This window comes from Grammomys surdaster, unplaced genomic scaffold (assembly GCF_004785775.1).
Source record: "Grammomys surdaster isolate TR1022 unplaced genomic scaffold, NIH_TR_1.0 98, whole genome shotgun sequence".
NCBI classification, from domain to species: Eukaryota; Metazoa; Chordata; class Mammalia; order Rodentia; family Muridae; genus Grammomys; species Grammomys surdaster.
Genome location: NW_021604577.1, coordinates 12,446,887 through 12,518,975, shown reverse-complemented (window position 1 = coordinate 12,518,975; position 72,089 = coordinate 12,446,887). Strand labels below are relative to the sequence as shown.

The following is a 72,089-nucleotide window of genomic DNA, read 5'->3' as shown; positions in this document are numbered from 1 at the left end:
CTAGCCCCCAGAGTCCACTGAAGGTTGGTCCAGACAGAGCTGCTAAGAGGTAGTTTTTCCAGAGGACTCGGAAGCAGCCCTCAGAAACATTAATTAACCAAATGACCACTGCCCCCTAGCTGCCTTTATCACCGTCAGTAGCACCCAGGGTGGCCCGTTGGCTCCTTTGTTCTATCCTGTTCACAGGTGTAGGGAAGCCCCAGTTGAACCCTTTGATACCCAGCTGCTAGTGTCAGGGTTTCCAGAGCTCTGGAGGAGGGAGTGGCCCCAGGACTGCACAGTTACAGGGGCCAGCAGAACTCTTCTGGGAAGGAGGCCTGTCAGGTGGGCACATCTTTCCTTTCTTGGGCAGGTCATTTTAAATGAGGGAGGAGGGGAATGACTGGAGTCAGGTTTTTTTAAAAAAAAAAAGAGGTAATTTTCTTTAAAAACAAACAAAAATAAACTTTTATTACATTGAGAGAGAAAGAGAGAGAAAGAGCGATAGATCAGAGAACTTAACGAATGTTGTAGGGTCTTTAGGAGGGAGGGAGGGAGGGAGGGAGGGAGGGAGAGAGAGAGAGAGAGAGAGAGAGAGAGAGAGAGAGAGAGAGAGAGTTGGGATGTCTGAACTCAGGTCTTCAAGTTTGGTGACAAGCACCAAACCATCTCCACAGGCCCAGTGAAGTAATTTTTCTTAATCAAGTTACACTTTGTACAGCCTGGATTCCAGTCTTGGTCTTATAATGAATATAAACACTTAGCAATATAATTTCTGCATTTTAAAACAATTTTTTTGGCCTTAGCCTGCCCCTCGCTTAAGCCTGGAATAAATTATAACTTATCTTTTGTAGGTAAAAGCTACTATTGGATGTATTATCTACTTAGAGATATACCTTAACACAGCCTAACAAAAATGTCAAATTCTTTGTGATTTCCTGTTAGCTGAGTTTTGGTGTTAGCAGTAATTCCAGGATGAGACTTTAATTATGTATGTAAAACTCTACCACTGTGTTACTTTTTTAAAGAAAGTAGGGTTTGCTTCAAGGTGATTCTTTTCTTTCTTTTGTTCCTCTTTTCTTCTTTCCCCATTTCTTACAGTAGTGTCTTTTCAGGACATTACAAATGCCATTTGTTTAGACTGTGGCTCTTCTTCTTTGAAACAAACAAAATAAAGTCTCACATTTGAAACTAATTAATTCTGCCTCCACTGCCCCTTGGAAGCCCCAATACAGATGGGGTTTCATTAACAGTTTGAATGTCTGTATCAGGAACCGCTTAAGAGAAACAATCCCTTCCTGTGTGAATAATTAATAGAACACCCCACAGGAAGACGGCCTCCACAGTATCTAGTTGGGTCTTGCTTAACAAGCCCGTCAGATTTGGCTTCCCCATACCCTTACCAGTCCTTCACAGAAGCAGCCAGAAGCTTCTTTTCATCAGGTCACTGTTTCAGCCCACCAGATTCTGAGTCCCTGGCAGCCTTCAGCTTGGATGGGCACGAGAAGAGAATGGGCTAAGTCCTGTATGCCGGTGTCTCTGATGCTGAAGGAGGCAGCTTTTCTCAGCCCCAGGGGCAGGCCTTGCTTTAGGATTAAAGCAAGCCCTGTTCATCTCTGTTATTAGTTAAGGTTTAACCATGTTCCTCACAGTTCAGATCATGTTCCTCACAGTCAGCCACACTTCTGTGACACCCCTTCAGGCAAAGTATTTCCATTTTCTTTCTGCCTTAACCAGGTGTACAGGGTTAGTGGGTGGAGCTTCGCACAGCTGTTGCTTTGACTCCAGAACTGGCTGCATGTCGGAAGTGAGTGATTCCAGGACAGAGTTCTGGCTCTTCTACTCAAGTGGACGCTCTGCTAACGTCACCGTATTAGTACATGACTCCTTGGCAGGTGGCTTTACCAATGAAGGATTTTAATCTCTTAAAAACAAGCATATTAAATGCATGCAATTGCAGAGCACTGTTTTAAAGTAGAAAGAATAAACAATTGTATCAGAGAAACAAATTGTTACAACAATTTAATAATTGTTACAATGTAATGTAATAGTAATACATTGTTGTAAGTGTGAGTGCTCTAAATCAGTGTGCCACTGAGTGATGCTCTGGAAGGGAAAAGAGCTAAATCAAGAAGTGTTATCAAACGCAACCAGGACAACAACAAATTCCCTCTGAGAAAACGAGAATAGTGGGTTTTTTTTCCTCCAGATATTTATTATAAAGAATTTCAAAGAAGTGATTTTAAAAATATTGGAATTAAATGACTTGTAAGATTCTGGTTCATAGCTAATATTAATTCATTTCTATGCTGATCTGAAGTAGTAAATTAAAATGCAAAGGGAAGTTAGTAGAACTTTCTAGATGCACATATGTGCTTTTAGATTTACATCATTCAAGTGCTGCATGTATACACATGTCTAAAGTATGTTATTACCATGGAAATTAAGGTTTAACTGAGTTGGCCCTAAAAAGAGTTTACTACTATAGCAATTAAGAAAAGGCAAAGGGAGAAGAGTGGATTCTGAAATGCAAGGGGCTTTTGTTAAATGGCGGGTTTAATCAGCAAGAATTAATATTAAATCAGCTTTTGGGTGTTGCAGCAACCCAATTGGATTCAGGCCTATAAGATCCGGTGTGAGTTCTGCACAAGTTGAAGGATGTGCAAAAACCGCAACATCAACAATTCATTTCTGAAAGGAAAGAAAACACAAACAAAATTAACCCTGGCATAGCATTCCAACATTAGTAGAAAGGTTGCCATGGGAACCAGAGAGACGCTCAGTGTAAAACTACAACCTGAGCTTACATGGAAGGATATACATACAGAGAATATACTTGTGGGGCCTGATGTCATCAGCTGACTGCTGGTGTCTCCTCTTCACGGAGCCTTAGCAAATGCTGTGTACTGAGTTAGCAGAAGAAAATAGGTCCACTTGTTTGTATATCTTTGTTAAGTAGAATATTGTTGATATGCTATAATATAGTTCCTTGTTCAGGTAGCATGAACAGGGCTGAGAATCATTTGGTGATTGCGTTGTAGTTGTCCGGATCCTGGTCCTCTCCCCAGTGCTGTATTTTAGGGAAACAAAGAGCTAGGTATCCTACCAAACCTCAGCATTGACTCCAAACTGCAAAGGAGCCTAGAGAGATCACAAGGCCTCAGGTTAAACCAGTAAGAGCCAGGGATGCATCCCTGAAGAATGAAATTTCAATGTGGCTTTTATTTGAACAGTGATTCGTAAACAAGTATGTCTCCCAAAACGAGAGGTCTACTCACTCTGATAGAGGTCATGACCTTCCTGGCAGCTGGGATAGATAAATACGTTCTCAAGTTAGAAGCACAGCCCTAGGGTTTTGACAGAACAACCTGACTTATTATAAATGACTCTATTCTGTTCTATCATCACGCAGAAGGTGCTTTAGTGATTAATGTAGATTTATAATACTGGGTCTGTTGGCATTAGGGTCAGGAGAAGAGTGCATTGAAGATGAGGAAAATGGTGTCTGCTGTGGGTACAGCTGAGAAAAACCAGCCTGTGTCCTAGTGCGGGGCCTACTGTATTCCTAAACTCAGGACAAAAGAGACAGGCAAAGACCCGAGTTTCATTCCTTACTTCATTTTTTATATTTTTACCAATAAGGAGACCTTTAAAAGAAAAAGAAACAGAATAAACCAGATGTGTGCCTCAAGACGGACAAAGGGAATGCAAAATTAAACTCTTGGTGTGAAAGGGAAGGCACAATGGAGCCGTCTAGATGAGACACCTTCAGAGAAAATTTCAATTTCACTGTTTCTTTTCTCTCTTGGTTGAAGTTCTTTTCCCCTTACAGATGTGCTCTGTAGAAAGCCTGAGTGCCTTTTTAAAATTATTTCTTATTTTCTTTCTCTTTTTGCTATGTAGTATACATCTTTTTTTTTAATTTCCTTCTAATGTTGAAACAGCTCCCAGTTTCCAGTTTCCAAGGTTTGTCTCTGATGCTCGGGGACAGTCAACAAAGCCTTTCATTAGACCCCTTCTTGCTCGATTAACTTCTCATTTTCTTCATCTCTCCTTTTCCTTTATTCCCCATGAACCTTTGTGGTTTCAGTAGTTTGTGATTTTCATAAAAAGTCATTTCCTTTTTTATAAATACATGTCTAACCTACTTTTGGACATAAACTCAAGTTTCTATCTTGATTTTTGTATAGTTTAGTAACTAGCGGGGCTGGGTCTTGTTAGGAAGCAGGTAGCTCATGGTCATTTATATGCAAGTTGTGATTCTGTCTATGAAGGCATTTGTAAAACACAGTGTGTTTTCATCTGAGCATTGAATGACATCACCATAGTGCTGTACTATAGAGTTGCAAAATCGCTGACTTGAGAGGCTATAGCTCTGAGTTGGGACCTGACTACAACGCAATGTCCTTCATCATCTTTTCATGGGATTTTTCTCATGGAAGTGAGATGTGTATTCTACCCAGGGTCATGAAATCAGAGCTCTTTAGAGAGTGAAACATGGAAGAGACAAACTGAATTTTATATACTTTTTCTCAGTTTATTTTATTTATGTGTATGAGTGTTTCTGCCTGCATGTGAATGTTTGTGCACTACAGGTATGGCTGGTGCCCTTGGAGGTCAGAAGAGGGTATCCGATTCCCTGGAGCGGGAGCTCTGGATGGTTGTAGGCTGATGTTGGGTGCTTGAGAGTGAAGCTCAGGTCCTCTGGAAAAGCACCCAGTGTTTGTAACAGCTGAGCCATCTGTCCAGCCCAAGACAAGGTAAAATATAACATTGGCAGATAACGGCAGTATCTGGAGCTTCCAGGGGCATGGCATTCGTAGTTTTTCTCCAGGAAACCCCTGGATTTTCTCATGTGTGATGCCCTCTTTGTTCTTGAACATTCGCTTTCCCTGACCGCCTACTTAGCGCTTCTGTTTTGATGCCCTGCTATGTTCTGAAGCTGAATAAACAATGGATGTTTTTGAAAACTAGGGATGTTCGTGGATGTGGAAGAGGTTGAGTTTTCTCTTATAGTAGGAAGTCAAAGAAGTAGACTTCAGTGTGTTTATTTACCAGAAAGGGAAACAAAGCTTTCATTTATATCTACCTGGAAAGGGACTCCTAATGAACTTATTCTTTGGGTCATGAATTCGATAGAGATTGGTTGGGAGCGGGACAGGACACCAAAGGAGCTTCAGAGAGGAGACACCACGGTAGATGGAAATGCAAACACAGTCTCATGTGTGAAATTCTCAAAGTTTGTAAATTAAAAAACACCTGTGAACTAAATACTCAGAGTTTATAATTTTAAGTTTCTATTAGTTAAGAATCTTATTGAAGAATTGTTGAACTATGAAATACTACTGCCCATGACTCAACAATGGGATAGTTCCCTAATGAATACCTTGGAAACTTCTTTTTTTTCTTAAGTCTTCTGCACTTGAGAACTAAGAAGAAACCACTTCCCACTTCCTCATATTCCCTTGTAATAGAACATAGAATTCCATCTTTACTGTTTAAAAAAATATATATAAAAGTAACAACTGTTTTGGTGTTGTTCGGGACTTGTTTTATTATATGTTCATTTGTTTGAATGTGGTTTTATTTTGGGAAGGGGGATGCTGTTGTATTGGGTTTTTGTTTTTTGATAAAGACCTTAAAGTTGGGGGGGGGGAGGATCCAGAAGGACAATCAAAATATTTTTAAATTAAAAAATTGTTCTAAATAATAAAAATAAAATAACAACAACAACTACCACTACCACTCTGCACCCCAAGCAACAACTATGAGTAAAAGGAAACTTAGGAAAAAGCTTTTGTGTTGTTTCTGAATGACAAAGGAGTGTCATTTTTGTGATGATGTAGTCATACAGTTTACCTAGAGCTACTTAAATTGAGCAAGCTTTAAATAACTGAAGTCAATTACCTGGAGTCAAAAAGAGCTGTAATCTAATTAGAATTAAATTATTTAAAGAGACTTAGAAACTATCTAAGATAATATTTTTAAAATATATTGAGATCTGGGCCTGGTGTCACACGTCTGTAACCCCAGTACTTGGAACTAAGACAGTAGCAGCAAGAGTTCAAAGCCAGCCTCTACGGCAATGCTGAGTTCACAGCCAGTGTGTACTGTATGAAATAAATCCATACATCTGTGTGTGTTTGTGTCCCTAATAAATAAAAGTGATTTTTAAAGTAAAATATTGTAAACTCTTAAAAAATTATTTTGAGGTCATGCGGTGGTGGCGCACGCCTTACATCCCAGCACTTGGGAGGCAGAGGCAGGCGGATTTCTGAGTTCGAGGCCAGCCTGGTCTACAGAGTGAGTTCCAGGACAGCCAGGGCTCCACAGAGAAATCCTGTCTCGAAAAACCAAAAAGAAAAATAAAATATTTTGAAAGTCATTTTGTTTCCCAAGTTTAAGAAAGATGCATCAACTCCTCAGGCTTGTGTGCCACCAAAACTTATGGAACACCGAACATATTTCCAAACAAAACTAAGACTGGGGTCAAAGATTCAAAACATTTATTCACGTACCATAGGAAACTTTTTTTTTTAATCTCATTTAATGTCAAAGCACATGTTCTTAAATGCTCATGAGAAAGGGCCACATACAACAGTCTTCCTGAAGCATGGTGACTTTAGTCAGAAATGGTTCCTCTTCTGCCTTCAGTACATTCTGCCTCTATCTTACTAGATGTCACCTACACCATCGATGCTCATTTTCATCAGATGGGCTTAGTGCTTTCATTTGTGTTGTGTTTTGGGAAAGGTCATTAGCAGGCATGATTGCAAAGTCTGTGGACCTCAAATACGATTTTCCTCTTATTCATTAACTCGGAGGTGTTGAACTGGGAAAATAATGTATCTAGGACTGCTAAGGGTATCACATTCTTTTAATAAACAACAGTCATTTTTTTCTAACTGCCATACGCCTCTTGGTGTTGGCCTGATAATTATATGCTATCGATTTTGTGTCATTTCCTCCAGGATTCCCTGTCTAATGTGCATCACTTTTAACTGTTTCTTTTTAACCAACAGACGGCCTAACTGCCGTATCAAAGACTTACTTGCACCCATTTTAAGTATTATACATCTAACCATAAAATTTTGCATCTGCAGTTGAGGATGCATTTATATCAAACTTATAGCTTTAAATTTCACTCAAGAGCAAAGCTTCATACGTAATGCGGGTTTTGAATGCAGATTTACTATAAAATAAGTGAATAATAATGCCAGGTTATTTTGGAAAGCGTTCTTTTATGCGTTTAATACAATCACAAAATGGCTGCCCACAGGTGGTCTTTTCAGAGGGTTAAGCCACCATGTTCAGAACAAAAAGGACACTAGAATCTAATGTTCTTCAGAATTTAAAAAGCTGTTCACTTGCTTTTGTTAATTTTCTGATTTAGCCATGTCCATTATTGTCGAGCCCCAAATGCAGGACATTCTTTTTTGACATTTTGCCCTAAATAGACACTGACCGAGGCTGACTCTCCAGCTAGCTGTTTTGTCTCACAGGCGGAAACTAGCTGTGAACAATGGGCAGGCATTCTTGGTTCTTAAATGAATAAGGAATAGAGTAGTCTTGACATGCAGCAACTCTGGCAAATTCTGGGTTAACAAAAGTGTGTTTGACAAAAGATGAATTTCTTTCCCTATATTTTCCCCAAAAGTAAGTGTTTAATTATGTCTTAACACATTTCCTTTTCTTTTTCTTTTTTTCTTTTTTTTTTGCCTAGAGGATTATATACCCTAGTGACAAGAGCTCAATCACTTTCCCAGGTTATCATGTGGTATTAAAGTCCATTCTGTTTAAAGCCTGCAACAAAACAGATACTCTTTAGCCAGTAATTATTCACTTAAGGAAAAAGTTAGCGCATATATATATATATATATATATATACATATATGTATATATCATACATGTATATGGTTTCATTGCAGAATGCTAGCATTTTGTAAGATGAAGTCATTTATGGAGCTCATGGAAAAATTGAAAAAAAAAGGTGCCAATACCTTTTTTTCGAAGCAAAGGATCAAGATATATTAAATATAAGATAAAATATTTCAAAGGGGGGGTGATTCATAAATAGAAGAAAATTAGAGCAAGTGGTAAAACTTCCTAACCTCAATGTTAAAAACTAGCCTTTTCTATTGAGCTTTTAGAAATGCTAATATGTACAAAACATGACATCATTTATATTTCTGTAAAAAAAAAAAAAAAAACAAAAAGTCCTTCACTTGGAGAAATAGCCTGGTAATAGGTACTTGTGAGAAGGGCATAAATAATAGACTTTTAGGGAATGAATACATGAAGTAATCTATTAAAATGTATTTTCTAATTGTTTCATTAATAAATTTCTAATTGTTTTCAATGAATGAGTAGAAAAGTTAAAATAACTAAAGTGTTATTTGTCTAGAGGATATCACAGAAAGAAAACACTAATTTAGGGTTTTGTTGAAAAATGCAGTTTGGGGAATGTCCTGAGCTCTTTCTGATTCCACTGTATTCACCTTGGCCGTCACCACCAACAGCATGCCTCAAAGAAATAGCACCATTCAGAATAGGGAACTGGTAGCATCAGAGAACCTGGCCTTTACCATCATCACAAGCAAAGAAGAGTCCGTTATAGACGTTGGGAGATTTAAACAGACTCTTTGTTATTGTTAGTGTATCTTGTTCCTGCTCTCAGAATGAACGGATGTTTACAAGTAGACCTTTTTGTATAGACACAATCTTTTAAGAATAGAGATCCCTATAAAGGTGTTACTCATTGTTTTTTGTTAGAGCACCTAATCTATGTTCGCCCTTCAAGGATTCATGAAGTTTTCTGGTCTAGAGAAATGTTTAAATTACTTAATATCTACTTTAATTTAAAAGTAGACATATTTCCTATGTAAATTGGGTTGGCCTCAAAATCTGGTTAGAAAGCACAAGCAGGATTGTGGTTAGGCCAGGAAACACCTAACACCCTGCCTTCAACTCCATCCCATGGGGTGTATGTAACTTGGGTTTGAGGTTCCTATCTAACCTCAAGGAAGTCTGGGAACTATAGTATACTAGTTACTTTTCTCCTACTTTTCTTGCAGACATGAAGCTGAGAAGGCAAGCTGGAAGTAAAATGAGGCTATATAATTTCAAAGTCTACCCCCAGTGAATTATTTTCTCTGACAAGGCTACACCACCCACCCCCACTCCAAAACAGCGCCACCAACTAGGAACCAAGTTTTCAAATACCTAAGCCTATGGGGGACATTTCTCTCTCAAACCACGTGTAGTTCTTACTCAGGTCCAAAAATAAAAAATGAAAATAATATTGATGATAGTCTAACATGTCTCTGCCAAATGGCCTTTAGCAAATGGTTAAAGATAATTTGCCTTTCATCTCCATTTCTGAGACATACCACCTATAAACTGAGCTTATTCATATAGGCATTTCAAATGTCCTTGTGACATCATGGACTAAATTGTTCCTTAATACTTTGGGACTTAAAATACCCTTCCAGACTTTATGAGTATTTCAAGTGATCTGGATTTGGGGTGAAATACTCCTAATTAGCCGCTGAAAGCAAATGAAAAGCCGTTTGCCGCTATTTACCTAATGAGTAATGACCCTGAAACTTGATCTAGTGGTCAAAAGTCTTCGTATAGTAAATGCCCAGCAAAGGCAGCTAAGAGGCACTTTATAGATACTGTGGGATTCCAGTAATGCTGTGAACACAAATAAGATGAGCATGAGACTCAACACCGTGCATTATGAAAAGACATGTGCATTGAAAAACATCAGGGACAGTACTGGCAGAGAAGTATTTCAGTGGATTATGGCTTTCTGGATCGTCAAATTTATATCACTTATTTTTTAACACATAATTGTCGTTTTTATTATCTGGTTCAAAAGTAGGGAAGGCATAAGTCTACATCATAAAACTTAATACCAAGTAGTATTAAATATGTTTATTCTTTTATTATCCTGTTAGAGTGTTCGTATTGTAGAACTAGAAAATGATGCCATAATTAATTTCAGCAGCTAGTCCGGCCACGTGGGCAGAAGCAATTCACCTGTACTTGTGAAACAAATTGGTAGTGAGAATCTATTTTGCTGCTGAGACCAAATAGAATTTTTTCATGATATTGTTATGCTAAGTTGAACATCACACCTTCTGTGTTCTCTCCATTTGGCCTTGAATAAACATTAGAACAATAATAATCTAAATGATTTGCAAGTGGTTATGAGCAGTTGCCCATCTGCTTTGGACAAAATTATACAAATCAATTACATGGACATAAAAGCCAAACAAATGTGGACGACTCAACAACAGGAATAAAATGGGTAAACCCTTATGCTTTGTGCACCATATATCGCCCCTCCTAAGCAGAGATGAGTAAATTAGACTCATTAACCGTGAAAAATTATATAATTTGTACATAATAGGTTTGAAACAATACTTTGTTTCCTGCTTATGATGAATATTTTGTCAATGGCGCGGTATAGATTAATTGGAAGTTGACAAAAGGGATCATTTGGAAATGGTTTGTTCTGTCCGAGGTAAATCATTTCATGAAATTGGCTGGTATTTATTGCTACTCTAGAACTCTAACTGAAATATCCAACTGCTCCATTGTGTTGAGATAGACATTGAGTGTGCACTGGCTAATGCAGGGGTGAAGTGAGTGTGTGCTACGGTTTAAGAAATTAGCTCTGAGCCTGTGGACAGAAGTTCGACTTAGAGGAAACCAAAGGAAACACGGTTTAGCTTTTCACTGGATGTCTGTCAATAAAGATTCATTAAACTATCTGTTATGATCCCACCAATCAGAATTTGGGGGTGGGGTGAGTATATCTGGAACATTAAGAAGAAGATTTGGAGGGGGGTGAATTTTATCAAGATACATTTGTGAACATCAAAAAATTAATAAAAATATTTTAAGACATCAGCAAAGAAAAATTTCTTTTGGGATAAAGGGAAGTGAAACTGGAAACATTTAGCTTCCTGGACGGTGTCCTTCTTCCAGGGAGGTGAGACTTCACCAGGCCACTGTTCCAACATCACAACTGTTCTGACAATCATTGCTGGGAAGTGTTGTGACTCAGGTTTCTGGTTCAGTTGTCTGTTTCCATTTAGATGCTTCGACATCACTGCCTGTTGGCCGTTCCTCACTGTCAAAGAGGCTTCTAGTTGTGAAGAACTGGTCTGAAAATCCCAGAATAGCTGTTCGTGAAAATATTTGCTACCTGTTCTCCTTCCTAAGGTGAAGAAAGGCATGAGGAGACAGGCTTGTAATTCAGAGAGAGAGAGAGAGAGAGGAGGGAGGTGGGGAGAGATAGGTAGAAGGGTAGAGAGAGGGAGAGAGAGGGGGACGGGAGGGGAGGGGAAGGGAGGGGAAGGGAAAGGAAAGGAGGGAAGGGCAGGGGAGGGGGAGAATGGGTTGACACAGGGAGAATTATTGGTGGCTCACTTGTTAAGCTAGACAAGGCTATGCACACTGATTGATACCTAAGAGACCCCCCCCCAATCAGATGTCACCAGCCTGAACAAAAGATTCCTTTCTCATCTTGTTCATTCTGTAGATCTACCATGTAAAAACGACCACAGAAAAGTTATGTTCATCTTCCTCTTTTAGCACCACCATCTTGTTTCCTGCTCTCTGAGTAGTTTCTGTGTGCTCGGCCTTTGTGAAAAGAGATGTTCTTTCATATTTTTCCTGTGCTTTCTCTCCCCCAAACTGGTGTCTAACAGTGAGGTGTGGAACGGTAAAGGTGGGTGAGCTGTTATGAGTTCTCACTGGACAATATGAGGATCAGAGTTTGGGCATCAATACCCATGTAACATGCTGAGCATCCTGTACACATCTGGTATCCTAGAAGATGCTGAGCGCCCTGTACACATCTGGTATCCTAGAAGATGCTGAGCATCCTGTACACATCTGGTATCCTAGAAGATGCTGAGCATCCTGTACACATCTGGTATCCTAGACGAAGGCAGAGAGAGAAAGATCATAGACTTGCTGTCTTCCAGCCTAGCTAAGAAAACATGAGCCCCAGATTCAGGGAGAGACCCTACCTCAAAGGAATATAGAGAGAGCGATGGAGAAGGACACCTGCCATCCTCTTCTGGCCTACACACACACACACATACACACACACACACACACACACAGACACACACGCATACGCACACACACACACACACAACAAATCTGAAGGTGAGACGCAATACCAATTCTGAGCCTTGAGTCTGTAGTTTCTTCTGATGATGTCTGGGCAATCTAATTTCTGCTCGCTGCCTTTCTCTGTGTGTGTTCTTCTCACAGCACCTGCACACATCTTGATTTTCTTAATCACTCAGGGTTGTTGCTTGCGATTGTTGTGTTTTCAAAGCTCTTCATGCACTGGGATTAATCCAGAGGACTTCAGGTTGGCACTGGGGGGAGTTAAAACACTCGAGGAGTAGTGTAAGTCCTTAATTAATACAGAAAGAAGAATCACTTAAAATTTATTTCAAAATATCCAATGCTGTTCCAAATACTATTTTGGAGTAAATGGGTGTTGCGGTGCACAGTCTTCCATGGTTCCTCATTCACAGAGTCTCCCTGCTGGTGTGAGGGCTGTTCAGAACGGCACTTCAGTTTTTGGTTTATTTATTAAGATCCTGCACTCGACTATAAGAAATTAGCCTCCTAGAGGTGAATCGCTTCCTACACTGCAAAGAAGAAACCTGTTCCTATAGCAAAGACGAAAAGCTCGCATACATTCCCGAAGCAGACAATAAAAGAGAGATCAAATAGATTTATTGCACAGTCCATTCCAAGTATGAAACAGGGCATCTGGGTGTTTCAATAATGTGCACAAAGTGTCTGAAAGGGCGGGCTCGTTACATCCCATTAGACAAGGCGCACGTCCTAGGTGGGAGCGTGATGGTGTTTCTTTTTTTTTGTTGGTGAACTTTTAAACTCAAAGCTCTTTAGACATTGAAAAATGGAACAGCTTAAAGAAAAGCCTTTTTAAGCATGTAGGACATTCTGAATGCTAATAGCGTGACTCAAACAGAAGGAGACACGGAGAGAGCTCCAGGCAAGACCTATGTCCGGTGTGCAAAATCACCTGGCTACAAGTCTGTCAGTGCTTTAATTATCTGCACTGTGCTCAGTGAGGCAATGCTCCCTCCCCTCTGTTTTCACCCAGGGTACTGTCTGCTGCTTCAGAGTTTCCAGATAAATAATGTCAATTAGACTTTGAGTCTCTCGGGTAAATTTGTTTTCAGTGGCACCTAGCTCAATGGCAGAGCATTTGTCTAGCATTGCAGAGCCCCAAGTTCTACCCCAACACTGAAAAAAAAATGAGTAAGAGTAAAGGCCACCTCAGGACAAACTTGTCTAATTAAGCTGCCTGCCTAAGTAGAGTTATATACAAACCTCCAAGAAGGCCCGGAAGGACAAAGACGATGACTTGGTGTTGGCCATGCCCACTCACACTGCCTCTCTTTTTCTTTGCTGTCATGATACATACAGAAGAACAAACAATAGCCATTCATTTAGGAGAAGTAGAGTAAAAGCTCACATACAGCTCATAATCCTGCCCCACAGAAAGATGTATGTGACCTTCACTACCACTGTGCTCAACTAAGGTACTTTTTGACAGTGAGAAGTTTGTCCAATAAGCATTAGTTCAGGGATGATCCCCCAGGCCCCACTTCTCATATCTTCAACATATATGGAACATTGAACAATGACTGGATACACAATGCTAGCGTATATCAGCCCTAGCCTCTTTATTAAAGTTCATGCACTTGCAGGCATCCTTGTTGAGACAGGCTGTCCTGGACAGTCTGCATGGTTTTTGTTAAACCACTGGTTCTGTGTTCCATTCTCTGGTGTTTGCCATAGGTAATTACCTAGTTAATGAAGTATGTGACTCATGACTCGGCCAAGTTAATTCAAGTTAATCTACTAAGTAGGAGTTAGGCATCTTCGAGCAAAGAGAAGTTGCCCATCCTGTTCTTATCAGGGCTCGTGCCGTGGGTGACAAACCTTTAAGCTTCCCAAACAAGCTGAATTCGCCCTTGTAATAGCAGAGGCACAATGGTAAGATGAGCAGCTCTTCTTCAAAGAGAGACTTCATTCCAGAATTTGAGGCACAGTCTTGGTGACCTGCTTATGGGGAGGACGGAGAGCCTTACCAGCCAATGCCAGATACCAGGGCATGTGAGGGGTCATATCAGTAAGTTCATAGGTGGGTGTGTTTCTTGTGGCATTTCTTCTTTTACATTAGCACTTCATCAAGAAGGGCATCTTGGGAATTATGTTGCTTGCTGGAAATTAGGATGTGGCTGTACTGTGATGTATTAAAAAAAAATCCAAGTTTGATGAACTCTGTTATCTGTTCATCTGAGAGGCCAGTTGCAATGTTGCCATAAAAAGGGAGTCATTCCGTAATTTTAATTCACCAATTGATCCTTTCTTCTTCTGTTTTTTTTTGTTGTTTTTTTTTTTTATTGAAAACCTACCTCAGTCTTTCCCCTAATCACAATGTAGACCCACTGTCAATAAAATTTCCTCTCCCTGAACAGGGAAGAATTCTGACCAGAGAGAAAACAAAGTCAGGCAAAGCCCTTCAGTCTGAAGGTCTCTCTCTGCAAACAGAGATGCAGGTACAGTTGCCTCTTTGCTTACGGCACACATCTCATGAGGAAATGTATGAAAAGTCCATTAGAGTTTTAGCTCCAGCCAGGGGTGTGTGTGTGTGTGTGTGTGTGTGTGTGTGTGTGTGTGTGTGTTGTACTACTTATCCATCATTAAAATACAAAATTAAATAAAATTTCACCTTTTTAATACAGATACTTTTAAAAACTATATTTAAGCAGATTCCAAGAAGGCATCTCAAATACATTCATTGTAGTTTCTTCAAGTGGATTTTTTTTCTGAAATTGATGTTCTGAGGCTTAGAGTTTAAAGGTTAAAATCATTTCTGTGGTAACCACTTCTTGATAATGTACCAAAGCATCTCCAGCAATCCTCCGCATTGTAGCCAGTAGCCAGAGTGAGCTCTCAAACGCACAAGTCGGCAGGGCCGATACTCTGGCCCCCTCCACTGACCTCTTAGCCCTGTTTGTGAAACACTTTGGACTGACATCCATCCCCACTCTGCGAGGACTGTGTTACGCTCTTCTTTTCTCAGCTGCTGGCACTGTCTTCCTCACAGGCCAGCTGAACAATGAACTAGGTTGAATGTGTAAGTGAAGAACAGGGTGGTTGCAGTTTCTAGAGCTTTTATTGAACCAGAAAAATCAGCCAGATGGTCTTCTTGCTGCTTGAGGGAAAATTTCATTCATGAGGTCTAAATCTGATATCTGCGTTTGGCTTCTAGCAAAAAACAAAACCACCGACAAAACAAAAAAACAAAAAACACACTCAGACTAAAAAATTCAGCCTGTTTTATTTAGATGTCTTTTGTTTTTGACATAGCAGTTCCCCTTTTATTGGAATTCTCTACTTAGCAAGCCACAAGAGTGGTGTGCATTGGGAAAGGTAAACTATAGGTGAAAGCAACCAATTGTATTCATACTCACACCAATATATCTAAGGTGTAAGAATTAGTAGTTAGAAAAATGAGGATGGGTACAATTTAGTAAAACTGAGAAAAATATAGAAATGCTTTGTAGAAGTTAGTTTTGATTCTTCCTTACATCCCTATGCTCCCAGAAATAAGACTCAGACTCAAAATATATTTATAAATACATTGGCTATGCATATGGCTAGGCTCTACTCTTACTGGACCTAACTTAAAATATTCCATTTGTTTTCATCTATGTTCTGTCATGTGGCTGGTTACCTGTGCTCAGGCACCATGAGTCTGTCTCAACACATCTTCCCTGTCAGATCTCCCACACCTGACACTATCCCAGAATTCCTTCTACCTCCCGGATATCCCACCTCCTATTTCCTGCCTGAGTCATAGGCCATCAGATTTATTATTGACAGTTGCCACATCCGTACAGACATAAGATAGTATCTGTACAATTCTTCTATTTACACGAGTATTTTTTTTAAAATAAAACCCTCTAGCTCTTGAAAACAGTGGAAAAGAAATATTCTGGAAAAGAAAAAAAGCTTTTTAATGATAAATCTTACTCTTGTGCTGAAACAGCTCAGAGGAGATGGCTTGCCAGGGGATTCAGGTAATAAACATGGGATGGGAGTCAATTTTCTGTGTGTGCGTGTGTATAGTGTGTGTGTGTGTGTGTATCAACATGCATCACAGATGAAGGAATCTGGCCCGTGGAGGGCAGGAGGCACTAGTGTTAGGATAGAATCCACTGTAGGATAAGATTTTGAAACAAACAGGACAAACCAAATCCAACAAAATTAAAACTAAAACTAAAACAAAACAAAAAACCTCACAGCCACCTAATTACATGTGAGTTTCAGATCTTATCTGAATTTCTCATGTAACTTGTGCCAAGTATTTCCCACAACCTTATTCTATCGAAAGTATGGTTTGAGCGTAGTCTAGGAGAGTGTCTGATTGTTCTGACTGAGAGTGACCACTCTACTACTGTGTGGAGAATGACGTGGAAAGAGCTAAGCCACCACAGTAGAGTTGGAGGCGGGGCTGCAGTCATCATTCCAACGGACTGGCATGACAGTGGCTCACAGCAGAATGGTAGCAGCGAGGCCGTGACAGCTAAAGTTTGGATATATTTTGGAGATGTAGGTGACATTTTATGACAAACCAAGTGTGGTGTATACAAAACAACAACAACAACAACAACAAAACTATCCAGAAGCTAAGGCTGGTCAAAAAGTCACGTGATGCAAGAGCCTCTGATGCAGCCGCTCTCGGACTTCCCAATGCTGAAGCTCCTTCCTACGCTCCCTTATGCTGTGTTGACCCCAACCATGAAATTATTTTCATTGCTCCTTCATAACTGTAATTTTGCTACTGCTATCAATCATCATGTTAATGATCTGTGTCTTCAACAATCTTAGGTGACCCCTGCGAAAGGGTCGATTAAAGTCCAGATTTGCAGAGCTGTGTTGGAAATGATTCCACGTTCTCAGGCAGCTGGATATAGGCGTCCACTGTGGGCAGCAGGTGAGAAGTTTGTGTTCTCTGTAATCTCCACTTAAACTAGTGTCCTTCGAGAGAAAGGACCTGCCGTGGCTCTTTAATTAAGGACATTTCATTCCTTCTGTCTAGTTGTAGGTAGAAGATACCTTTCCTTTGAACTCCATGCTTCATTTGACTCTCAGAGTCATCAGTAAAGTTTGATTGGTCAGGTCATATCTTTACTTTCCCCTACTAAAATAAAGAAGGGAAGAATCCGTTTTGCTCTTCATAAAGCCCCTCCTAGTGATTTCTCCCAAATATGACTCTGAGGGTCCAGTTCAGGAAACCTATTTTTATTTTGACAATGGGTTTTTTCAGAAGTTATGAAGAGTTGAAAGCCGTACAAGCATCCAGACCTACAGGATGCCTGCTGAGTTCATGGACCGTACGTGACTTCCCTCTGAGACAAGCAATCAGCTCGGGGAAGCTGAGCTTTACCTCTTGCAAAAGGTCGGCTGCTTACCCTCACACATGGAGGGGTGGGCGACTCACAAGACCCTTACCTGGATATCCATCTGCTCCTTACCACCTGACTCTATAACTTTGCTTTATTCTATGTACACGTGAGGCAGGAAGGGTTAGAGTTTATATGCCTAGGAAGACGAGGGAAGGTGGAGAGGTGTGTGTCCTCATCTCTGTAGCTATTGGGAAGCCCTCATTCCTGCTCATTCCTGCTGGGTAAATGTTTTCTAGGTGTGGCTTTCTGAGGGATAATCTCCTATATCCCTCACCTCTGTTCTTATAAGGAATCCTGATAAACTCGTTGGTTCCCTAGAGTGGACTTGGCTGGACTCATGTCTCAGTTTGTTGTTAAGACCTTAGGAATAGAGGTAATCGACATTGTTTTTGTTTCTCCCTGGAAAGGAATTTTAACAACACTTGATGTAATCAGCCTGATGGGATGGAACTAAAGACGAGTTTGGGAAGACCAACGGTGTCTGTGTCTTGAGAATGAGACCATCGGCAGAAGCAAGGTCACATGAGGAGAGGGGACTTTTGAAGAGGAAGTTTTGACATGGTGGTTTGTTCCTATAAGGTTTTCTGGAGTAGCGACAAGGACACAGACTGTGCAGAAAGCTGTCGGACACGTAACTAAGATGAGGCCACTGGGGCAGAGCTGTCAGGGAGGGAAATCCCAGGATGGCAGTCGTCTTCCAGGTGGTAGAGAGTGGTGGACCCAGCTGCTGGCCGGAGTCTGCCTAGGAGGTATGTCGATGTTCTGAAAACTGCTGAACATCTAGAGATGAAATGACAAGCCCTGGAAATAGCACATTAGGAGCAGAGGTATCAGCATGCAACTGTGGAGACCACCTGGCCACCTGGCCACGGCTAAGAGTAATGACATAATGGTGGCAGCTAGGAAAGAGAGTGCAGGTGTGAGGGAGGAGTGTAAGGCTGCTTCTTCAATATTGCCCTCTGATGTAGGCTGAAAATTAGATTATAAAGAAAGAGAAATTGAGGTGTTGGTCTGCCATTATGTATATAATATACATATAATACACACACATACACACAAACACACACACACACACACACGTATGTATACGACCAAAAGGAGAAGAGAACTCAGAGTAGACTAGTAATTCAGAGCCCCTTCTGGGACCCTAAACCTGGGACCCACAGGACTCATGTAGCAATGACAAAAGGGGACGTGGGAGCAACAAAAGACATCGCTCAACTCTGAACTTTGATACAGAGAACAGGAAAACCCACAGTCCAGCATGCGGACAGAAGTTTTAATAGTGATCCTGTGTGAGTGACCATGATAGTTAGAGAATGTTAGTTACTGGAATTGGGGGAAAACTTTTAAAAAGCAATGAAAGAACCCCCCAGCCCTGCCTTGTGGATAGGCTGGGATATGGGGTGACGAGATGAGCAGGTTGGGATACAAGGTGATGGCATACATTTGGGCACTGTGGGAACAGAGAAACTGAGCAATCTAACCCAAAACCTATCCTCAAGACACAAGCTACATAGCCTGAGTCAGTACAAGGGCACTGGGACCTAATGGACTGACTCGTATGAGCCATTAGGAGATCTGGCCCTTACCAGCGCAGGTCCCCATATACCACTGGAATGTAATAGAGGAAGGACAGGTGCCATACGAGGACAAGGTCTGAAGGAAGAATTTGTGATACCCATGTCACAGGACCCTAGAGGACAGTGTTCACCAGAGGTTTAATGAGAAACTGGATCCAGTAAGGACCCTGAGACGGCTGTGGAGTGTTAGTAGCTTTGCTGAGTCGTAAGTGGGCCAGGATAAACAAGGCATGGCAGGATCTAAGCAAATAGAGTAGCATGTAAAGCGTGTCTGCAAAGGGGGAGAGCACCCTGGAGGAGAACGCCAGAACAGAGTAAGAGGTCTCTCCGGGTTCCTCAAATAACAAATGTAGCAAGTTCATGAGGAAAAAAAGAAATGACAAGAAGCCAAATTCTATGCTAAGAAACTTCTCCAAGGCTTTAAAGCCAGAGGGTCAGTGCAAGAAGGCATCCCGATAAAACAATTCAGCACAGAAAAATCAAGTTGTCCCCAGGGCTTGGCTGTCACCCTCCAGACTAAATAAGGTACTTTTCTGTCTTGCAAGGGAGAGTATGTTAGGGGCAGATGCTTTGCTCAGTTCTGGCCTCCTACAGAAGCCAGGTGACACAGAGAGGTCACAGCTGCAGCTATAGCCACAGTGCTCACCCAGAGACCCTGACCTACAGAGCTGGCTTGTGGGCAGGGCATGCAGCAGACGTGAGAAGAAATGAGGTCATTTCCCCTATGGCTCTGGGCAGGGCCAAGAATCACAGGTCAGCCCGACTAAGTTCATCAGGAATGGAGAAATGCAAAGAGGCTCCATCAAAGAGCTTCAGAGGATTGGAAGGAGAGAGGGTCTGAAAGAATGACATGAGTTTGTGGAAAGCTAACTAAAGTACCCAACATTGATTGGTGGAGAGAATTGATTCTGATGGTTAAGATCTTCTGGTGCTGGGTTAGACCTTGCTTATGTTGGACTTCAGTATCTCCTTAGTTGTCAACTTCTGCAATCGTCAGATACCTGGCTTGGGACAGATGACAACAGACTTTTGAAGTGCTTCACCACGATTATCACTGTAGCCTCACTCTTCATTGTGAGGTGACACAGGGACTTTGGGACTGGGACTTTGCATCATTGTACTGCCCATTCCTGGTATAACGGTATTTGTTGCATGTGTGTAGAAACTGGGGGGTTTGGCAGCAGATATATAAACATGACTGCTCCAAGGTATGGCTGAGAGGAAAAGTTTTATTGTTGATCTGAAGGAGTATATGGCCAGAGGTGTCTGGAAGAGTCCAGAGCCAGGAGAGAAAGTAGTAGATGGAACATGGCCAGCAGACTGGACTGGGCCATGAAAGGAGAGATGAGGTAGCTAGAGAGGAAGACAAGAGAGGGGGCATAGTAGGATTAAAGCTGGGGGCATGGAAACCCGTGAGCAGGGGAAGTTTAGGGTAGGGAACACAGAGGGAAGGACCAGGTACTGTGATACTGTGGAAGCCTGGAGGTATGCTAATAGGTACCTACCACAAAGGTCATTTGTCCTGCTTTCTTTTGGACCTGGCACTATGGATAGCATGATGCTAACCTTTGAGGGGTTTGCAGACTTAGAGATGTGAGTGCATCTAAAGAAGCACATGTTGGGAAATTAACTCACAAAAAGGTGCATAGGTCACGTGTTACTGTGGAAGTCTTGAGAGCTCTATGATTAGGTAAGACACAAGGGAATGGGGAAAAGTTTGCCATAGCCTGTGTCTTGAAACATTAGAGAGAACACAAAAGTTTAAAAACAGATGCTCCTAAAAGCCATAGGTGGTTAACTGGGGATCTGGTGCTTGGAGTGTGTTATCTCCCTAGGAGTTGTTAGCCAGAGACTCCAGAGGTGCCTAAAACAGTAAAGGCTGTCACCATTGTAATTGGTTACATTCCAAAACTGGATGGTAAAACCCTACTGAAGAAGGTTGCGTGCTTTGGCTTCTGGACTTAGAGAAATAAAAGCAGGACTTGGATGGCCCTAAGTGACCTCTCCCTGTCAGAAGTTGCAACTAAGCATGTCAGGGAGAAGTAAGGCCATTCAGCTGTGGATCCAGCTTCACAATGAAAGGGCCAAGTAAGATGTGCCAGCCAGTGCAATGGTGGCTTCAGTGGTTAAGGATAAAATCAACCTTCTGACTGGACTTAAGGTTCACTTCACAGGGAAACCATTCCCATCTGGATGGGGTAACTTAGATAAAAGCCTGTTACCAGGGAAGTAATAGGCTCCAGTGAAGAAACAAAGGCTATTGATTGGTTAAATGATGAACCAGCTTAAGTGCTCCCAAAATTGTGTTTGCAATCACAGGTTATTATTGCAGTCAGTATCTATTTGGATACAGTTCTGTTTCCTGTTTCTGTCGTTTCGCTCATTTGTGGTTTTTAGTAGGAGAAATACCCTTAGGATTCTCCAGCTGCCATCCATGTTCTGGAGATGGAGAAATGAAGAGAGATAGAATGAGGGTGCAGCCAGTTGACAGACTAAGAGAAATATAGTGTCTTAGGGTTTCACTGCTGTGAAGAGACACCATGAGCTTTCTTATACAGGAAAACATTTAACTGGGGCTGGTTTACAGTTCAGAGGTTAGTCCATTATCATCATAACATACAGAAAACATGGTGTCATGCAGGCAGATATGGACCTGGGAGTTCTATATTTTAATCTTCAGGCAGCAGAGAGACAGAACGGGCTTGAGCGTCAAGACTTCAAACCCCACCCTGCTAGTGACATACCTCCTCCAACAAAGCCACGCCCACTCCAACAAGGCCACACCTCCTGATAGTGTCCCTACCTATGGGCCAATGCAGGGGCATTTTCTTTCAAACTACTCTATATAGTAACACATCCAAATCACGCCCTCTATGGCCCAGGGACTGTCTTAAGTTTTTACTGCTGTGAAGAGACACCATGACCAAGGCAACTCTTATAAGGACAACATTTAATTGGGGCTGGCTTACAAGGTCAGAGGTTCAGTCCATTATCATTAATGTGGGAGTACGATAGCATTCAAATAGGAAGAATTGAGAGTTCTATATCTTCATCTGAAGGCCACTTGGAGAAGACTGGCTTCCAGGCAGCTAGGACAAGGGTCTTAAAGCCCATGCCCACAGTGGTGCACCTACTCCAACAAGGCCACACCCACTCCAACAGGGCCACACCTCCTGATAGTGCCACTCCCTGGGCCAAGCATATTCAAACCATCACAGGGACCACTGTGGTAAAGAGGGGCAGAAAGAAGTAAGAGCCAAGAGCTGGAGGAAGGAGTGGAGAGTTTATGAGTGGTGAGTTTACTATCCTCCAAGCCAAAAAACTACCATTCCACTTGCAAAAGGATTATCCCAGTTGGATTTACTGACACTCACTCCTGGAGGAATGAGGTCACAAATCTGTCCATCCAGGATGTAGCCATTCCCTAAGCCCTGTTGTTTGCAACTCTGCCATAATTGTATGTGGCCTAAGGAAGGGTGTAAGGGAAGTGAGGGTGAGTGGAGAATGGAAATTGAAGTTGGTGGGGGCAGGGAGCATCTCTGGGACCAGCTGGAGGAAGCCTAAATTGAAAGAGCAGAAACTTGGGAGAAACAAGGTCTTCAAATGACAGTGTTGTTGAACTAGAACTAGTGAAATAACCAGCACGGGTTGCTTTGTTTATAAACCTCATCCCTAAGTCAATTCTGGCAACTGCCCTGCCATACTGACCAGAAGTTATACAAATACTAATAATGGTTAGCTTTGCTTGGCATTTTTATTTCTCTGTTCTCTTGAATATGCTCCGGGGGTTTTTCTAAAAGGTTCCAATAGTTCTAAAAGGAAGCACCTGGGACTGCTGTCAGGCATATGGAAGAGACAGACACTAGTGTGGGCTTATATGGCAGAAATGTCACCCGTTTCATGGATCAATATAATGTCATCTCTCTTACCTGAGGCTTTGTTGTGACTCCAGTGACCTATACTCAAGTCACGGTCCAAAACATGGAAAATTCCAGACATGACAGCTTGTAAGTTTGCAGCAGCATGATGAAATCTTGAATTTGACTCGACCTGAATGTGGTGTGTCTTTGCTCAACATTTCTCCGTGCTGTGCACACCTCTCACTAGACATCTCTGGGGAGGCCTCCTGTTTCAGACATACCGTAGTAGGGCTGCTGTGCCACTGGTGATTACCAAAGAGCTTACTCTGATAACATTCATGTCTTTCACCTCATCCACCATGCATGCACTGTCCTCTCACATCAACACAAAGAAAGGGACCACCATACAGTAAGTAAGATATTTTGAGAGAGGCCATCAGCGTAGCTTCTTCTTAAAAATCAGTGCATGTGTGTTGACTGTTTTGTCTACGTGTATAACTGTGCACCGTGTGCTTTCCGAGCTTTTAATTCTTCCTTTTCAGATTTTTCTTTGTAAAAGTAAACAATGGTCAGAAGCTAGGACCTTTCAAGCATCACTTTGCTTCTTTCCTGCACTTATTAGTTGCCACGATAGTTCCAGCTACTGCTCATCTTTCTACTGAAGGTAAGATCAGGGTTCTGAGAAGGGAAAAATCAGTGAAGAGTAGCTGTGATTTAGCTGGCTGCCGTGTGAAGCCTGGAGTTTTAGTTTAGCTGCCCAGCGACTTTGAAAGTACAATTCCTAAGCTGCTGGCATCAAGGCGAGTGGTGTAGGGAACAGAGCTGCTGGTTAAACATGAACATGTGTACTGGACCTAACTGTACTCTGCGTCTACCATTTGTAGGTCCCCTTTAACCTGTAACAAATAATTGGTTAGTCCATCTGTTTTAAACTTACATTCTAACAGATCCATGGGGTGGCTTGTTTTCTAAGACTGGAAGTTAGGTACTTGAAAAGGTACCCACTTTAGAGTGCACGCACACACAAAGCAGAGGGAGGCATGTAAAGTACTTACACGACATGTATGAACCCTGGATCCAATCCCGAGAGTGAGATGGGAGAGGAAATGGAGAGAAGAGGCCCCATTTTTATATTTGACCTAGTTCTGTTGTCGTTCTAGTTTATTTAAGATGAGATCTCACGTTGCCTTGGCTGGCCTGGTGTAAATGTAGCAGATAATAATATCTGGGTGGTGAAATCTGGGTGGTAAGATGTAGTTGTTTAAAATAATCTCTTCTGTACTTTTCCTGTATATTTGAAGTGTTTCACATTTTAATGAACTCCTAATTTCCAAGTTCTAGAATGGCAAAATTAACTTCACTTTCCATTGTTTGACAAAGCAAAATTATATCAATATTCAAGTTTCCCGATTCCAGATAGCTTAGGAAAAACCTATTTCCTAGTGACTGGTCCTGGCACACAGAGCACCCTGGAAAGACCATTTATACCCAGACCTGCGTACCAAAAGCTGTTAGCTTAACAACATTTGAAGTAGTTTGTTCTATAAGTATAGGTTATTCTTTAAAGTGTCATTATTCATATTTGAGACCTTACTTTTGTAAGGCTGTTTTAGATTTACAGAAATATTTAGGATCTGAGCCTACATCTGCATGGCCTCCCCTACCGTTAACCTGCTCCTCAGGTGGTCCACAGGGTACATCTGATCTTAGATGGGTCACCATCACCAGGAAGGTATAGCTAGCTCACAATGGGGTTCACTCTCAGTGTTGTACACTTTTTGGGTTCAGATAAAAGTACACTGATGTGCCGGCTTTAATCCTAGCACTCAGAAAGCAGAGGCAGGCAGATCTCTGGGATCAAGGCCAGTCTGGTTTACAGAAGGACAGCCAAGGTTGCATAGAGAAACACTGTCTTGGAAAACCAAAACTAAAACCAAACCAATCAAACAAACAACAAACAAAACAAACAAGAACCCCAACTACCACCCCCCCCAAGAAAACCTAACAAAAACAAAGTGTACTGACGTATGTCTGTCACTTTAGATTCTCCTTCCCAGAGCCTTCCACCTTCCCTACTCTACCTGCTCCCCTACAACATGCTCACATTTGACCTTTTGCCTCCTTTGTAATTTTGCCAGTGTTTAGGATGTCACATGGTTGGAACTGTAAAGTATGAGGTCCTTAGAGACACTTCTTTTACTTAAAAATAAACAATTGAGTTTCTTCTTCATCTGACTACTCTTTTCCTTTTAGGGCTGAATAAATCTCCCCTTTACACACAGAAAAGTAGGTTGCCAGACACTCTAATAAAAGAATGTAGAAACCTGTTCATGTACACATTTTGCAACCTGAGAATTTTCTCACTTTTTTTTTAATAAACTCATTCCTCCCAACTTCAGCTTCCTGAAGGAAGGATGCTCAGGAAAGCAATTCCATACATATTTAAGTTTCTTGAGATCATTTTTAAAAAATCTTTGAAAGTTATTTGCTTATATATAGATATAATTTTAACTTTGAAACTATTTAAAAATTTAATGTTAGGTACATGAATTTTACAGAATCTTGAGATTTTAAAAATATATTTAGCTGTCAACATAACAGGAAAAATAAACATAATTTACCATCTAGTTCCAATGAATCTTAAGATTTTAAAAAGTAGATTTAAAGCCATTTTCTGAATAACTTATAGAACTATTAAGAGTTTTAAAACATTTATTTGAAACAAAATTGTTCAGACACAGTAAGCACAATTTTTCTTATTTTCTTGGTTATGAAAGTGTCCATGTTTGACATGAGTCATGATGGTTGAGTATGACTACCTGCCAATCACCTGGCACAAGCAAAGGTGGAACAAGCTCACTCCACAAACTGAGTCTGGAGAGACACCATCTTTAGGGCCTTTGAATTTACCTTTTGATGCCTTTCACAGTCATGAAAAATTCTGTTTTCTTTTAGAATTTATCATTATGCTTGAAAAAAAACAAAACTGAAAGCAGAAGGGTTGGGAGCTGGGATATGGTCTGTCCGGACTCACGGTCCTTAGCAGTGTCCTCTGGGCTTTGTGAAACAAGGGGCTATTACAAAGCCTCACTTATGGCGCTGCTGCATTGTCTTTTGAAGGAATTTCACTGTTTCATCTTTAGTCTTAGTATACTTCAGGATAACTGATGATTAATTCCTGGGATTAACAAAAAAAAATCAAGATGTGTCAAAAAGATATAAGGAAAATTAAATCATTAAAGTATCAAAATAGATCTTACAAGAGTCCAAAGAACCTATAATTGAAATAAATTTTGTCCTTTTAGGGACATCTAACTTAAAAGTTATAAAATATCAGTTTTAACATTTTAGATTTTTCTGTGTATGAGTGTTGCCTGCATGTATATAAGTGTACCACATGTATACCTGGTGCCTGCAGAGGTCTGAAGTGGACATCAGATGACCTGGAATAGCCATTACATATTGTTATGAACTAGTGTGTGGGTGCTGGGAACCAAACCCTGGTCCTCTGTGAAAGCAAGAACTCTTTAACTCTGAGCCATCGCTCTGACCCCCAAATATCAACTCATATAGCTATAACTCCTAATTAAACTGTTGGATGTGCTGAGATGCTGTCCCTAGGATCATAAAACATTTTTAATTAATGTCATTGAAAAAATTTTTTCAGTAAATTGCAATTTTATAAAAGCTAAAGGCTCATCTTTGTGGCACTGACTCCCCAAAGGCCTGGCCAGATATAACAATTTTTGTGCTCAGAGATCCTGTCAAGCCAGATGTCACTATTCTGGGGTGGGAAGTTGACTCATATTAAAAAACAAACAAACAAAACCCCCTTTTTCAGATATTATAGGAAAAAGAGGACTGGAAACCAAGAGCTAGGTCATGACTTCAAAATACCCACAGAGCTCAAGTCTGGAGCAGGATCTACTTCAAGGAAGCAAGGAAGCCATACTTCCTACACAGGTGCTTCTGATAAACCCGTTCAAAACTGGGTCCGAGACTCGCAGTTGTAAAGGTTGAGCTGCAGCCAGGTGTTAGAGAAGCCCAATCCCTTATGAAACAGTTGATAAAGTATAACCTGGGATTGACTAGGGAAGAGGTGTTTTGCTGTCCCTGGAAGCAAGTCTTTTTCAAACCACTTACCTGCTTTTTGTTTAAGGGTGAGGCCATTGGGAAGAAGCAGTGGGGAAGAATGGCTATTCGGTAGCTTGACTTGAGGGAGCCACATGCCTCCCTGAACTCTCAGTATCACTCCAGTGAGTGACGCACTAAAGAAAAGACTAAAGGTTGAAAGCATACCAGCTCTAGAAGAGTTACTAGGACCCCATTCTGACAAAATACCTACCCTGCTGACAGCAACACGGCATTAGCCCTGGCTTCATCAGCAGGTTCCAGACGGTTCTTGGAGGTGAGGCTCTCAGAGCTGAGAGCACTGAAGCTGATCAAAGGCTACTAGAATAGGTTGCAGTTTTAAGGCCAGGACTATATTATCAGCTCATGTAGGGAGACAAAAAACGTAGAGGCTTTTCTCTCTCTTCAAGTAGAGAGGGCTGGGCAAACCAGTCAGTAGAGAGACTACCCTGACTTCATACATGTAGTAACGGCAGAGCAAAGAGGGAGAAGATATGCTGAGGGAGAACAGACCCAGTCAGTCTAGTGAGTTGGAATCGTTCTAACTGATGATGTTTAGTTAGTTCCAGTCATGCCCAGGTTCCTGATCCTTTTTTAACCTCTTCTCCTTTACAGGTGATCCAAGGTAAATTCTAGTTCTTGCATTAAAACAATTCTCAAATATCTGCTCTGTAAGACAGGACACAACTGCAGCTTCACCTTGTACATGTTGTTTCCAGCTGTGGCAACAGAACTTCTCTATGGTGGCTTTAGTACTGTGCAAAGGCAGATGTGCAGTACACACCAACACTGACATTTACCACGTCACTCCTTCAGGACAGCCGATCCAGTGCCCCCCGTTCTTCATGGCATTGATGAAGTGGGCTTTTCCATTATTCCCATTGTAGATCAGCAAATCAGGGCCAGAGAGGTTAACCTGCTCAAGACCTCTCAGCCAAGAAGGTGATAAAACTGGTCAAGTGTTTATTTACAATAAGGACATGAAAAAAAGTTTATACACATGCATTTGTCAGTTTTTGTTTTATTTTTTGTCAATAAATTTTTGCTAAGTGCCCACTATGTACAAAGTATTAATATAAACTAAAAAAAAATGGTTAACCAATGTAACAAATATAAAGTCCTTTTAAGTACCACTATCAAAATAACAATCTCTGGTAGTCCACCAAAAGAAGTTCCTTCAAATTAAGTTTTTTAATATCCAAAATGCCTCCTTTAAAACAGGAGGGAATAAGTTCCAACAATGCTGTGGTCAAGGTTTGTGTCATTTCCAAACACTGCAATATTTGACTATTTGCCGTCAGTCAGTCTTGTGCTAAAATAAACCTTGACTTTACAGACATGTTTATGTTGATAAATACACCGTAATTAAGCATATGTAAGGTACACACACAGGCATCTTACAGGGTAGCTGTGTGAGGAGAGTGGCCTCACGGGAGGTGGTGAGGGGCCATGGAGTCTGCCTCTCTCGACTTCCTGAGCAGGGCTCGCTTGAGGGCACTAATTTTCTCATCCAGTTCAGCCAGTGAATAATTCTGCTAGAAACACAAATTGCTGAATAAGACTTAAGTTTCTTAAGGCAGATAAAATGCTAAGTGAACTATAAATCCCTAACTATACAGCAATATATTGTTGTATAATAATTTTGAGACCGACAGCTGTGTATGGTGACTGTGTCATAATTTAGAGACATAAACTAACAAGGCTTCTCATTTTTTTTCTGGGCTGTAACCATATGGCTCAGCACAGGGCATGTGCTTGACGGTGTGCGGCCCTGGATTTCATCCTAGCGATACACAACAAATGCATATACAAACACAGTGTCATGCTGACCTGCTTCTCTTCCCTAATGACAAAGCTTTCCTGGAGTTTTTGTGCTCTGAAGGAGGAATAAAAGCTTTTTTAAAAAAACAAAACAAAAACCCTGTAAACTCATAATCTACAGCAAGAAATATACACTGGAGGATTAGCTTAGATGCCTAAAACACCTAGAACTTTCCTTCTGAGGGACCAACTATGAAACAAAGGCTATTCTCAAAAACTGACTCAAAATTTTATAGTAAGGATGTAATAAGCTGCTTTGAGGGACAGGGCATGCTGAGGCAGGGCTTCACTGTGTAGTGCAGGCTGGCCTTGAAGTTCTGACCCTTTCATCTCATCCTCCAGAGTACTGCGATTCCAGGTACACATCATCACACACAGTAGCAACATACTATTTAAAAATACAGCAAATTTTAAGTTTCCCCCAACTTTAATTCACATCATTAAGGCTGGCAAATTTATACTATTTTAATTCAACTAATAAACTACTTCGGACAGAGAGCTAAGCTTCAATTAGCCTTCATGTATGTGGAGGGGGCACAGAGTGTAGGTTTGTGGTACATGAGCCTATGGCCGTCAGAAACTATCCGTGGGTATCTTCCGCAACTGCTCCCCATCACACTTTTTGAGACAGGGTCTCCAGAGAACCTGGAACCCTCTGGCTGGATGGGCTGAGCAGTGAGCGGCTGTCTCCTGTGATGACGTAACAGAACCACAGCACTATGCTCTGCTTCTGAAGCAGGTGCCAGGGATCAGAACTCAGATTTTCTTGAATATGCTATATAAGCCCTCTGCCCACTAAGCCATCTCCCAGACATGATGTCGCCCTTGTTTTGATTTAGAAAATGCTAATTAGTAGTGCTCATAAAAGGCAAAGTAGAAGGAGAGTAAAGTTATTGGGGCATTTAAGTGTTTTCAAACCGAAATATTCTGTTAAAAGCAAGGTGAAGATTTTTGTATTTAATTAGCCTGTTGAAATCATTCTATGGTCTTAAAATGACTTCCCTAATTCAACCTAAAGTCTGCCAAAGTATGACCTAAAAGCAACAAGAATAGACACATTTATTAATAAGGTATAAGACTCATTAATCTATTGCAGAAGCCCAAACGGAGACAAAATGACTTACTTGAGGTGGTTGGACTTTTCTTCTTTTTCCAGAAAAGTTCTAGTTTAAAAGTAACAGAATAATCATTACTTAGGAAACGTCATCATTACTTCCCTTATAGAAGACTGTGACAGATAAGCAGAAAGCCTTTGTCAACCCCAAGCGAAGCCCCACACTTGAGAAGCATTGTCTACAAAGTTACCCACACAGGAGGGCACTGTTACAAGTAGTGTATAACAGTGTAACAGCAAATTCCTCTCTGGAAAATACCTACTTTCCATTAGTTGCCAGCTTACAGGTCTGAGTAATAGCTCTTGGGAACCCTCCCACTCTGGGAAACTGACCAAGAGAAACGACAATGGATAGAGGCAAAGGATACTTGGTTTACTGAAGTAAAAAGTAAACACATACATGACACATGCATATAGCAAACAGGAATCTTCAACCATGGAAGGCACTGTGCCAGGCTAAACAAGCAGCCCTTTGTCCCCTCTGTGTGACTCAAGGCAGTGCCTACCCCACCCCAATGTTCTTGCTTAGAAACTGACATGTACATGGTCCAATTGTAGCCAATGAGTAAGGAGGGTCTGCTGGGGATTAAGGAGACATTTTCTGCAAACTTCTCTTGTGAGAAAACAAAGGTTCCTGTGGCCACTGCTGTGTGTGGATAAAATACCTAAAACTTAGAGCAGCCTTGACATGTGTCAATGGAGGAAGTCAAGGCTAGATAGACCCAAGAGGAGTAAGAACTCACGTCTTGACTTTGCGACTACATGAACCCTGAAGACTGTGTTCTCATTGTTTTATAGTTTCTCTACTGTATGAGTTGATTTAAATTCATATTTCTTGTAGTGGGGCTAAAGAGATGGCACAGTGGTAAAACACTTTCCCAGGCCTGGGTTCAATCCCTTGTGGTGTGTATGCACATGTATGCTTGCCTGAATGTTAGATTCTTGTCAAGCTGACAAGACTCAAAGAGACAAACTACTCAGCCTTTTGAACTGTGATATAATGAAACCATTGGGTGTCAAATTACTAAATGAACATATCTGACAAAACCAAAACAAAAACCTAAAAAACAAAACCCCCAAAAACCATGACGAATGTACAAGGAAGAACTTTTAATGACCACGAAGATGTAGAAGAAATTAAAACTCAGATTCTCTTTCATGTCCAAAGCTGATCTATTTACCATCTAAGAATGTCTCATATGAGCAGCTATACTAAACAGCAGTCGTTAAGTGCTCGGAATAACAGAACTCAGAGAAGCACACTCCTCTCTTTGCCAAGCAGAGCTAGGAACCTATGGTGGGGCACATGGACAGGCAGAGCTTAACTTCATAAACAATGACATACTATTAAACCCAATTCCTTGACTCCAATCTCTCTCCCACTAGAGCCTCCTAACAGCACAGACAGGGACCTGCACTTACCTAAGTCTCCAGCTGGATCACCTGGTCACTCATGGCTCATGTCTAGCACACACTTTCACACAGTCTGAACATCTGGCATGGATCTGGCCTACATTTAGCATTTTCTTCCTCTGACACATCCCTTAAAATCAGGAGTTACATCTACACATTGCTTTGGAACAAGAGTTTCCAAAGTCTACTACCTAAGCATCAGCCATGCCTACCAATTTGTCCACTTGTTCACACAGGGCTAAAGGTCAGCTTCTTACTTAGTATAATTCTCGTTAACAATAGACTGCTATCATCAGACAGGGCGGTTGTAGCAGATCTTCCAGTGAGATCTTCACTCTGAGTCTAGTTTACAGACTCTTAGTAGGGATTTAGTTAATGAAAGAACAAGACGGCCGTGACCATACTTTTTGGACTTTAGTTTATTGTGATCTATTCTACATAAGTACAAGTCACCAGATTGTACAGACATTTCAATGCTGTACCTAGAAGAATTTTTATCTTTTCCAGGCAGGGATTTATTGAAAGCATTTGTCAGGGAAGTGACTTGTGAAACAGTATTTGGAAAGATTTATGATATTTTAGTGACTGGAGATCAACTAAGAATGAGGAGACGGTGCTATACTAATGCTATACTAGGTCGGCTAGGAAGTAAGATCTGGAGATGGGGACAGGACAGGAAACAAACAGAAAAACTGACAGCTGTTGGTGATTAGATATGGGAAGAGAACAAGGCCAAGTCCAGTTTCTGGTTAGTGAAATGACTGTCATTGATAGAAATGAAGAAATCTGCAGGGGGCCTTTTTTAGGGGAATGTCAATTTAGAAGTAGAGTAGGGCATGAAGACAGAAACAGCAAACACATTTCTAAATTATATGACCCACACTTTTAAGGCTGTTGAGATAATCTGTGTTGAGAAGCTGGTGGAAACCCAGAGAGTGAGAACTGTGTGCAACACTCCAAGACATGAGGCTTGTTGATTCCACAGCTGCACTGGAAAGAAGAACTAGAAACACAGACGGACATCGGCCAGGGGACATCGGCCAGGGGACATCGGCCAGGGTGAGTTATGCATTCACAAAAGGAGAGCTGACAACAAGTTAGGATATAGTGGTGCTTTGTAAAAAAAAAAGGATTTCTAGATCTTTAAAATTGTGTCTCTGAGTGGAAGAAATCCTACAGATCAGTACCAGAGATGTCATGCACGTTGACAGCACAGAACTGGAAAGGTTTAAGCATGGAGACTAAGTGTCCTCTAGACCTACATACAGATCTGGCACAAGGCCAAAGGGAAAGAGTTTATGCTGACATCCCATAACAGAGTGAGTCTTCTCTAGCCTCACACCTCACCTGGAGTAGAGCCAGATCAAGGGTTATCGTCACACTGAGAGGAACTGAGAAGTTTCTACTTACCCTTCAGAGTGAACTCACCTTACCCTTCAGTGAATACTGTGTGGACTATACTCTAGCTTCTCTGGTTAGGACGTAAGTAAACATTGAGCCCTCATATGTCCTAAGGATTGACCTTTTGTTGGAAACTAAATTTCTGAACTATGAAGACTTTACTTGAAATTTTCTTATACAGATTCACATGTAGATGAATTCTAAACCTATAGAAGCTTCTAGAAACTGGATAGAGGTTGACTATCCTGGATATCATTGGACCACACCATATGAAAAGGTAAAAATTAACAGGAAAAAATTTATATTTGATTCATGGAACAAAATGAGAACCAAAATTCTTTCCATTTGTTGAAAACCAAACTCCCTAATAAGCTATTATAAAAACCAGAAAATTATGAAAAGCATCAATATGTATTGCATCTTCTGTTTTTGGAGACAAGGTTCTTCTGTGTAGTCTTGGCTATCTTAGAATTCACCATGTACCAGACTGTCCTCAAATTCAGACATCCACCTGTTTCTGTCTCCCAAGCACTGGGATTAAAGGCTTGTGCCACCACTGCCCAGTATGTGTTGAATCTCTTAATTATTTTAAAAATCTGACCATTGAACATGGAAATGTTTTAAGATAGCAACTTAAAGTGTTTAAGACTGTAATGTACTAGTATATTTAAAAGATACAATCTTTATGAGTATTCGTAAAGACTAATTCTGAATCACTATACTTGAAAACAGTAAATACACATGGTAAACAGACTATGTTCTCACAGAGCTTGCTCACACAGAGGACCTATCGTTTCTACGTCTCGCTTTCCTTTTTTTTTTTTTTTTTTTTTTTAGCTCTGTTGAGACAGGGTTTCTCTGTGTAGCCCCGGCTGTCCTGGAACTCAGTTTGTAGACCAGGCTCACCTCGAACTCAGAGATCCACCGGCCTCTGTCTCCTGAGTGCTGGGATTAAAGGTGAGTGCCACCACTCCTAACTCCACATCTGTTTCTTTGAACCTCTCCACATTTCATCTTGGGACACACAGAACGGACTAGACATCAGGTAAGTAGGTAAATAAATGAATAGGACACGGCTGCTGGTTAGTTAGTAGACTTTGAAAAGAAGCTGACACAGAAGAATTCAGAGTTCAAGCTATGGGTTATATAGTGAGAATCTGTCTCAAAACTCAAACAAACAAACACAGCAACACAAGAAGAGAAGTACCTCATCAGAAGATGGTGGGAAACAGAGTGATCTCAGGGTTTTCTGAAACACTGATGTGCCAAAGAAGGTACTTATTAGGAAAACAGTTTCTCAATGTCCTTGAGAAAGGGGTTTAAGGATGAATGAATGAATTAATGAACAAATGAATAAACAAGTGAATGAATGAAGAAGAGAGTGGAGGAACTATACAGACACAGGTCAGTCTAAAGTCTAAGAAGACTGGGTGCGAGTACAAGGCATGGCCAGTCCATCTGTGAGAAACGGAGCTACTTAGGGGCTGGGTCAAACAGTCTGGAGACAGATCAGCAGGAAAAAAACCAAGTGCTATTTTACAAGACAGCAGCCACGGAGTCACAGGCTGGACCACCAAAGGCTGACATGAAGATGGCTCAACAGAACTTCCATAGGTGAGGACAATTGTCCCTACACTGTAAAATATTCAGAATCAGAATTCTTAAAGAGGCAGATACCTCCACAGTACTGAGTTCCTCTATTTCTTAATTTTAAAAGTGTTTCACATGTGGATCAATGAGTGCACTATTACGTAATGAAAATCTTTAAAATAACACTTTGTTTTTAGAAGACATTAATACTTACAACAGATTGGAAGTATTCAGGAGAGATGCCCTCCAATTCAAGAATTTTATCTTCAAGCTTTTTAATTCTCTGATAGATGTCTCTTGGTACTGGGCCACCTAAACGCATATGGAAAAAATGCTGAAATCTTAATAGTTCTGCTTTCTTATCATTTTTATTTTTAAAGTATCATGAGAATGCATTTACATAAGAACAAAAAAACACTTAAAACAATAAAATAAGCAGATGAAAGCAAAGTCAATTGAAATCTTTAGCTCATGGCTTCATCCTTAGCTCACAGTTTCATTCAGCATTCTTTGAGACAAATTATAGACTTCTGCTTTCTGAGTGTTGCCTCTGCTTCCCATGTTGCTACACATTTTTTTGTGAAGTACTGACTAGTTTCTAATGGGGGTTAGTAGTTACTCAGTAGGGAAATCCTGCAGGGAGAAGATGACAGTTTCACTTGATGGCTGTGCTATGTCCCCATCAGTGTCATGGAGGAGGGCAATGTATATTAAGGTATGCACACACCAAGTTCACTACTGCATTCAGAATCTTCCCGCCTCTCAAGCCTCACACGCAGCCTCCCTGGTCTGGAGCACCACTAGTGAGTTTGCTATGTGTTTGAAGGCAACAGACAACTATTGAGGAAGTTTTACCTAGATAGAAACAGTATCAGACATAAGCCTGAAAAACGGCGATTTGGCTACAGGATGAAAAGTGACCTCTAGGAGGAAGTTCAGCGACAACTGAAGAGAGAGGTCACAGACACTTCATCTGCAGCAGAAGATGGAGAGAGGGAAGTCACACATCTAGGGGCATTAGGAGGAGACTCAAGACCATGCTGTCTCAATGGATGAGACTTTTGTCTGCTCCCCAGTCGTCACTTCCTATAATGTCCTGGGCAAAAGTCTGAACTTCAGTCTTACTATCTTCTGTGACAGCCCCAACGCCTCCACAGAGTACTACTAAGCACCACACTGGCATAGGCATGACATGTTCACACTGACTACTAGTCAATAAATATGGGTTCATTTTCCCATGTTTATTACCTGGGAGTACATAGAGAACCAAGACCACAATAATCAATATTTTATAGTTGGTGGCTAATAATAATTAGAGGTTGTCAGACAAGTTCTGAAATTGGCCATATTAAAATATTACATTCATTTTCTGTTGTAACTTCAGGAAACTGAGGCTAACAGAATCTGTTTGGAATGTGTTTCCCATGTGGAGAGAAGCAGAAGGATAAAGCATGAGGACCAAGAACCTTATAGATTCTATAGCTGCTTCATGCACCTAGAATGATGGCTTTACAATGGATGTTCAAGGAAAATCTGGAAGCTAAATGAATCTAATTTACTTATGACTTGCAAAGACTCATCACAGAGCCTGACCCAGCTCTTCACTTACCTGTCTGCAATCGCAAGTGAGCCTCAATATTCTGGAGGCGTTCTTCCACCGCCTGGTTACCACAGTCTCGAAGTGTGCCCGGAGGTTTGTGACCTGACCCCGCAATTCCTTCAGGTCTAGTCTGTGGTCCATATGTATTCACAACTCTAGAAACTAAGTTAAGAAATGTTCAAGCCTATGTCAATTTGCTTCAAGAACAGAAATTCTCTCTCCTTAACAGTACTTTAATATTCTTTCCATAATGGTCAATGAAGCACAAGCTCAAAATTAAAAAAAAATAAAATAAAAGGAAGAAGTAAAAAGAAAAAAAAGAAAAGAAAGGAAAAGGCAATGCTTTTGTTTAGGATAAAGTTTAGATGGGAAAGGCATTTCTATTCCATACTGTTAAGAGGCTATAGCAAACTTCTCCCAGTGATAGACGTACTGAACGGTGGCCACTTACCCTTTACATGACTTTTAAATCCAGGATAAGGAGTAAAGACAGCATCAGTTCTTGCACAACTATTTTCTAGGGAGAATTTGGATACATTGAGTTTAAATATATTCTTAATTACAAAGGTACAAGATTATGATATACTTCTAATAATTCACATTTTATTCATAAGAGAATTTCAAATAAAAGTAATAATGATTACATTACTGTGACATACAGAAATAGTTTGGGTGATCTTTATCCTCTGAATTGAATCACATGTAATATTTTTATCTAATGCTCAGATTTACATATAGAAAACTATCACCATTAAGTGGTATAACTTCTGATAATCTTTATGAAATTAGTTATTACTAAGAACCACACAGATTACTGAGTATGGTGCTATATATATATGTATTATAATATATGTATTTTATAGCACTATACTCTTTATCACATAAACAGAACCCAATTTACCAAATTATTTTAAATAGTTTTTTGGCATACTTGCTATTACCAAATTAGTGAACATCTAGCACAGGGATTAACTGTATGTTTTGTACTTTTTTATCTTGGAACTCAACATTAAAAAAAAAGACCCTGAAACCTCAAGTACAACACAAACTTTAAAATTCCTAATTAAAAAGGCATCGACTCCTTTTCATCCTACTTTTAAAAACTGTGATTTTGGGAAAAAATATGTTGTAAAAATGTTTCTAATATTTGTATCAAGTGAAAACTACTATTTCTTCCAAATTATGTCTCAACAAGTAATTTATAAAAAAGAAATTAGAAATATGCTACTATAATATATACTATTAAATATTAGCACAATTGTTATATATGAACACATTATATAATATGTAAATGTAAAATGAGTTAAAGTTCGTTTTTATTCCACAAAATATGATTTTTTAAAATCAATTTTTTCTTAGACCAAATGAAAGGGCTTTAAAAAATACACCAACACATTAAAATGTATTTTTTAAGCTTAAGTTTAACAGAACAGTGATAAGTTGAACTATAAATAAAATTGCAAACCTACTTAATCTTTTAAAGATTAAACACTCGTTTTCTTTTCTTTGGAAACACCTCAAAATATATGTAAGTGGTCTACACTTCTTTATTCTTTCTATTCTTTCATTGGTCTAAGGATTAAAAAAAAAAAGCTATCATCCCTTCCAGGCTATATTCCAAATGCACAGGCCCATCAGAGAGCACTGCAGCGTGGTGTTGGATGAGGAATGCACGAGCGCTCGTCACTCCACAGCAATTCTGGCTAGCACTGTTGTGAGCCAGCAAGGGACTGAGTGGGCCAGGGAATCCTGCTGAGCATTTCAATTCTTATCAACTTCTATCCCCTGGTGGTTTATAGGAAGAGAGTTAGCAGGAGGAACAGAGGAATAACATTAGTGACACACGGCCTTGCTCCCTCAACAAACCCTTTCTCTTGAGGAGCCTACAACTGGATTGCCAGCCACACCTGAGATTTGCCACTGTTACACCTGCTCCAAAGAGCTAAATCTAGAGATCCACACAAGTTAACAGTAGAAGAGTTTGATTTAGAATCCACAGTGAGCCCTGATTATTATGTTAAGAGTGTCCCATATCAATGTAATTATGAGTTACTTCCAGGTTCAATGGACAATTTCATGTTTATAATCATTAACTAAGAGATATTAACAGTGACAAGAAAAAACTTTCAGTCCAACTACAAACCTTCATAATTTTTTTCTAAGAACCACTTACACTGGTTATTACAAGGATAGAGAATTACAACCAGTGGCAATCTACATGGTATATGGTGGTCTGCAAGTACCCTGCAGCCCTGGAAACAGACTGTAGCATCAAGTGAAGAGGAGAAACAGCAAAGGTATGCAATGTGACAAAGGGAAAGGCCTAGGGCTCCACAGGTCTTCATGGTGAGCTGGGTGTATCCACCATGAAACTCAGGAGTAAAGAGAAAACTGCTCCCTCTTGAGGAATGCTATCAGTGTTACTAGGTTCACTGAGTTAACACGATTTCACAGGTCCATTTACAGAGCTGAAGCCCACAGTGCCTGGTTCTCTCCTACAGTGAACCTAAACACCTCTGCCATCTGACACCTCACCTTACCTGTCTGAAGAAGCTCTGACCTTCCTGGACTTGTAGTAAACATTTGTCTCCAGAGTTCGGCCCTGATTTCTTTGTGTAACCAAATGAAAATCAGCTTGGCAACAGAGCTGATTACTAAATAAAGGAAACCTCTACTGCCTTAATTACCAACTAAAAACCTGTAAAATAGAATCTTGTTCTTAATGTTGTTTGTTTTTAAAACAAAATATTATAGCAGTTGTCAAAATGTTTAAAATTCTATTTTAAAAAAACTTCTAGTTACCTTGATTACAATCAATAACATTGCAAAATTCCCTGACGTTGTTTTCATTGATTTCAGCTTGCTTTCTCTCAATAAATGCAGATATTCGTCTGTCAATCTACAAACAACAAATAATTTAACAATCTAAACACAACAGAACTTTTAAAAAATAATGTTACCCTCATCCTTGTACCAGCCCAAACTTACTTCTGCCTTTCCAGCCTTTATTTGAACTACTTCTGGATCAAAATGGATTTGTGTCTTTTTCACATCTCCTAAATCACAGTCTTGGAGCTTTCCTTCATTTTCTAGGTCTCCAGTGGGATGTCCGGCTCTTAGTTCAGACTTGGTCTCTGCTTCTGTCTGTCTTATCTCTGCAGCTGTTGAATTCTCTTTAATTAAAGACTGAAGTTTTGCTAAAAAAGGCTGAAAAGAACACAGTGACATCTGCTCAGGTTCAAACTCATCTCAACTAGTGATAGATTTATATAAGCTGCTGCTACCTAAGTGAATATTCTGTTATTAAATACAAAGAGCGGGCACATAAGGACACACGGGTCTGACCACACACAGGTTTGCTATTTTCTACTACTGTGTAGCCTTTATCATTTGCTGTACATTTGTTTTTAAAAAAAGAAGAAAAGAAAGAAAACCTGACGACATTTAAATTTTTCTTTGAGGAAATCATTCTGTCATTCATCTTTTATTTTGTGCTAAATCAAAGCCTCAGTCTCTGGCCTGGATGCCTCTTAATTAACATGTCATTCAGAACACTAGGCTGAGTGTTCTCCCTCCTTAGCAGGAGAGCAGTGCTCACTCAGGAAAGCCCTGCATTATCACTGTATTGCTGAGATTCTCCACTTCAAAGTACAGTTGGCCAAAATAGATGAGAAAGCATGGATATGAAGTGTATAGGTGTCACCCTGAGTGAACATTCAGCCTTTCCCTGACATAGCAAGGTATCTTATTGGGTCATGAAATGCAATTTCACAAAAGAAAATGCACACGGGAGAAGGAAGGAAGGAAGGAAGGAAGGAAGGAAGGAAGGAAGGAAGGAAAGAGAGAAGGCAAACAAACATGCTACAAAGACCTCGAGCTAGAAACAGATCACTCCAGCTACAGTAGGTTTAAGAAAAATATGTCTTCATAATGGAAATTCACTTCCTTCTACTCTTCCTCGTCATCCCCAGCCCAAGGTCCACATTTGAGTCCTATAGCTCATCACGTGCCCTTTAAACAAAGTGTTAACTGTTATTTTTATCATGAAACACAGCTAAACACTCCCAGAAAGTCAATGAATTCAGGGCTGAAACTTAACACATTATTTCTAAACAATATTCCGATCATCTGTCTTTTCATACAATTTTGTTTCCATTGTTTGCTATGCCAAGTACTCTTCTGAAATCTTCTAACATCTTCAATACGATAAAGTGACCAGGAAAAGCAGTTCTGCGTATCCTGATGAGAGAAGACCTCCAACTCACATCAATTACACTCGCAGAGACTTCTGACAACAACAGCAAGGTTATAATACTGTTCATTTCTTAAACTGAAATATTAAAAACGTAACAATGCCATTATAAATAATTCAATATTGACTTCTAATAAAGGATAAATTATTTCAAATTATTAAGATGAAATAGTGACTGGCTACTCACTAAGATGAAACATTAATGTCACAGAAATTACTTTCTTTTTAAAAACTATGCTGAAACTGTTTAATTGCAATAGACACTCCAGGATGTGTCATGCTGGGATAATGCCACTTCTTGAACCACTGAAAGCACTCCATGAGCCTCCAAACTCACCCAAGGCATGGAATCATTATCATAGCATGACTCACACCTGCCGTGTCTTATTGCTTAATTATAACCCACCACAGATGAACTGTATTGAATTTTCAGCAAAGCCTAGAATTGAATAGGACTGCATTTATTCAATCTCATATCCACATCGGCCTATTGGGCTATATTCTCATAACTATCCTGATCACTAGTGAAATTAACAGACCCAGATTCAATATGGATTTCAGTAACCTTTTATTAATAATACTGCTAACAGAATGTTGAGGTAGAATTTAAAAATACTTCAGTTAATTTAACTATGGCTAATTTCTATTTTCAATATCCAGTAAACATTTCTAATCAGAAATTTACCTGTAAATACAGAATATGTTGTTCAAGTGCAGTGAGGAGCAGTGCAGGCTGGGATGCTGAGAGGCTCTGCAGCTGGTTCCAATCGATTGTAATTTTCACCACATCATCTCTGAGGTTAAGCTTCAAAGAGGCAAACCAGCAACATCACAAAAATTACACGATTAAGCTGAATATCTGGGATTATGACAAAAATAAGATTTCTATGGAGTAATGCATGCCTATTTTGCTCAAAGTTACTAAGTTTCAATGACATAATAAAATGCTTTACTTAGTTGCCATTTTAAAAAGCCAAAAGGCACAGCTTTGAAAAAAAAATCTATTATTTTAATTCTGTTTCTATGTCTGTATAATGGGGCCATTTTTGAAAAGCTATCCAAGAAAGGTAAACCTCTTTTGATACTTTGATATCTTAAATACCACTGGAGGGTATCCAAAAATAGATCTGCCCTTGTCAGAATCCTACTAAATCCCAACTAGGCATTCAACAGACGAAGTTCAACTATGGCAGTCCAGAAAGTGTATTCTCTTTGTCACACAAACACATGCCTAAAATATATCATTACCCTGATATCTTCTCAATCATTTTTATTATTTTCAAATTTAACCAATTAAAAAAGTATTTAAAACTAAAGATTATTCACAAATAGGAGCAGATGACAGTAATTACTTCAAATAAAAATCAAACTATCAGTTATGAAGTACAACAAGTTTAACATAAAAAACAAGTACTTTCTCACAGCAGTGTATCAAAGCAAAAAGTGAATGTCCAGTGTGCTTCCTAAGGATTTTCTAGAAAGATGTGTCTCAAACATGAAAATTTCTCATGAGCTAGTGAATTAATACACCAAAAGTATATTCAGAAAACTACCAAGAACCTGAATATGAAATTAATATCAAAACCAGTCAAAACCTTAGAGGGAGAAGCATCCACCTGTAATCATTTGACTGAATATGGGGGAATCACTATAAACTTTTCAAGACACGATCTAAGTGGAAGCAAGTCAATTATACTTATTTTGCAAGAATAATTAAGAATTAAGTCATATTTTCTACAAAGTAAAGATACATGTTTCATGAGCTCAAATACAAATTTAATAAGCTGTAAGAATAAAAAACCAAGACATGAATTTGCTGTCCATGGAACCAAAGAGATCTCAGGTTCCTATGTTAAGCACTTTATTGTATAAATAATGGCTCCAGAGTCCAGAGGCATCTGAGTCCACATTCGGTAAATATAAAGAAATATGAAATTTTACATAGGCTATACTGACAAAGATAAACTTATACTAAGTTAGAATTTGACAGTAAGTTTAATTAATAAGATAACTGCATTCATTACTGTGTATGAAAGTAACCTATCAGCACATGTTTATAGTCCTCCAAGAGATCTATAGTTGACTATGGCAAATCTATGTTTGGGGAATAAGCAGGCAAAACTCACACCAAAGTAAAGTATCACCTTTTCTAGAGAAAATAATTATAGGAAAGAAATCTTAAGATTTGGATCGTATTCTCATGTCAATTTGGAAGAATTATGGAAGCTTTCAAAGGCAACTCAAGACACTTGGTCTTTTATGGAAACCAAACAATAGGGTGACAAATTAACTTAAAAATGAGCTCCAAATAACCCAATTATCCATTCAACAAATTCCCCAGTAACATTGGGACTCTATGAATTATTACCCATAATTCTTGGGACAGTAGCCAGGCATCCAAAATTTTCTATTAATATACTATAAACATTGACTATTGAATTATGTATGTTCAGTAGAAACACATTACTTAAAAAAAAAAAACAAGCTAACAGTCTTTAGATTTGTAATTTGGGCCAATGAGAAGAGAAGAAAAACATTAGTATTAGTATAATTTGCATTTGGAAGAAAAATACTTTTTAACAATTCAGTTTTACACTTTCTATCGAAAAGTGTTAATAATTCAATGATACTTAATATGAACTTAGACATATTAAACATCTTAAAAATCCTTTTAATTTGTTGCAAAAGGACACACTCCACAGGATCAACTTTATAAGTGTGGATGGCTTTCATCTTTAATCATGCATCTCAAAATACATGATATTACTAAAATAACATTTGATTTTTAAAAATCTTATATTTGACACTTATATAAAGACCCCTTTACTGTTATAAAACTTTATTTTCTCTAAACGTTTTTGGCAGGTGGCCTTAAGTTTAGATTTTTCCATTTGAACCTTTGGAATAAATTTATTTAATTTTGAAAAATTCACTATGCAAAATTTAGATATTCAAATAATTTATCAATGTAAACTATTTTGCAAATTCTAAGCATAATATTGGAGAATAGTTTTCTCACCTTGACATTAGAACATAAATGAACAAATCTTTAAGTTTCAAATCCACATGAAAAAGTTCTCTAACTTTTAAACTATTTAAAGATCTGGGATGTTACTACTGAAATATTAATAAGGAAAGTGCTTAAGACTTTGTAATGAAGTTTTTCATAATTGGTTATCAAGTAATTGAGTTTAAAAATTTTAACTTTTAGAAGTCCAGTAATAATTGCCTCATAACACCAAACAGAATGTTCAACTCAAGTAGTTTGCTACTCAAAATAAATTTACTAAGGTTTTCCAACTAAGGATTTTAAATAATTCTCACAAATCAGGTAAATGCCCTATTCTCACAGGTCCCGCTGCCCTTGACATAAATGTGTGTTGTCTCCATTTCACGCACTATACCAGCCTCCAGACAAACTAGTAAACATGTTTGACACAAAACTCTTCTAAAAGCAGGCAAACATACTTCTGTTCCTTATTTTAAAATTGTCTCATTTACATCATGAATGACTATCTAGTAAAGTGCAACCTAGTTTTTAAAATCCAGGTTCATTTCTGTAAAGAGCAGTTAGCTAAGTTACACCACAGTCGTGATGTGGTTAGAAGTGGCCACACGTAACTCAACCAACAATTTACATTAAAATTTAGGCATACTACGAATGAAATTGTGGAAATCCTTATACATCACTCCCCGTTTAAAACAGTAAGAGATGCAAGAGATGATGCAATCAATGGTAGGAGAAAAAAAACAAAAACAAAACAGAGTAAATCACTTCTAAAGAGTGGAGATGGCGCTAGGAAAAGTTTGAGGCCATATTAGTCAGTGAATTTCTACAATAAACACACTAGAGGCAAAAGGACCGTAAGAGTCCAGGAGCCTCCTTAACCCTCATCATCTTTGAAGCATCAATTTTCTGCAAGCGTTCGGCACCAGGACTCGGGTTTTCTCTAGATCTTGGAACTCACGCTTGGCCATCGAGTGAGCCGCTGGCATCTCCCGGTCCCAGGCAGCTGGGCCCGGGCTCCTCCGGGTCTCGGCAGCTCGGTCTCGGCACACCAGCGGCACACACCGTGCCAGCGGGCTCCGCGACCCCCGCCTCCGAGAGAACTAAGGGGACAGAACCGGGGTGCTCTCCCTACCCGCTCCCCCAGCGCCCCGCCGCACCTCCACTTACCTGTCCTGTCAGGGTGTGCAAGGAACGAAAGACTTCGCAGAGGACCTCTCGGGTGAGGAGGGGGCTGGAGCTTCGCTCTAGGTTTCTGACGCTGCTGCTTGAGGAATTATGCTCCGCAGCAGCAGCCATGACACCTTCAAAGCAGCCCCCCAACCACCGCGAAGAGTGCTCACCCCACCCCTCCCTCGCGGATCTCGTCGCACTGAGATGACGTAAAAGTACAGCGTCTCATTCAGAGCTTGAGGCTAGACCCCACCCTCTGTGTGTGACAGACACGGACGAAGACCAATCAAGAACAAGAATATCTGTGCTCGACCATTTGAGTGCTAAACAGGACTTACTGTCTAGTGATGTTTTCAGTGGTCAGCCTTGACTTAGAAAACTACTTGGCTTTTAGACGCTCCCTGTGAATGTTGACAGAGCCTTACTGTTAAGTGTTAGAATTTTGGTCCCGCTATTAAAATTTAAAATTTTAACATGGCGGTGGTAGAGTTGTTCTGGAACAAGATTGAGGTCAGTGGTGGAGTAGTGTTCACAATTTTATAATTACGGGAAACTTCACCCAGGATAATCGTTACTGGATAGAACATTTTCATTTCTATAAGATTGTTTGATACGACAAATTTAAAAAGAACGCAAGGGCTACATAATGCCTCTTTTTTCTACCATAGAACGACATTGATGACTACACCAGCAAAATAGTTTATGTCAAAGTTCTGACATGCAACAGTTTTTCAGTACGATAACTGGACACTTGACCTTAACATTGTTTCAATATAAATCCAATAGAAAGATAAACTAACTTATTCCATGTAACCACACCCTTTCAAATTAGGATATAAAACTAAATCGATACTTGTCGGGTATTATTAGATAGCTTTATTTTAGCGAAAAAGTTATACTTTTATAATATAGAGTTCTATTAAATTTTTAAAACAAGCTTAAGAGATAAAGGACAAAAGAATTCAAACTTGTGTGGCGGCGGTGGCTCAGGCCTTTAATCCCAAAGCACTAGGGAGGTAGAGGCAGATAAAACCCTGAATTTGAGGCTAGCCTGGTCTACAAAGTGAGTTCCAGGACAGCAAGGGCTACACTGAGAAATCCAGTCTTAAAAAGCAAGCAAGCAAGCAAGCAAACAAACAAACAAACAAACGATTTAAGACTCTTTTTTTTTTTCGTGATAGTTGAGTGCGTTTAGCACACAGGAAGTAGAAGTATGAAGTTAATAGGTATTCTATAGTTTGAGAGCTGACTGAATGAAGGAAGAAATAAGGAATTAAGGGGCACTTGGATAAGGACAGTAAAATTGAAAGAACTCCTTTTACCTGTCTAAGGAACCTCTTACTCACTTATATCCAAAGACTTTTGGTATTATCCTGCTTAACAGGATCTTGAGAAAGCTTGTCTGTTTCTTTGTAAGTAAACTAAGGCTTGACAATACAATCTTCCCAAGATTCAAACTCAAATCAAGCACCCTCTCATTCAAATCACTCATATCTGTAATAGAAGTTCATGATTCGTTGCAATGTTAGCACATTTTGTGTCTGAGTCTCTTGTCAATGGGCAGGTGTAATGTGGAATCTAAGAGTCCTTGTTCTGTACCAAGTAATGAAATGAGATTTTTTTTAACTCAATAAAAAACTTTTTACTACACATTTGGGAATGATTAGGGTGCTGCTTATTGTTTTCTTTGTCATGACTGATTGTGAAATCCGGGCTTTTCATTTCACAAATTTTATTTTTAATTTGTGTGTGTGTGTGTGTGTGTGTGTGTGTGTGTGTGTGTGTGTGTGTGTTCGTATGCGCTCATACTTCTGCTCATGCACAATTGCCCAAGGAAGCCAGAAGCATGGGGTGTGAGCTGCCCGGCATTGGTGCCTGAAATCCAACTCTGGCCCTCTGCAAGAACAGTTGCATTCTTAACCACCAAGTTCTTTCTCCAGCCCCAAATTCCAAGTCTTACTTGATCTCTTGTTGTTCTATTGTTTTTGTTTTTATAGAAACAGGGTTCCTCTATCTAGCTGAGACTTCCCTGGAACTCCTGGAACCAGGCTGGCCTGGAACTCAGAGATCCACCTACCTCTGCCACCCAAGTGCTGGGATTAAATGCTTGTGCCACCATATCCAGCTCCTTACTTGATTTCTTGAACCCCTAACATAAGAATAACTAATGGTCATTTGATTTGTGTCTCAACTATCTGATAAATCTATTATTCAAAATCCAGACCTGCACTTACATTTTATTATTGCTTATTTAGATAATGCTTAGAGTTTGTTAACTCCTTTATACACTGTGTCTTCTGTCTCATGACATCTTGTATTCCTTCCTGATACCCAGTGAGCTCATTTCAGATATTTTCTTATTTTCTTCTTCTTTTTTTTTAATAAAAATAACCTTCTATTTTCAGTAGAAGGCTTTCTAGGATGAAAAGATGTGGATTCCCTTAGGCTCATTGCAGACAGAAATGTATAGATACTAATGTATAGCAAAATTATAATACTGGGACTTAGAAAGGGAATAATTTGTCCTTTTATAGAAAACTAATTACAGTTTATGAAGTGGGTTGCTGAAAACCTACTGCTCAGCAGAAATGATTCAGAATGTTGGAGTTGGCATTAGAGGCAGCACTCTTACTGTCCTGCAAGCTTATGCCAAGAAACAACTGAGAAGATAGAAAATAGAAATGAAATCTAGGCTATCTCCCTTACAACCCCCCCCCCAAAAAAAACACCAAACCAAACCAAACCAAAACAGAAAAAAAAACCCTGTCTTTTATAGTGAGCTCCATCAAATAATCCATCATCCAGAAAAATACCCAAGGTATCATGTTTTTTAAAATATGTGAATAAAAAATACAACCTTTTCCCCCCCTAGTGCAGAAAAATCAAATAAATATATTTGTTGCCTCTGGCTCTACATCACCTGCTGGTCAGGTCTAAGATCCTTAGAATGACATGTCTGTTTTCCCTGAGTACTAAACTGTTTCACATTGTTGCACAGTTTTTGGCACAGAGTTGCTCAGTACAGTCCTCCCTCTTAACTGAGTCAGGTATATTCTAACATTTCCAGTGGATGCCTGAAACAGTGAATAGTGTCAATGGTTACCATACATTTAGCCAAGATGACTTCTGTCTTTTATCTTTGACGTAGGTAGTGACTACATCTTATCCCATGGATGAGTGCTGGGCTTCACAAGCTAACACTACTGGCTAGCTGGTTCAAAGGGGAAAATTCAAGTTCAGGAAATGTGAGGATTTTTTGTTTGTTTGTTTGTTTGTTTGTTTTTTTCACTAACTACCTCTGATTGAAATAAAGAACAAACAAACAAAGACAAAGACAAAGACAACACTAACTTCAAAATTTAAAAAGCAAATAATAATATTTCTACCATATGCACCATACTTCTTTTCCCTTTTGGACTGGTTCAACTTGCATTGTAGTTCTCCTTGGCAGATGTTTTACAGTTCTGGCATCTCTCACATCTTGGGGTCTCCATGGCAATCCAGGCTTTACCTTTACACTTTCACACAGTGGGGACACAGAGGGCTCTCAGGCCTACTTGTAGGGATACATTCCCTGGCCTTAGAGGCTCTCTGAAACCATGGAGGAAGAATCCACCCCTAATTCCCCACCCTTACTCCGACCTCTAATACCCCATTCTTCACCCCCACCCCTAGTATCCCACCCCTCACGCCCATCCCCTGCCAATCTTTCGACGTCCATGCTTCCCAAACCAGTATCATGTGGATGGCACTGCCAAGTTTGAGTGCCAGCTTGGCATGGATTTTCACCCCCTTGGATCACATCTGTATAGAAGGGTTTATATTCCAGGGGTAGAAAACCTTTTAGACTCTTTGCTGGAAATAAATGGGGATTTTTAACTGGATGGGGTCTTGCTGCTTGTTTACTGCCTTTTCCAATGTGTGGCAGGTGGCTTCTCTTTAGTGGGGCTAATTTTAACAATCACAGCCTCTTTAACAGAAGACGCTGCTGCTGCAGAAAAGGAAACTAGAACACATACATATACAATTCAACAAGTATTGTGTATTGTGAACAAAAATTCCTAAAAGAGAAACTGTGTCTCATTGTAATTAAAAGACTCCCGGAAGGAGGGTGTATGTCTGCAAATGAAATAATTCTCTCTCTCTCTCTCTCTCTCTCTCTCTCTCTCTCTCTCTCTCTCTTATTATTTATTTTATGCAAATGAGTACACTGTAGCTGTCTTCAGACGAACCAGAAGAGGGCATCAGATCCCATTACAGACGGTTGTGAGCCACCATGTGGTTGCTGGGAATTGAACTCAGGACCTCTGGAAGAGCAGTCAGTGCTCTTAACCGCTGAGCCATCTCTCCAGCCCTGATTGTAATTCTAGTATTGTGAGGAAAATGAAATTTTGTAGGTTCAAAGACTAATTGCTTCATGTTTGTCTATCTTTAGCCTTCTGGGACAGTCATTCCTTGTCCCACCCCTCATGATAATAAGATTTAAAACCTCTTAGAAGCTATTAACTTAGCAGAACATTAACTCTGAAGATTCAAGAGCTAACAACGTCATCAAGTAGTATGCTGGGTTTATAGAGTAGCTCCTCTGTCTCCTTGTCCCTGCCCCTCTGCTGTACCCACTAATGCATTTTAAAGTTGCCTTGATTTGTGACATTTTGCTCTAGACAACCATAAAAACCCGTGGTACTGCTCCCACACAGGCACATAGAATTTGGGGTAACCTAAATCTGGGTTCCCAGGCCATGATCACTCCAAATGACTCAGTACATCTGTTTCTTATTCCCTTTAAGCTGTGGTTTTTACATCAACATATGATACACCTCATTAACAGAGCAGGAGATAAAAATCATATGAACATCTCAATAGATGTAGAAAAAATAAAATTCAGTGCTCTTTTATGATTAAAGAAACTGAACAAATTATGTATGAAAGGGAACTGATAGAGTAATTAAAGAAAGTTGCAGGATACTGAAGGCAGCTTTTAAGTCAATAGCATCTTTACACACCCATAATGACTATGCTGAGAAAGAAATTAAAAAATCCCGTTCACAATAGCCACAGACAAAATTAAAAAGAAATAAATTTACTGAGGATGTGAGGGACATCTGAAAAAAATCAATACTCATCTAAGAAACTGTAGAAGACACACACTAAAGTAGAAAAATCTCCTTCGGTGAAAATATTAACAATTACCAAATGGCCATAGTAACATCATTACTGGGGTTCCTTCATGGCTACCAGATGATACAAAAGATATCAGGGTTCCCCAAGTCAGGTTCTTTGTCTTGTTAATGAAAAAATTTAAGAATGGTCTCAAAGAAAAAGATCAAGAACAATTTTTATTAGAGTTTCAAAGAAAATCTCGCTATACACCTCAGAAGCTGCCGGAAGGAGGATAATAGGGGCAAGAGTGAAGGGCACCATGCCAGTTGCCCTGTCATGGAGGTCAGACACGGTAGACAAGCAGCCACAGGGCGAAGGGGACGCTTTAGAGGAAAGAAGCCTTGAGCTCTGTGGGAAGTCCAAGGTGCTAAAGAAAACATGCACATGAAAGAGAAGAAAAGAAGTTATGCTTATCTGAATAATTTTGAATAATTTAGAAAAGCAGCTAGTTTAGGAAGCAAGGCTGTGGCCCTTCCCCCAACCCCCACCCCCACACACACAACTACTGCACTACGGGCGCGCTTTCTGGGAAGAAGTTCATTCGGTATCTTAGAAAAGGACTGATCGTTCTATCGGCTGAGCTTGGCTTAAGGTTAACTCACCTTCTTAGGGGTTGGTGGTGATTGAGCTGGCCCAACTGACATGTTAAGTCTTCATTCAGGCCAGATCTTGATCAGACATTTTTTAAAAATTGGTTTTTATTGACAATATTACATTATTCAATGCAATCCCTATGAAAATACCAGAACTAGAAAAAAAAATCTTAAAGTTTATATAGGCATATGGGGACCCTGAAGAACCGAGGCAATACTGAACATCAAGAACAAAGCTGAAGTCATCACAATAATTAATGTCAAGATATATCACAGACGCATAATAGCTGGAACAATCTGATACTAACATAAGATCAAACATCTATACCCATGGACAGAATAGAGATCTCAGAGCCAACCCAACACATCTACAGCCAACTAATTCTTGGCAAAGGTACCCAAAACATACAGCAGAGAAACGACAGCCTATTCAACAAATGGTGCTGGGGAAAGAGTATATCCACATGTAGAAGACCCAAAATTGGTCTGTATCTTTTATCCTACCCAAACATCAACTCAAAATTAATCAAAGACCTAAATGGAAAGCTGTAACTGTAAATCTATTTAAAGAAAAAATCAGGGAAAAAATTCAAAACATTTGTGCAGGCAGTGATTTTTTTTTATATGTGCTAAAAACATATGAAAACAAGAACAAAAGAGACAAATGGTATTCAAAGCAAAAGGTTCTTCTGTACAACAAAAGGAAATTCCAAAAGAGTAAAAATAATTTAAAAAGTATTTGCCAACTAGTCACCTGCAAGTGATTAATACACTTACAAATAATGAAAATGCTTACAAAAAAATCAAATAAACTAATTAAAACATGATCAGAACTCAAGAAGTAGAGAGTCAGATCTCTAAGTCTGAGGCCAGCCTGGTCTATAGTGTGAGTTCCAGGACAGCCAAGACTACACAGAAAGACCCTGTCTCGAAAAAACAAAAAGCAAAATAAAAATAAAGCATGGCTAAATGATTTGAATAGATACTTCTCTGTAAAGAATAAATGCAAATGGCCAATGAAAAGTTTTCAATATCATTAATCATCAGGGGAACAAAACTCAAACCTGCAGTACTGACTGCTGTTGGTACACACCAGGAGTCCCCACTTTGGCCGAGGCGGGAGAGTCATTTGTGCTCATGAGTTTTAACCCAGCCAACGTAGTGAGATTTTGTTTTACAAAACACACAAACAAATACTGCAATGCCATATCATTTTACCCCAGTTAGGATGGCTGTTATCCAAAAATAAATCTGACAGATGCCGAAAAGATGTGGAGAAAAAGGAGTTGCTACATACTGACTATAACGTAATCCACTAAAAGCTGTCATGGAGAACATCATAGAGGTTACTCAAGAAAAAAATCAACCTTAAAAATAGATCTACTGTATATATAATCCAGCTATCTCACTTTCTGCAAATATTCAAAGGAAGTGAAATCAACATAACAAAGAGATACCTGTGAGCCCATGCTGACTGTGGTACTCATCAATTGGAAATATGAATGATGAAGCTTGAGATATGTAAAATACATATCTACACAATAAAATACTATTTATTATTCATTCTCAAAGCAGGATTGCATGGGAATGAAGAACATCATCTTAAATAAACCAGGCACTGAAAGTACATACTGCATGGCCTATCATGTTGAAATTTACAAAGTCAGACTATTCGGGATAGTGACTACTAACGGTTAGGAAGGATGGGAAGGGGTAGGTAAACGGAAGTTGGATTTGAAGTTGTCTTAATAAATACACGTTCTGAAATATTACAATGAACCTTTTATTCACACAGGGCTTATAAACACAAAAAGGCAGGATGTGGGGAAAGGGATGACACAGGAGTGTGGGTGTTCAGGGTGGGTACAGATATCTTTCAGAACAGGGTATTGGCTGGGTGAAGGTTCAGGGGAATCTGGGTCTGTTTCTATTGAATGATTTTACTGCCCTATTTAGAGAGGTCTAGTTTCTCCATTTGTGTTTTATCCTCAAACATTATAAATTCTGTCTTTTCAATTCTTAACTTAGGTGCATTTCTTTATATATTTTATATATAGCTTTACTCTGTTTTTGTTGTTTTGTTTTGTTTCTGAGACAGCGTAACTCTGCGTAGCCCTGGCTGTCCTAGAACTCCTCTTGTAAGCCAGGATAGCCTGGAACTCAGAGATCCACCTGCCTCTGCCACCTGAGTGCTGGGATTAAAGGCGTGCGCCACCACTACCTGGGCTTGGTTTTATTCTGATGTGTAATTAAGTTTGATGCTACAGACTTTGCTAAGGAATGCTCAGAATGTCATTGGGACAAGGTTGATTTAATCTGTCAACTAAGGGACTCTCTGAACCATTTAAATAATATTAGGACATCTTTCCAGTCTTGTTAATGAGAGAACAGTTACACCAGGGTGATGTCTGGGAACATTCCTGCCCCTTCCTTTCCACTCTTTAGTGGGATTTTTTTGTTTGTTTGTTTGTTTGTTTGTTTGTTTTTAAATCTTAGCCTCAGGAAGACCTCTTTGCAGATGTCCATTGCTGGTGTCTCTGCAGAAGTCTTTTTCCTTGGATGCTTGGCCCCACAGATTCTACCTACATCACATCCCCAAAGTCTGACCAATGTCTCCTCAATCCTGGAACGTGACTAGATTTTATTTACATTCTACTTCTGTTATATAAAGCGTGGAAACTGCCTGTAGGTAGTTGACTCCTGAAAATACAGGGATTACCCTAGAAATGTGTTTCTTTATCCTTCGGTGACGTCACCGTCCCTCGTTTCTAGTGCGTGGCGGTTTGGGTATGGTTTGTCTCACAGAGGATTATCATGATATTAATTCCTTGTCACACGAGTATCTGGGAAAGATTTCTCCCATTTTTAAGAACACTGATGTATTTGTTTGCACTGTGTGTGTTGTGTATCTGTCACACCGTGGGTGTGGAGGTTAGGGGACTCTCACTCTGTCGTGTGAGTTGTGAAGAACAAGTCCATGTCATTAGTATTAGCAGTAATCCTCTCCAGTCACTGAGCCATTTCACTGGCCCTTTCTCCAATGTTTTTCAAATTGCCTCTTTTCTTATTTTTTTTTATGCTGTGCAAAACCTTAACATGATGCTCTACTTGTTGACCCTTGCTATTATCTTCTGAGCCACTACATTTCCATTTGGAAAACTGTTGCCTATACCTATATCTTAAATGATTTTTTTGTATGTGTTCCTCTAGTGATTTCTACATTTAGGATATCTTAGTCGATTCAGATTTATTTTGAGTAGATTTTTGTAAGAGGTTATAGATAGGAATCTAATTTCAGTCTTCTAATATGGGTATCTGACTTCTCCAGCACCGGTTGTTGAAGAGGTTGTCTTTTTCTCTGGCATAATTTGGAAGTTGGAGACCAACTATTAAGAGTTAGATGGCTGTCACTGTGTGGGTTTATTTCTGTCCTATTCCATAACTCCTTATGTCACTTTTTGTGTCAGAATCGTGATATTTTTGTTATTGTGTCTCTGTAGTATTATTTGAAATCAGTTATTATGATATCTCTAGCATTGGTCTTTTACTACAGCTTTGGCTGCATGGTGTGTGTGTGTGTGTGTGTGTGTGTGTGTGTGTGTGTGCATGGGTGCAAATTTATGAATTTTGTTTTTTTTCTACTTCATTCTGATTTCTATGAAAATTATGTTGAAGCTATAGACTGCCTTCATTAATTTAGCAGCTCAATATCTGGTAATGTTTCTTTGCATATACATGTTTGTTTATATGCACATGTGTAATTGTATGCCTATAGATTTGCATACACATGTGTGCCTGAATGTGGAGGCCGGAGGTTGATGTCAGATGTCATTTTTTTTAAAGATAGGGTCTTTCTGGCTCTGGCTCTCCTGGAACTCACTATGTAGATCATGCTGGCCTCACAAAGGTTTCCCTACCTCTGCCTGTTGAGTGTTGGGATTAAGGAAGTGTGTGCTACCACGCCTAGCCAGATGTCTTCTTAAATTGCTGCCCACTTTGCTTTTGGGTTTTTGTGGTTTGTTTGTTTGGGACGTCGTATGTATTGACCCTGGGCTTGATGTGCTAGTAAGCACTCTACCACTGGGATGCCTGTCTTTTGATGTGAGTGTTGATTCGAACTCAGGTCATCATACTTGACAAGAAAGCACTTTACTGACTGAGCCATCTCCCCAGCTTCTTGATAAACTTTTGAAGTATAAAAACATATATATTCTTTTAATATCTGTGAAATTGTTAGTTACTTTCAAGATGTGCCTACTTACCATCTCTATTATTTTCTTCTTTAAAAAACTGTACACTAAAAGCTCAGGAGGCAGAGGCAGACCGATCTCTGTGAGTTCAATGCCAGCCTGGTCTACAAAATGAGTTCAGGACAGCTAGGGCTGCTACACAGAGAAACCTGAAAAACAGAGGAAAAAAAAGTACCCTAAATGTTTGTGGGTCTTGCTCTCTGTGTCTTTGCCTCTCTTTTGGGAGATGCTAGAGGTCACACGTGGGGTCTTTAGTATGCTAGGTAAGTACTCTATCAGAAAACTACCCTCCCACCTCATGTTTGGTTTTAGATGTGGTTGTTTGTTAATTTGTTTGAGATGAGGTTTTTGCTCTGTAACTCAGACTGACTGAAAGTTCAATATGTAGCCTAAGCTGCCTTCAACCTAGAGACCCTCCTGCCTCTGCCTCCCACTCCCGAACACTGGGACTGAGACATGGACTACACGCTTGATTTCATGTATACTTTTTACACACATTTGTATCCTGGCGCCTGAACGTCCTTCAGTTCAATCTTCAGCTCACTTATTACTTCTCCATGTGTATTTTTTTTCTATTGTCAATCTTCTAGAGTTGTTTTTTGTTTTTTGTTTTTTTAATTCCAAATGTGCTTTTTTATTTATAGGCTAGATGACTGTTTATTTTTAAATTACTTTTTGTTTAATCACCTCCTATCTTGGTTTGTTTGTTGATTTTCTCCTTTATTTCTTTGAAGATACTTCAAGTATTAAAAAGCCCCGTTCACTCCGTTATCCTTATTTAGCCTGCAGTAAATTCTTCTACTTACCAATGCATTTATCTTATTGATAATTGATCTAATTTGGAATATGAAATAATTTCTGATTGTGAAGACGTATTTAGGAACCCATCCCTCCACCCCACACATCCAAAGAATTATGGGAACTCACAGATGTCTCATTTTAGATTTAGCTGTAACTTCCACTGTTTGAAGGCAGTTGCATTGGGTCAGACTTTAGAGATGCGTTTCTATGGGTAGTAACAATTTGGCTCCAAGGCTTTTTACAGTTAGGTGGATGCATATTACTGAACTTGATCTCTGAAATGTGTGAAGAATGGTGCTCACCTTATCCGGGCCACGGTACTAAAGTCTCCTCCACGGTCCTCTCTTGTTCTTTCTTTTCTTTGTCATCTAAAAAACTATGGAGAATCCAGTGTAGGACTTTGAAGTACATGAAAATTTAAAGCTATCAGATTAGAAGTTTCTCTTCTGGAAGCCATAGATGTTACAGACTGAGACAAGAAAGCCAACAAGCCTGCATATAAAACAAAAATGCATGCTTATTGATGCCAACCTTTATCTAAAGTTTAGAATTTAAGACACTGAGAGAAGAAGTATTCAAGGCCATCAAGTTGTGATAATTTGTAGTAGCATGTTTAGGGAATGAATATACTAACCTTTTTTTTTTTTTAAGCCTGTTTAAGACTGGTTCTTACTCTCAGCCACATGCTCTCAGAAATAAGATTCAGACTCAAGGTATATTTACAAATACTTTAGCCGTATAGTTAGACTCTTCTCTGACTAGGTCATAACTTATTTATGACCCATTCACTCTAACCTATATTCTGCCATGTGGCTGGTTACCTGTGTCCAGTCAGATCTCAGTCGAATCTCCCACACCTGGCTCTATCCCAGAATTCTTGCTGCCTCCCTGGTATTCTCCCTTCTATTCTGCCCTTTCCCATAGGCTTTTTAATTGACAGGTGATGCTTCCATAGAATATACAAGATATTCTTTCTATCATTGAAAAAGATCATGGCATCCAATAAGCATTCAATAAGGTTTGTGTTTATTACTTCAAATTATTATTATGTCATTCAACACATAATGCTTAAAATACTTGCATAAAATCATCAATAAATCAATAACTTCTTTTCCCTCGTGATTAGCTTTAAGATGTGCGTGACTAATCATAATTAGGGTTAAAATTAAATAATTTTCTGTTAGAAGAGTGGAATGCATTAGCAGTTAGAGTAATAATTACTAATCCGCAGTGGCAGAGGCATGAGTTGAAGTTGTGCCTGATGAGGTTGTGACGTGGGATTAATAACATTTCTAAGTCAGATAAAGAAAACAGTATTTTAAAGATTTGTTTATTTTTACTCTTATTTTATGTGTGTGAGTGTTTTGCCCATACATATGTATGTATGTGCGCCACACGTGTGCCTGGTGCTTGTGGAGGTCAGACGAAAATGTGGGATCCCTTGCAACTGGAATTACAGAAGGGTATTATTGAGCTTCCAGATGTGAGTGCTGAAAGTTCACACTGGATCTCTTGCCAGAACAGCAAGCACTCTTAACCATTGAGCCATCCCTCCAGCTCTAAGGCGATGTTTTAAATTAGGTAAAGCGTGTCTATTCTTGTTCTGGGTGAAGATGTCTAGCACCAAGTAAAACAGAAGCAGAAACTGCTAGGCCAGAAACGGTCAGTCTTTCAGTTACTGTTACAAATACCTTATGTAGAAGTTAGGTCCAGTTCTTCTTCCCAGCTCCGTGGTTCCAGAAATAAGACTCAGAAGATACATTTACAAATACCTTGGCCAGGTACCTAGGCTCTCCACTGACTAGACCATAACTTGAAACAACCCAATTTTTTTAACCTACATTCTGCCACGTGGCTGGTTGCCTGTGCTCAGGTACCATGTGTCCATCTTGTCACATCTTCCTAGTTAAGTGGGGTGCTGCCAGAAGTTGACATGTCTCAATGTCAAAAAAGCCTGACATTAATTAAAAAAAATCTTTCAATGCTATATTCTGTGAGTCTCTGAGGTTTTTGAAGACCACCTATCTATTCATAGCATATCTGAACAAGCAAACATTACCTGTTTCTACCTATTTATCGTCAGTTTAATCCATGATGTGTATTTCTGTGATAATACAGACTAGTATCTAATATGACCATGAGTTTGACTGTCTGATTATTAACTTGTATTCCCTCAACAACTTAAGCTTAATAGTTTGCAATAGCAGCTATTAAAAGGACTTGGGTTAAACTTTGTATTTTTAAATGAGTTGAATGAGCATAATATTTATATAAGCGTTGAGACACACATACATTATGCTGTAGAAAAATTAACCTTAAATTTTGTATCAATAACCTTAGAGGATTAACTTATAAAGAGTAAATGTTAATTTTGGCCCACAGTTACAGAGGTTTCTGTCCATGATTGGCCTGTCTCATTGCTTTGGGCTTGTAGCAAGACAGCATATCACAGTCAGGACATGTGGCAGAGCAAAATAGTTCATCTCATAAGTTGGAAACAAATGAAAATGAGAAAGGAGCTGGAGGTCCTTTATCACCTTCATGGGTGTGTCCTCAATGACCCAAAGGCCTCTGTCTAGTCCTTACCACTTTAAGACTCCAGCCTCTTCAATCCAACCTGCCATGGTTTGAATGAGAAATGTGCTCCATGTGTTCACGTGCAGGACTGCCCGCCCACCACTGATGGCGCTGTTGGAGAAGGTGATAGAATATCTAGGAAGTAAGCTCCCTTACAGGACTGGTGCGTCTTTTCCTTTCTCCCTCAGATCTCCATCTAACTAGTTTCTGGTATGAACAATGTTAACTTAAGATGAAGTAGGAGTAACTTTTCCCGGGGTAATGAGAGCAAGTTCTTGTTCACCCCTGATAGGACACCAATAACAGACCAGCAAAGTCCATCTTGGTGACTCAATGAGTTTATTGAGCTTGCTTACAGGACATAGGGGAAGGGTTACTTTCAGAGGTGCGTGTATCACAAATTCCCACTCTATCGTCAGCAATGACCTCGTGGAAGCCGCATCATAGAGTCCCCATTTCTGTTAACTTTTCTCTTTCTTTCCTATATATTCTAGCACCTCCCAGGATCAAGTGTAGCTGCAAGAGAACCAGATAAAGTGACATCTGGATTCCTGGGTGAGCACTCTATTAACTTTCCCCTTCTCCATTTACCAGATAGCATCAGTAGTTCCATTACCATATACATACACCTGGCTTCTTTTGTATTGCTCTACTCAATTAGTTGCCATGGCTACCTAGCCAAGCTAGTCTTTACCTCAAGATGGCAATCATGTTATACCTGCAGGAAAACAAAAAGCCATCCTTTGGTAGATGGGTCCCCATTGCCATACATCTTAATGTAGCACAACATTGATCATAGGGTGTATCTTTACACTGACTAGGCACATTTTCTTACCCTTTTAAAAATATACGTAACCTAAAAGTTTAGGCTAATTTACCTTTTAACTGCTACTCTCCTGCTTGTCTCCCTCACTCTTGCAGCTACCGCTGGTGCTTGTCGGTGGGGTAGAACGCTGGCGCCGAGAATCTGACTAAGAAATTAAGAACACGTGAGTTGATTTTTCCCTCTAAATGTGTAGGTTATCTTTAATTTACCTTTGCATATTTGAATCTGCAGATTATTTAAATGTATACAGTTTAATTTTCACATTTCATGCACATCCTTTTTGCGGCATGAAAATAAATCCGTGTTTTAAAGGATGAATTGGAGAGCACCTTATGACAGAACGACAATTAAGAATTTATTTGCAAGTGCACCGCTTATGCCTGCTGTCTGTCACTTTCTGTTTATCAACCTTCATTTGTAATCGAACACATGTTAGGTTTGTATTCTAGCAGCACTGTCCTTTCGTGAGAAAGAGGGGTAGCTGTAACGCTTTTCTTCACGGTGTTACCGGGGAAATGGGATGTGAGATCCAAAGCGAATTGTGAGGAAGGACACATATCCTCAATGGGCTGCTGATGTCAATCTAACTATGGTTGATGCCCAAACCCACAGCTCTCTCCTCAAGGGGGATGAAGAGATAGCTTACTCTGGAGCCAAATATGAATGACCATGTCCCAGGAACACAGATTCAGGTTACTCAAATTCTGTCTTCCAATGAGAAAGCAGCTTCATCAAAATTTTATAGAACCAGAACAAAGAAATCCATAAATCAAGACACTTTTCTTTTTTATTGGATATTTTATTTACATTTCAGATGTTATCCCCTTTCCCCATTTTCTCTCCCCCAGGAATCCCCATCCCATCCCCCCTCCTCCTGCTTCTATGAGGAAGTGTCCCCAACCACCCACTCCCACCTCCCCACCCTCAAATTTCCCCACACTGGGGTATCCAGCCTTCATGGGACCAAGTACTTCCTCTCCCACCTATGCCTGACAAGGTGGTCCTCCCCTACATATACAGCTGGAGCCATGGGTCCCTCCCTATGTGCTCCCAGACTGGTGGTTTAGACCCTGAGAGCTCTGGTTGGTTGGTATTGTTGCTCTCCCCATGGGGCTGCAAACCCTTTCAGCTCCTTCAGTCTTCTCTCTAACTCCTCCATTGGGAATCCCATGATCAGTTCAATGGTTAGCTGTGAGCATCCACTTCTGTATATGTCAGGCTCTGGTAGATCTCTAAGGAGACAGCTGTATCAGGCTCCTGTCAGCATGCACTTCCTGGCATCCACATCATCATCTACCTTTGGTGACTGCACATGGGATGGATACACAGATGGAACAGTCTCCACACTTTGTCTCCATATTTGCTCCCATGAGTATACTTGGTGGAAGCATCAAGTTAGAGGAAAGAAGGAAATCAGTTCTGGACATTGAATGCTATCTGACAGCATTCTTAGCCTTTGGATGGTAGAAGCTAACAGACCTTTTGTACATTCCAAATGTTTTGATTAATAGTCACAAAGATGTTAGGTCACATGCAGAGATTGGTAGTAAATGGACATTAAGTGGACAAAATATTCAAGCTGGTTTGTAATTAGGCCTCGACCTGCAACATTCCAAACCCTCCACATTGGTTATTGACATTCCAATCTCATAATTGTCTAGAAGGACTACAGGAAATTTTGTCTGCACTTCCTTCACAGTATAACCATTCAACCTGGTCTCCAAGTACCGTCCTTACAAACATTATCTCAAGATATATTTACATGTCTCTCAGTCTGATCAAATTTCTAACAATCTCTTCTGTTTTACTGTCTTTTGACTTGTTGCTGTGACTTGATGCCTCAAAGGTTCCAATTCCCTCTGATCATCCAAAACTAGAAACCCTTTGAGTTATCTCAACGGTAATATGCAAGGAAAACCTTATTGGTATATGTCTTCCCAAAGACCAAATACCTTATTATAGCATTTATGTTTTCATATAAGATGAAGGAATAGGACAGAATATAAATAAACGTGATGCATTTAGCATTCTATTTTGTGTTTGCTTTGCCTCATTTCTAAGTGTTTTGTGTTCGGAAGACTTTGAAGAGGCAGTTAGCAGTGTCTAAGGACTTTAGAACTGGAATCCTGGCTCTTGAAATAACGTCACGTGAAACATTGGGAAATTTCTTAGCCTCTTATATGATCAGGTGGAATGGAACAGCGGGGCTTGACTCGAGGAGAAGCTATAGAGATTCAGTGAGGTATCTTTTGGTTAGCATAAGGGGAGATATTTATTCTGGATTGCTTATTTCTGGTTCATGTAGAACTCTTATTTTCTCAAATTGTTACATGCCTATTTTGGTCATTTTTCTTAAGTTATTAGACAGTCTGCTTTGATCCTCACTCATATCCCCACCGGTCATATTTGCTGACATTTCTTACTTTTGGTTGCAAAGAAAACCATTGCCGATGATCTGTTTCTTCTTCAAGTTGATTTCCTTCTCCATCTTTAATGGTATCTAAGGATAGACTTACAATACCCTGGAGATCAGAGTGTCTTTTGGTGTGTCCCCTGGATAATTAGCCAGGGTTTTTTTTTTTAATATTCCAGATTTATTTGAGAGAAAACCGAACACTCTTCCTATATCACTCCCTCCCCATTCCTAGCTTGTTAAGAAGATCGGCTTCATCTCTCTCCTAAATAGCACATTTAGCAAACTCTTTATTGAGTCACTGTTGTCAGAGCCTAGCGCAGTGTTCAGCACAGTGTTCAGGGAACACAAGGGATTCTCAGTACATTTGGTTGCTGCCATTCATATTGTCATTTTTTTCATCTAGAATTTTAATGCTCAGCCTTCAGCTTTACTATTTGAACTTTCATTAGAAAAATAATGAAACCATAGGCATGTATGGTGATTCATACTTTTAATCCCAGCACTCAAGAAGCAGAGGCAGGCAGAACTCTGCAAAGTTCAATGCCAGAGTGGTCTGCAGAGTGAGTTCCCAGCAAGCCAGGGATACACAATTGGACCTTGTCCAAGAGAAATATAAAGGAAAAAAGGAAGAAAGAAAAGAAAGGAGAAAGAAAGAAGAGTCGCGATGGTGTCTGAGTTTTATGATGTCATGATGCAAAAGAGGTAAAGTTATGAAAGCAAACGAAAAACTGGCGAAATTTTAAAGAATATATCTAACTTTGGAAAAACACTAAAAGCATGTTCTTTAAATCTCTATTTCAAGATTAAAAAGATAGATCTTTAGTTTTACTAGAAAATATAAGAGGATAAGGCAAGCTGTGATTATAAGGCTTCTGTGTTTAACGTGCAAAGGAGGTGGGGGGAAATTTCTGATGCTCCTTCCTTCCTTCCTTCCTTCCTTCCTTCCTTCCTTCCTTCCTTCCTTCTTTCCTTCCTCCCTTCCTTCCTTCTTCCCTCCCTCCCTCCCTCCTTCCTTCCCTTCTTCTTCCTTCCTTCCTTCCTTCCTTCCTTCCTTCCTTCCTTTCTTTCTTTCTTTCTTTCTTTCTTTCTTTCTTTCTTTCTTTCTTTCTTTCTTTCTTTCTTTCTTGTACTTTGTTTGTTTATTTGTTTGTTTGTTTGGTTGGTTGGTTTTAGAGGCAAGGTTTCTCTGTGTAGCCTTGACTGTCCTGGAATTCACCTATAGATCAGGCTGCAGAGATCTGCTGGCTTCCACCTCTGTCTCTGTCTTTGTATCTGTCTCTGTCTCCTGAGTGCTGGATAAAAGGTGTGCATCACCACCACCAGGCTTTTGATGCATTTTTAAGAGAGGTAAAAAATATAGAATTATTCTCAAAAACAATAGGAGAGTTATATGCAGAAAAATCCCTTTGGATTCTATGGTTGTTTCTAGTATTTAGTAAATATAACCTCGTAATTCATTTTAGGAAAATGAGGACCTTGAAACAAGGTTTTGAAGTATTATCTATTTATGAGTGTCTGAAAACTAGAAATATCATATATTGTTACTGAACTATTTTTACAGACAAAGATAAAACAGCCATTCCAGCAGGGAGAGGTGAATAATAATGTATAGACTGTTTATGTCTACACAGGAATAGCTTATGTGAAAGAGTAAAAGGAACATCATCAAAGTATTAACTACTATTGCTTCAGGCTGATCTTCTCTTATATAGATCTCTGTACTTACAAGTTCTATAATGAGTACTGGTTGTCTCAATAACGAAAGAAATAGAAAAAGTCAATGATTTAATGTTAGCCACATAATGTCCAAATCAATCTAAATAAACAATGTGAAAGGCATATTGAAATGTATACTGAAATGGTAAATTATTGTCATTACCAATAACTGAAAGATAATGTAATTCATCCTTTGAATTCCCACACAGAAAACTCGCTTTTCAGACAAGTTTATCTCATTTGTTTATTGTTAAAACAAATCTATTTCTAAAGCACTTGGGACATCTCCATGAATTTGATAAACTGTACCATCTCCTTTGTCTTTACCATGAACTGTTTCAATGGCAAAAATAAAACCCCTGAGGCTGGTTTTGCCTATTTATGTCTGAGAAATAGCACCATCTTCCTAAAAATAAATAGTAAGGAAATAAAGGAATAAAGAATGATTGAATTTTTATGTTGATTTTCTCTAAAAGGTGAGTTTGTTAAACCATGGAGAAAGAAAACATTAAAATGTACGTGAACAAATGTATGACTATTAAGCAACACATTAACTGCAAGTGATTTCATATGTAAATTACCTATAATTTGAATGCAATTTTCTAAATTTTTTTAATGTGAGTAGTTCCGAAAGTTCTTTGGTGTTTAATAACATGAGCTATTATTAAGACAGTTGTTAAATTGCAGATGTTTTGTTCAGTCCCTGACCCTTTTCACACACTGCCTAGGGAAATGTAACTCAGAACGGAAGCTAACTCCCTCGGGGCTCTTAGAGTCCTTCCTACTACATCCATTATGTGTGTGCTGATGATAGACTATGGGGGTTAGACTGTGAATGTTACCAGCTACATCCACCTCACGGACATACAGAATATGATCACACAAGTATATGACTCTTTAAGGGGTGAGTTCAACCCTGTCCTGGGAATTTAGGGCTCCTGTATCAGTCAACATTGTGCTACATGAAGAAGAGGCTCATTTGGTTCACAGAGTTTAGAGACTCGACTCTGTTAACCTTGCATACTTGAAATTCTGATGAGAGCCCTGTGTTTTGGCTCGATTACATCATGGAAGCTAAGGATGTATGCTCCAGAGAGTACAGTGACTAAACAGGACCTCAAGGAGAGACCGGTCCCGAAGTCCTTTGCGAGGTAGCACTTCTGACATCCTAAGGACTTCCTATAAAGGAAGTCCTATGTCTCTTAAGGATTCAAAAATGTTCTCCTAGTATCACCCTGGAGACCAAGTTCCTGGTTACCATGAGCCAGCCCCCAACCTACACAGAAGCTAAGGCAGTCCAAAAAAAAAAAAAAAAAAAAAAAGTAAAAGATTCACCACATGTTAAAAATGCTTCTGAGTTTCTATTCTGTTGAATGCTTTTTTCCTGAAGGCTACATACTTTCATTTTTCTTACCTACCTGGCTTCCTCGGAGAGGAAAATTGAAAAAAAGCCATAGTTAGCCATCTATCAACTTAAAATAGGCTCCAATTTAAACTGAGGAAAAATCGGGTGCCAGAAAATTGGTTAAAATGTAAGCTACTAAATACTGACATAATTATCTTTAACATTGTGATGTATTCAATCATATCATTTTTGAACAGGGTATGCTATTTTACTATATTTTTCTAAGCATTACAAATATGCTAGCAAGAAATATGTAATATGTAAATCTAACTCTATAATGGCAACACAAATGAAAATGATAGCCAAATCAGTAGACACTGATCTTTACTTCTGTGTGTTTAATGTTCCCGAAAGGGGCTTCACTTATTTCTACAAGGGAAGCTACAGGCTACATGGCATGAGATTTCCAAAAATATCACAACAGAAAAGCAAATAGCACTACCTCGTCATTAATTTTTCAGTATCCTGAATTTAAGATTTATGATTTCATGGCATCTAGAGGAATTCATCCCAAGAGAACACGCCTGAAGTCACTCTAGCACAAAGGAATTCTAGACGCTACTCACTAACGCCGCATCTACTTCAAGTTACATAGGAACACAATGTGAGAAATGAGTAGGAAAACTCATTTTCTTACAGGATAATAATAATGTAGAACTATCATTTAATACCAAGTTGTTTGGTTTTAGCAAAACGTGAACCTCTGCTCTGTCTGTTAATTTCCTCTTTCCTCGGAAGCAATCCCGACCTTCAGAGGCTACCTTACTCCATGTTTTCTTTGATCCTTTACTGATGCCATGGTGAGTTTTGTTGCAGTTGTAGTCATGGAGAAATTCATACAGCCGTGTATACCTCAGCCTACTACAAAATCCATTGATCACAGCGCTGCTGGCTTCTCATTGCTGCCTGATAACCCAGATATTGATCTTCCATTTACTCCCCAGCGCACTTCCCTTAGCAGGTGCTTCAAGCCTCTCTCCGTTCACACATGTAATTCACTACTTACCCTTTCCTTTCTCACCAGATAATCATCGTCCTACTTTACCGAGAAGCTCGAAGATCACCAGCCTGTGCTTTCTCACTTTCCCTTATGTCTACTATAAAGTAACAGACCATCAGCTGTGTGGCGAGCATCCTTCCGGGCAAAGGTGTGCTAAAAGCGCTGTAGCTGATTGGTCCTTGTATCAGCCACACCCATAGTTCCCAAAACTAAAAATCTCTCTATTTTTTTTTTAAAGGCCAGATTTGATGCTTCTCATACTAGGCTTTCTTGAGAGTGGTAGCATTATTTACCACCGTAGCGTTTCCTAGTCCTCCTTCTCCCCCGCAGGAGCATGGAGTTTGTAGTCTCCATTCAGTTAATATTAGTTGAGTGAGCTCCGATAAATGGAATGCCATAATTAGGATTGAAAGATGAGTTATCTGTTTCAGATTTGGTTTTCCACTTATTTGTGTTCAGGGGGAGAGGATGTCATAGCATATTTGAGGGGTCTAGAGGACAACTTCTGCCCTGTAGATTTCAGAGGTCTTCAGGTTTGGCACCGAGTGTCTATTACCGTTAAGCCATCTTGTTAGCCCCAGAGTCGTCATTTTAGAATATGTTTCCTATAATTATAAGAAACCAGTTTTAAGTGCTATTCCTATTTTTTTTTTGGCTTCTCATGTGAATGAGTGAAGTTATCAGAAATTTGGCTGGCCCATCTTTTAGCTAACAAAATGTTATTTGAAATAGTGACAGTGACATTGCCTATGTCCCCTCCTCCTGTGGGAAGAATTAGTTTCTTTGTGTCATCCGTGTTTCCCAGTGAAATTCCACGGGAATGACAGGGATCTATGAGAAGCTGGCGTCTTAGATGATTCTAAGACTGTGAACGAGGATTTCTGGTTTGCTTTCGTCTTGTTCCGTTATCTTTCATTTTGTCATGTCTTTCAGCTTACACTGGGTTCACTTTACTGCGAAATCGTTTCCCCGTCTCAGCTCAGAATGAAGAGGTTCTTGGATAAAGAACTTGTAAAAATCAGGTACAACAATAAAGTCATGGATGGTTCTTGGAATTTGTTAAAATGAAACGCTCCATGGAAGTGCAGTGTAAGTACAACATCTTAGCCATGTAAGATCATTATCATAAAGTAATCATCTTGATTAAGAAACTCTAATTGAATCATTATTCTTTCCAAAGACTGGAATTCGAAGAATACTTCTCAGAAGCTCTCAAACTTAATACGGAGCAGGAAATATTGCAGAGTCCTCAAGAGTGAGAAATTAAAAAAAATAAAAGCTGTACCCGTTTTTTTTTTCCATAATGCTATTTAATCATTTTACTATTCATAAGCACATGGTACTCATATGTGTTGAAGATATAGGCGTGGGGATACGTGTCTGTCAGCATACTGATATATAAAAAGGGTGAGCGTGGAAGTAAAGTCGGCATGCTGAGTAAGTTAGAGTCCATGACTGAAACTTTAGAAATACATTCATTAAAAAAAAAAAACAAACAAACACAAGAAAACAATCTCCCTCTCTCGCATTCTCTCTCTCACTCTCTGTCTCTGTCTGTCTCTGTCTGTCTGTCTGTCTGTCTGTCTGTCTCTCTCACACACACACACACACACACGAACACGCATGCCATTGCTGGTTGTAGGCAACTCTTAAATAGATGAGTAAAGTCAAATCTACAATTTCATACGTGGCTTCCCTGGACACACCCACAGTAAAAGATAAAACACACATAAAGATTTGCAACTCTACCTTCAATGTTGTGAGGCTCATGTTAGATCTGATGCCAACTTATCAGTTGACAGATCTATCACTAAATCTTAAGTGATTCATATTTTAATAAAGACTATACGAAGTATAAAATGTCAAAATACTGCATAGAATTAGAAAGGACAACAGATGCTATAGGGGACGTAGGGTGAAGAAGCTGAACAACTCAGCAATGCAGTGATTGGCAGTTCTATTGACTGTAGTTTCCCACCTACCACTCCAGGGCAGTGGTTTTCAACCCATAGGTCCCTACCCCTTTGGTGATCAAACAATCCTTCAATGAGGGTTACTTAAGACCATTGAAAAAACACAAATACTTACATTCCAATTTACAGCAGTAGCAAAATTACAGTTATGAAGGAACAACAAAATAATTTTATGGTTGGGAGTCAGCACGGCACAAGGAACTGTATTTAAGGGCTGCAATATTGGGTAGGTGGAAAAAAACACTTCTCCAGTGAGTGAAATGCCTAACTATTAGATTGGGGCCACATTCAAAGACACTTCAATTTTGTCATTTCCTCTGCTTTAGGTCTTCTTCTGTATTTGCATACTACCTGCCTTGACAGTAGTGAGCAATGCTATCAGTTAGGTTAGAATTTGCTACACTATAGTAATAAACCTTAGTGGCTTCCAACAAGATAAGTCAACTTTATTCCCTCCTCTTCTTATGGGGCCATCATAAGCTGACCTTGTCTGTTCTCCATTACTTCCGGTTGAGCACCTTGTCTGAGAAGGGCCTCTACCTTTATTCTTCTACAGTAAGCACAGCAAGGAAAACGTGAAATGGTAAATAGCACTGGGACTACCAAAGCTTCTCCCCCTACATGCTGTTCATTACTTCTAATGACATTAATTGAATAATGCAAATTATATGGCCATGATAATTTCAAATAGGAGTCAGGAAGGCCAATCATGTACCTAGGAAGAAGAAAGATAAGAGACTATGCAATGTGTTAAGGATTTCTATAACCATCTTTTTTTTTTAATGGAAACGCTTCTCATATTTTGTTGACGCCAGATTTGAGTGGAGATGTTTTCATATTCTAGGTCAAGGTAATAGTACATAGCTGGTATAACTGGACTTGGGAGGCTGAAGAAGGAGGATTGCACTATAGAGCTAGAGTAAGCTAAATTTTAAGGCTGTTGTCTTAAAAAAGAAAGAGATTTACCTACTTGATCAGGGAGCATTGATATTACATTTTTTTATTTATAGATTCATTTTTGTTGGTGTTGTTGTGTTGTATAGCCAAGAGGGCTATACTTTGGTAGAGGGGTATACTTTTGGGCTCTGTAAACCAATTATCAGCCATTACACCAATAAGCCACATAGTGATAGGCCATATGATGAAGAAATAAGAAAAGATGAAATCAAGCCAAAGATCGATGCTAAGTGGAATGGGGAAGTTATTTTTAAATTTTCTTGGTGGTGGCGTACTATTATTAGACACAGGCATGAAATGTTAAATTTAGAAAGAGGAAGGATGAAGGTGGAAGGAAGGAAGGAAGAAGGAGAAAGTCTTTCTGGTTAAAAAATGCGGCAACTAGAAGTTACCATGAGAATAAACAAGGAAGGAGCTGGTCTTAGCTGGTTTGCTCAACTGGAGTGAAGGGGGAGCTGACAACTGCTACATACATAAGATGAAGTTTTCTATGAACTTAAACACGACATTAAAGCATGTGCAACTTTCTGACATTGTGACAAGACAGCAGAGTTTACGAAAGAGAATTACAGAATATTGGGGGAAAAATTGCCCGAAACCCTACATAGTATTTGTCAGTATTTTTAAAGATTATAATAGAACCACATAATGTCCTCCCGCTCTTACCTCCCTCCAAAACCTTAAAATTCATGACCTAGTTTGTCATTAACTGTTGTTATATACATATATGTACATGCACATATATTCCTAAGCTGCTCAGTCTGTATGATGTTTCTTGTATGTATGTTTGTACTTAGGGCTCAGGGGAAATTAGACCCATCATAATTGTGCATCTGGTCATCTAACACAAGCCTCTAACACTTGAGGCTTCATTATGTTTTGGGAAGGGGTGCAGTTTACATATACTTATCATTCAATCCTTACAACTGTACTCTGAAGCAAGTACCACAAATAGTCCCATTGTACAGGTAGGAAACTTGGTTTCTACTAAGTAGCAGAATTTTAATTTGAACCTAGTTAGTGGCTTAACACAAAATAATAAACTTGTTTGAAATGTTTTGAGGGACTGACCATTTGATATACAATGACCAATTAGCATGCTGTTTCCTGGGAAAGACTACCTCTCTCAGTGTCAACATTCCTTCTGGCCTATAGTTCTTTGTTTGGGGTTGTGGCCTCCTGGACTTCTCTCTTTCCTGTTCTTTTAGCATGTCATATTGCTCTCTTTCAGCTATGTCCACGCAGTCATGTTGGTGAGACTTTATGAGTGTAGCTTCTGGTGTTACTAGGAGACACAATCCCAGAACAAACTCCCTGTTCCTCTGGATCTTACAATTGTTCTGCACCATCTTCTGCAAGAAGGGTGATTGGATTATGACAATGTTTACTTCATCTGTGGATGAGTAGGTTAGTTAAATCTATTGATGGATTCATAGCTGAATGAGCAAAAAGGAGATGAGCTTCCTCAATTAGTGGAGGAAGTAAGGAACCTAATGCACGCATCCGAAGGGTCTAGCTCACCCCTGACTCATCCTCTCCCTCTTTCCCTCCCTTCCCCCTCCATCTTGTCTGCCATGGCAGGAACTACTTTGCACCATCACATGCTCTTTTTCACAATAATCTGGCTAATGTCAGGCCTGAAAGCAGTCATTGACAGAGACCGCTGAAACTCTGAGCTAGAATAAATCATTCCTCCTTCTACACTGTTTTTCTTGGTGCTGAGAGACAGCCCAGCAAGAATCAGCATTGAATCGCTCTTGCAGAAGGCCCTAGTTCAATACCTAACACCATGTCAGGAAGCTTACAACTGTTTACAGCTCTAGCTCCAGGGTTTTTGATGGCCTGGGCCTCCTCGGACACCTAAGGTCACATGCACACACCTACACACAGCCACATGGTTTTAAAAAAACTAAGTTGCTTTTCCTGAGTGTTCTCACACCAAGAAAGGGACTAACAGAAGCACGTAGCACATGGACATATTAGAAGCAATGGCAACACTCTATATAGACAGTTACTGATAGTCTCAATTTAAATGGTAAGAAAAGGTTTAATGTATCCATGTTTTAACGTTTATAAAATTAACAGATCCTAAAGTGAACCTCATAACTCTTATTTTATTAAGAAGCCAATAAAAAGAAAACATAAAATTCAAATTGGTAAAATCTAATGTGACATTTCTAAAGCATCCATGAACATTTATAGGTTTCATTCCACTTAGCATATGTTTTCTCTTCTTCTAAGAGCAAAAGTTTCAGTGCTGCCTACTTTTCAAAACTGTTTGTACTGAATACTGTACTCCTATTCTACAGGTAATGAAGCGATGTCTGTAATAGACGTCTCTTGTTTGCAAATTTAGTTGAAATCTGGTATGTTAAGTCATAGCCCTGGCTTAAACTATTGTCTTGATTTTGTTGTCCATCAATACTTCTAGAGCACGTAGCCTTTTATATTTAAAGTTATGGTTCCGAGTGTATTGAGCATAATCTAAGTTCCTTAAAGATGTCATCACTTCCCAGGGTCACATTCATATTCCCAAGGTTATTTCTTCAAATTTACTCAATACTATTAAGCATGGGCTCTCTGGTAGTATGGTAGGTAAATGAAAATGGAAAAAAAAAAGATTTAAAAATTATATTTCACAACTTTAGAACGGCAACGCTAAATTTTAATTTGAAAATTTCGTAAGGACAGGTATCAAGGACGTTGTCTTAATAATGTGTGTGTGGGGGGGGGTGTGGGTGTGTGGTATGTGCATGCAGGTGTGCTTGTGCACATGTTTGTGTGTAGTATTAATATGTGTGTGTAGTGAACCTTTAGATTAGTGAGTGTAGAAGCACTTTTTATCTATAGTGTGGGGGGAATGTTTAGACTGAGTGGTAATAGTTTATTTGGGGTTTCCCGAAGGTTGTCCCAGAAGCACTGCGCAGACATCACTTCCACATTACTGAGCCTAGGTCTTGGAATGGAGAATACATGTGCATGTGTGTGCATGCTGGGAGAGGTCCAGGCTATGAGTATGTATATGCTGAAACCAAACGAGAAAGAGATACCCTGCTTTTCGGGAATTGATTCGACTAGGTGTTTCTTTTAGCCCAATGTACGATGGACTTTGGGAAATGCATTCATCAGACCACGGAGGAAAATATGAGCTTTGCGACTAGACGAGACCACAGCCATGCCACACACATGACAAATACATCTCGTGAGAAACTAAGGAGAGAGGGAGCAGGGGAAAGACCCACAGCTTAGTTTGTGGGTTTTGTGTGTCGCTGCTCTGTGATTTCTGGCTGCAGCTACACTGGCATTTTTCAGACACACAGCTCAGAAGATGGACATGTGGCGAGCCATAATAGACTGCTCCTTTCCCAGGTATCTCCTGCTTTCTCCTTTATCTGTGAATAGGAAATGGCTTAAAGGCACCTGTGTGATGAAGGTCCCAGGGGCAGCTGCCTGACTAGTGAATGCCTGATTATGTGTTAACATGCTTTGTCAGATACTGGCAGGATCCGTTCTCTTCTTTTGCCTTTTCAGCAAGGGTACCATTGACGGCCTGGCTACCCATTTATAGAAATGTTGTCCATCAAACTGTGAGGAAGGACAATGGTGTTTTTCTGTGGCCAGTGACTGTGGGAAACTTTTCTTTGGCTATTCAGGCAATTTTTGTAGCTTGCTCTAAGAGGGGAGACTGATGAGTGCAAAAGTACAATTAAGCAGAGCCAGACTCCATTGAAGGCTGTAGTGTAGTCTGCTGTTCTCATTTTTTTTTTTTTTTTAGAGCGGGAAGAAAAACCCTATGGGTTTTCACGTTGCTGTGTGGCATTCAGCAGGGGGCTATTACAATCCTAAATTTTTTTTCTAGACCACCTAATTCTAAGTTAAAATTAAATGTAATGAGAGCCACTTGGAGCTCTGAATATTTTAAAGCATAATTCCCACAGA

The 72,089-nt window shown here is 39.6% G+C and overlaps 1 protein-coding gene across 3 annotated transcripts; it reads right to left on the bottom strand.

Moving 5' to 3' along the window:
• Positions 1-28,107: 28,107 nt before the first annotated feature.
• Mbip (MAP3K12 binding inhibitory protein 1) lies at positions 28,108-44,663 on the bottom strand. 3 transcript variants are annotated; one of them, XM_028782025.1, is made up of 9 exons: positions 44,471-44,663; positions 40,979-41,098; positions 39,030-39,248; positions 38,844-38,940; positions 36,493-36,558; positions 36,051-36,203; positions 34,656-34,753; positions 30,048-30,086; positions 28,108-28,634 (listed from the first exon to the last, which is right to left on the bottom strand). In XM_028782025.1, exons 1-9 carry the CDS (start codon positions 44,597-44,599, stop codon positions 28,530-28,532), a joined length of 1,026 nt encoding a protein of 341 aa, XP_028637858.1. In that variant the 5' UTR covers positions 44,600-44,663; the 3' UTR covers positions 28,108-28,529. The 3 variants fall into 3 exon arrangements, with proteins under 3 accessions (XP_028637858.1, XP_028637853.1, XP_028637867.1); XM_028782020.1 differs by having other exon boundaries at positions 28,108-28,637; positions 44,471-44,653; XM_028782034.1 differs by lacking the exon at positions 34,656-34,753 and having other exon boundaries at positions 28,535-28,637; positions 44,471-44,653.
• Between the last annotated feature and the right edge of the window lie 27,426 nt (positions 44,664-72,089).

Coding starts and splice junctions, on each gene's coding strand:
- Mbip (XM_028782020.1), bottom strand. CDS start 44,599: ATGGCTGCTGCTGCGGAGCATAATTCCTCAAGCAGCAGCGTCAGAAAC. Junction 34,754..36,050: donor TCACTTGCGATTGCAGACAG/GTAAGTGAAGAG, acceptor ATATGCGTTTAG/GTGGCCCAGTACCAAGAGAC. Junction 30,087..34,655: donor CTGAATACTTCCAATCTGTT/GTAAGTATTAAT, acceptor CTTTTAAACTAG/AACTTTTCTGGAAAAAGAAG.